The 61,447-nt window shown below is 40.0% G+C and overlaps 2 protein-coding genes across 3 annotated transcripts; both read right to left on the reverse strand.

The window, feature by feature from the left end:
* Window positions 1-9,926: 9,926 nt before the first annotated feature.
* S1PR1 (sphingosine-1-phosphate receptor 1) lies at window positions 9,927-17,130 on the reverse strand. Of its 2 annotated transcripts, none has more exons than XM_066192350.1 (2): window positions 17,009-17,130; window positions 9,927-12,752 (listed from the first exon to the last, which is right to left on the reverse strand). In XM_066192350.1, the coding sequence occupies exon 2, from the start codon at window positions 12,618-12,620 to the stop codon at window positions 11,481-11,483; it is 1,140 nt and encodes a 379-aa protein (XP_066048447.1). In that variant the 5' UTR covers window positions 12,621-12,752; window positions 17,009-17,130; the 3' UTR covers window positions 9,927-11,480. The 2 variants fall into 2 exon arrangements, with proteins under 2 accessions (XP_066048447.1, XP_066048446.1); XM_066192349.1 differs by lacking the exon at window positions 17,009-17,130 and adding an exon at window positions 13,982-14,111.
* A 1,142-nt stretch (window positions 17,131-18,272) lies between these two features.
* LOC136294878 (uncharacterized oxidoreductase ZK1290.5-like) lies at window positions 18,273-57,259 on the reverse strand. Its single transcript, XM_066193069.1, has 7 exons — window positions 57,217-57,259; window positions 50,064-50,312; window positions 43,449-43,550; window positions 31,262-31,353; window positions 26,014-26,196; window positions 25,420-25,479; window positions 18,273-18,546 (listed from the first exon to the last, which is right to left on the reverse strand). The coding sequence occupies exons 1-7, from the start codon at window positions 57,257-57,259 to the stop codon at window positions 18,445-18,447; spliced, it is 831 nt and encodes a 276-aa protein (XP_066049166.1). The 3' UTR covers window positions 18,273-18,444.
* Window positions 57,260-61,447: the final 4,188 nt, after the last annotated feature.

Genomic DNA, 61,447 nt, shown 5'->3' on the forward strand with positions numbered 1-61,447 from the left:
TTCATGGTAAATCTTTCACTGACATCAAGAGTCCAAAGTCTGGCCCAGAGCCAATGCCAATGTCTTAGGCTGTGACCATTTAGTGTCAGATGCAGATCTTGTCTAAATGGCCTGAACTTTTGTCAACTTTGGTGGAACTTCCACAATTTCCATTTGTTCCAAGAACAAATTGATCTGAGTGTAAGATCTGCATTAAATGAGTATCATCCTTGCACTACTTCTGCAGTCTCCTTTCTGCTTTATGGTGCTTTCCATTCATAGTCCCATTGCTAATTTACTGTTGCATAATAACAAAGACTAAGCAAAAGTGCCTTTTAGACACCAATCAGCAATCCTGTGACAGACCACTGAGCAAGAAATAATGGGGTGACACCTGAGCTGCTTAAAAAACCAAACCAAACCAACAAAATAAAACACTTATGAAAAGCAAGACAAAAAATTATGAACTTTCATCCCTCTCCAGAAAAGACAAGTAAACAGTCTAATTTCAACTTCCCTCGAACTTTACATATAAAACCTTGCTTTTGAAATCCACAGAGAAACCACAAACGGAACTGTAGTAATGCCTCTGCAATCAAAACAGCTTTGTGTACATCTGCATGCCTGGGGGCAGGTAAATTAGAGTATCTAGGGCTGGAAGGATGAAAGAGAAATCAAGTCCAGACAGCAGCTAGCCATGTTAGCACTGCTGAAACTTGTAAGCCACACAAAACATGGTACATTAGCTTAGGTTGCCTTGTGGTTACTCAGCTTTACAGCATTCAGGCTCAGCTGACCAGGTCAAAGCACGGAGGAGACATGTCTGCACTTGACGCACCTTCCATGTGAAAGGTAAATTCAAACACAAACCTTCAGAAACGTGTAGCTACAAATGGAAAGAAGAAGGGCAGCCTGTTCTTCTGGTCTTCTTTTGCTTTTCATCTAACTTACTCTTCAAACTTCACCTTTGCAAGCTAATAAATGCACCAGATACTGCAGCAGCGCTTTAGGGATTGCTTGCTGGGATCAAGGCAGACGAAAGTCCAAGTCTCTTTCCTAAATCACTCTCCAGATCAAGCTCGTTTAACTGAAATGCAAAGGCATACACAGCCACTAAGAACGAGGAGTCAAAGGCAAACGACAGTGTTTACACTCTCCTCTCACATATCATCAGCGACAGAAACTGCTGTACCTCAACCACAACTAGTCAAACAGGACAGACATTTCTTTGTAATGGACACAGCAGTAACACAGTCTGTGTGAGAGTGACTGCACCCCTGAGTATCATCCTGACTGCATGGGAAATCTGCTCATGAACCCCTTATGAATTATGTTCGCAACCATCTGTGTTAGACCAAAATTTTATTTAATTTGAAGGACATATTTATCCTCCACAACCTCCATCTTTGTCCAAAATTCCACGTCTCACAGCAGGGCTAATGGCAGAGCACAACCAACCTCTAGAGGCAGTCAATTTACATAGTATTTCCAGGCCAGCGTGCCATGAGCCAAAGAGGGTCACAATCAGAACCAAAGCCAGCTCAGCAGGCAGACGCCCTAGAAGAGAACTGAGCAGAAACCTAAGACGTGTTTGCTTCTCTCTTCATCTAAGGAGCTCATTTTTTTTACATCCTTTCCACACCTATAACCCAACAAAATGTAGGGATTACAGTATTGCCTGAATGTACAAGTTTTTCAAGCTTTTAAAGGCCATAAAGGCTCAGAACATGTTAAAGTCATAATTATGTTACTTCCAAAACCCTGGCTCATGTGGACTTGCATGATGTACCCAAGCAATGCTCACAGGGGACAAGCTTTTTTCAGTTTCCTGACTCCAAATAGGAGATCTCATGTATGCAATTATATCAGTGAAAATCCTACTTCTGATTTGTGGGAACTCTTCCACTTTCAGTTTCATTAAATTATTGTCATATTCTGATCACAATGAGGAAACACAGTTAAGGCATTCCAGCTGATTGATGGAAGGAGGGGGAGCTCATGCTGGGGAGTTCTGACTGGCATTATTTTGAAGTTAATGTTGTTTTTTTTCCCGACTCATTGTATTACAACAATGACATTCACTTAGAAGGGAAGGAGCAGTTTTATTACGTTGATTTCCGACAACAGAAAGAGTAGAGGCCACACAAAAGGCTGAGGCTGCAAGAGACACATATCAAAATGCCTTTAAATACATCTAAAAATCCTTTGCTATTTGTTCAACTTCACTCTGAAGACAAGTGTAGATCAGAGCCATATTAGCCTCATCTCATGCAGGGACACAGTCAAAGAGGACAGAAAGCATGACCTCTAGGAATACTTACACCTTCCCCAGTGTACCTGCGTGACTTTGTTTGTTTGAAGTTCTTTCTACCCCTACAAATAAATGCTTTGATTAAAGGAACCAGTCCCAAGCAAATTTCTTCAAGAAGGATGATCAAAACAATGGTTATTTTATCAACAAAGTATCTGCATAAATGCACACAAGATCAACAAAGACTAGTGTGAAGGTTGCTTGATAACCTGTGTGAGAAAGCTGGGTCCTCTCCCCGAGCAAGCATTAATTTGTATCATAATTCCCAAGGTGTCAGGCTGGGGTGGTACCAGCCTGTTCTGTGTCTTGTGTCTTCAGTAACCTGTTCCCAGAAGGCTCCCCACAGGTGGATCAGAGATAACAGTCAGCTAAGTTTGAAGGACCACAGTAAAGGCAAGACGGAAATAAACACTTCGTCTGTGATCTGTGCCTCAGCTTTCGCACGTGTGCTCAATGTATTTTGTAATTAAACTCCAGCTACATTACTCCAGACTTCATTACTCTGGGCTTTAATTTCAAATAGCAGCATCTACTCTGCCTGCACTTCAGCAGGGGCATTGCCTTGTAGCCACAAATACACGAGCACACAAACACACCACTACTACTGCAAATCTACACCGTTCCCACACAAACACCACAGGTCCCCCATAGTGTGAGGAGACAAATCAAGCTAGACCAAAGGTCTTCCTTCCTCTTGGACAGAGCGCCCGAGAGACCCTTCCCTGCCGCAGCCAGGCCCCCCGCGCTGGGCCCCGGCGCTACCCGCCCCCCTCGCCGCCCGCGGCTCCCCCCGGCTGCCCCGCGCCTCGGGAGGGAGCGGCGCCCGCGCCGAGCTACACCCGGGCTGGCAGGGCTGGGGGCGCTCCCGGGCACGGCCTCGGCCCTGCCGCCTCCTACAGCCGGCGGCTGAGCTGCTGCTGCTGCCGCAGCCGAGTGAAAAGAAAAATCGAGCTTTCAACAAAAATCCTTTGCAATGCACTGAGGGGCGGAAGGGGGGGAGAGAAAAAGAAAAAAAAAAGAAAAAGAAAAAGAGAAAAAAGTAAAAAGAAAGACGAGAAGACGAGACTTCTGTTTGTTTTCACAATGCCACCGAGCCCCCGTGTGCTGGCAGGAGAGGCTGCCCGTGGGGCTGGAGGTGGCCGGGGCAGGGGCTCTGCCTCGCTCCGCCTGAGGGGCGCGGGCTGCGCCCGGGCGCTCACCGCGCCGCAGAGGCTGCTCTGTGAACTTGGTGCTCCTGTGAAATACTCTGCGGTAAACAGACTTCTTTAAGTACTCAAGCACCAACGAAAACTGTCTCTGTGAAAGCCTGGCCAGCTTTACAGCTGCCGCTCTTGGCTTCTCACCTTTTGGGCTTGGGCTTAACGCCGGCTGCCTGGCCCGGCTCTGGCGGCGCCGGGCGGCGTTTCACGCTCTGTGAGGCGCTGCTGAAACCCTTCGAGGGCTGAGAGGCGCGGGGGCTGCAGCTGCAGCAGCGCGCCCGCAGCCCGGGACTGCCTTTAACTCCTGGAAGACCCTTGAAACTTCTCCCCGTCACTGCACACGCTCTTTGTTCATGCGCTTATCACCAAGATAAAAGCTATTTTCGGCGCTTTTTCTGTCTGTCCGGGTTGGTTTGTCCCGTCGGTTCGGGGTGGCTGCGGCTCCCCCGCCGTGGCTCGGGGCTCCCCGCGGCCCCAGGCAGCGCCGGGAAGCGCCGGGGAAGGGAAAGGCGGCGCAGGAAGCGCCGGGCCGGGCCGGCAGGAAAACCGTGCGGAGCGCAGGAACGGCACGCAGGAAGGGGCCCGGGGGCCAGGGCAGCGGGAGCGGTCTCGGTGACCTCGAAAAGGCTCGGAGAGGAAGGGAGGGTCGCGTTCACCTCCGAACGTGCCCCTCGAGCCGCTGCCGGCCTGTCTGAGCGCTGCGAGCCGCCGTTCCCGGCCTGGGCCGTGTGTTCGGGGCTGCGGGCCGGCGGGTGTGACTGCGGGTGCCGCGGGAAAGAGCCCGTGCTCGAGTGCAGGAGTCGTCCTTCTTAAAAGAAATAAAATAACAATAAAAACCAACCGCGCTTAATTATATTCTGAAATACTAAGGTACTTTGAATCTTCAAACATCGAAATACTTTGAAAATACTCTGGAAAACTTTACATGTTTTAACTGGTTCTGGTTTCTATAGACAGAGTCTGCTTTTTGTCTGGAGCTTTAAAACGTTTTCTTTCTGTACCACCCAGCATACTTCCATAGCGTAGCTGCTGGGCTGAGTATTGTGTTTCCCCATTCTCGCCGATGTGGTGGGAAAAGGCTTTGCTCACTGAGCCTTTTATGTTAGTTCATCCTATTAAAGCGCCTTGCTTTGTTGTCCTCTGAACCCTCTTTAATGCCTCTGCATTTTTCAGCAAGTTTAGTGAAAAGAAAAACTTCACCCTGTATCATTAAATAGTCCCGACTAGAGGCACACTCACTGATGGACTATTTCAAGTTGAAAGATGCACTGTTCCTTCATTGTCACCTTAGTTGCTCAGACAAGTTCTCTCCCTCACACCTATGTTATTTATTAGAGGAATAAAATTCAAATATTTTTGCTTGGAAAATGGACAGTCTCTGAGATGAAGGTTAATCTGAAAGATTTCCTCAAACATTTGCAATATGACCTATAAAAACAGTAAGAGAGCTGATAAAATGCAAAATGGATTGAATTTCTGAGAACAGCAGAAAAAAAGAAAGTTTTTACACTTTTTGGAATAGATTTGTTGGCTGCCTTGAAGTAATGTCTCTGTGCCAACATAAAAGATTTGTTCAAAACGTGCGTGGATGATAGAACCCTGATCAGAGAGAGAAATACACACTAGCTGCAAGCAATCTCTTATCGTGTGCCTAAACCAGCAATAGAAGTGGGAGTTGTGATGGAAATAAACATGTAAAAGCGCCTGGTGTTTGGGAAATGGCTCACATGGATTCCTTGTGCAACAGGCATCGAAGTGGTCGCCAGATTAGCAGAAATCGTTAGACCATAGTTGTGTCTTGCCTGAAAGCAAGAAAGATAACAATGCGGGCTGTGGTGAGTTGTTTTTCAGTACTTCATCAGAACATTGTTTTCCAGCTAACATCTTGATCCTTCTTCCAAACATGAGGATAGGATTGCACATGTTGGTAGATTCTTTTTTTCCTTCCACCTTAGAGTAACTGATTCAGCAGCATCCAGCTCATCTAAGCACAAGGAAATACTGCAAGTAGCTTGGTAATAATTGACCTGGCAGACTCTCCCCCTTATTCAAAATGACACAGATACAAGCTCTTTGAATAGTACCACAAAATTCAAAGTATTCACTTGTAAACATCCCTGTGTGCCTATTATACATATCTCTGTGTGGGAGGGTTCATGAGACCTTGCCCAGAGTTGCTCAGAAAAGAATTACACATCTAAGGATAGAGTTCACAAGCAAAGATTCTCAAAATCCTCAGCTTTGTGTCTGCATTACCACAGAGGATTCCTTCATTTCAAGTGGAAAATATCACAGTGTAGCTCAACTCCCTCCCCTAGCAATCCCAAATTGTCCCTGAAACCTGTTCTACCATATACTCTCAATCACAATCTTGTGCCAAATACAATTTTTACATCATGAAAATTGTTATTGCACATTCTGTGTAATCATATAAATTCTATTTCTATTGCTTAAAGTAATTGACACCCTCACCTTCACATTATTCAGCTCTGGCTGCTCAGTATGGGCAAGGATCTGTCTGAGACCGTATTCCAGCAATTTACATCACTATCCTGCTAAGTCAGGAAGTCTTGGCTTATTCCAAGTATTTCTGTGTTAAAGAGAGCAAAAGTCCCTTTAGCAGGCAGCTCAGGTCAGGACCTGTAAGTGTCAGTCAGGTGGTTCACACCAGATGTTTCCCAGGTAGTGAAACAGTTTTCATCCACGATTTCACAAAGCCTGGCAGATAATTTTAACCCAGTATTTATTTGGTGATTTCTCTCTAGCCTGCATTTTCCAAATGTCCATTTGTTTTCAAAGCCATGCTTTTGGTATTTTAATCCCACTTTTAGCTGAGTAGAGCGATTCTGAATAAACACTGCAATTGCTACAGACACATCTTAATATTTAATGGGGTTTGGGTCACACACGTTTCTGACGAGCTGTTTTTATGTACAGTCATTGTACCGTGCACCTAAAAACGGGTCTTCCCCAAGCAATCATTCAGAAAAGCTCAAAATAAATATTGGCCTTTGTATCAGGTTTCCATTATACGGCTGCTACCCCAGGCTCAGTGGAAGGTTCACAGAGGGTTGACAGAGCTTTGTGAGCTCTGCTTTATTAGGACTTTTCCAAGCCGGATCATTCCTGGGTGTGGCTGATGGGATTTCCTGCCTCTTTGTCTCGCGAAGGTAGCACGGAAACTCCAAGTGCAAGGAAACACTTCCCGCTTTGCTGCCGTGTAGGGTTTTTCAGCCGAATACGGGATCTGGCAGTACCGAGCGGGCCTGGGGAGCTCCCACACAATGCTGTATTGTTTATGCACAAGTACCTGCTGCTGCTGCTGCTGCTGCTGCTGCTTTCATACATTTCAAACTTGTGACACACAAGGATTGTGTCATCCTGGTGCTGCAGGGGATATGGTCCTTAACACTGTCATTCTCTTCAGTGGTTCACATAAGTCTACACTAATTATGTTCCAAACTTACAAAAAAACTCAAACCAAATCAAACAAACAGACAAACAAAACCCCCCAAACACACCCAAATAATCTTTTGGATATTAGCGTCATTTTATTGGCTCCTTGGCTTTCAGATTTCTCTAGGCACTTCTAATTTTAAAAGAAAACGTGTACAAGTTACTGTGCCACGTGCTGCTCTTATAGCTCATGTGTGCGGAGTGGATTTAATTACTGTTAATTACCATGGAAAATTCTCTACATAGAATAATAGTTGAAGGGATATTTCATGACCCTATGCAATTCTTGCTGACTGTGTAAAATGAAATAGGCTTCCATCAGTGTAAATCAGATGATAGCTAATAAGCAAACTCTTTCCATCTGTAAATAGAAAGATTGGATTAGAAAAGTTTGTGAAAGCAAATTATAGGAACTCAATTTAGGTGGATTTTGTTTGGGGTTTCTTTGTTTGTTTCTTAAATCTTGACACTTTAGTTCTATTGAATTATTCTCATTTTCAAAAGAAAAAAAAAACAAAACTGAACATATGGGGAATTATTGAAATACAATAGATGTTTTCCTGGCAAGCTTGAGAACCTTGGGGAATTTCCAGCATTTCAGAGCTGAGCAGGTTACATAGCTCTAGTGCGCGTGCCCATGTTTTTGAATGCTTTGTCAGTTTGACCCTTTTTAGAACATCTGATAATGCCTCAGTCCATATAAAATGCAATCAGTATTGAGATCTTCTGGGCCAGATTAGGAATTAAGAAATATTACATTTGGGCAATCCCTGTATTTTTTAGGTGACAGGGTAAGATAAGGATGGATAACAGGATTTTCACACATTTCTGTTCCCTAGTTTTGGTCCTGACAGCCTGTGGTGTACAGCAAGCCCAAGGTTAGTTCCTGCCGAGTGGTCCATGGGGCATTCCAGCTGCAGCTCCTCTCTTGCTCAATAAGCACCCTGCTATACCTGGCTCTCACACTGGAATACCTGGGCAGGGAGTTGCCAAGGAAATAACAGACAGATTTCATGATAATTTTCTATCCCTGTTCTATTTCTTGCACTGGAAGAACAGCTAGGAAAAAGAATAAACATCAAAGGACCAGGTTGCTCTGAATAATTCAGGCTATTCTATTTCAGTTAGACATTCAGTATAAGGCACCTTTTCAGTTCTCAGTTCATTTTCTCTGCCTGTTAGTCACATGGCCATCCCCAGGACAAAGCTGCATGCCCTTTGCATGCACACAGAAGGCAGGCCAGGGCTTGGAAGGGTGTTTTCTACACTGCATCTCTGGCCTGACCTGCTGGTGTATGGGAATGCATGGCCATGGCTGAGGAGCTGCAGGGTTCACCCCCAGGGAGCAGGACAAAATGGCCTTTGCATTTCTCTCACAGCAGGAACCCTTACTGTTATTAATGTTATCATTTTATTACAGTTATTATTGCCGATCCGAATCTTGTCGACTTGCATGTGGAGTGTCTATGGAGGAAGCAGATTTCAGTCACCATGACCAGGAGTGTAGGAAATGCTTCCCCATGGCCCAGTGCCACACTTTGGGGTGTGCACATCTTCTATTGCGTGAATTACGTCGGGCTTCGAGTTCCCTCCCAGAACTGGACTCCCATCACACAGTCACCTCCATAAGGGAAACTGTCATTTTCCACAAAGGCCCACAGTGTTTAGATGAGATAAGCAAGGGATACAGAAATACCAGCAAAGGGAAGGGAAGTGACTCACCTGTGGGCTATCAGCTCCCAGTACAGAAACGATGTGGTAGTCACAAGGGGTTAGTGGCACCATGCTGTGATGACACAGCTCAGCCCTTGTCACAGGATCTCAGATGTGTGGGACAAACAACCTTAATGCCTGAAAGGCTTCACGAGCAGAAGGGCCCCAGACCCTCGGATAAAAACACCCCTAAAAATTCAGATGTCCCTGTGCATTGCCTCATCCCTGTACATTGCCTTTATTTACTCACTGGTAGCACAAGGGTTTGACTTGGACTTCCATGGTTTATCCATTTTTGGGGCTCTGCACAGAAGTGACTTTATCCCTGGGACAAAGCAGTGCTTTCCCTCATGACTGTCAGCACCCAGGGTAAACCATCCCTGTTCAAACGAAGGCCTGAGCCAAGAGACATTTTATCTTGTGCACAAATACAGATTTGACACTTTTTCCAGCCCTGCTCAGGTCAGTAATTAAAAAGCTAGGAAGTGAGCACACATGAAATCATTCCTTCCATAGAGGCAGACAGATGGGGAGAAATTCCAGCCTGTTTCCACTCTTTTGTCTTCAGGGCATTTTTGGAATTTCCTTCAGGAAGTGAGGTTATGACCCAGAGCCTTCCTCGGTGAGTAGGCTCTCGTTTCCCACAGTAAACCCTGCACAGCGATGACATACAGTACGAGAAGGTGAGGTTTATCTTCACTCTCCAACTGCATCCTGTATGAGCTCCATGGAACTTAAAAGCAATTCTGAGAGGGAAAGGAAATGGAAGTCAAACCTTTGGAAGCAGTAATGCAGTATCCGCTCAACTACACTGCCACAGTCTTCGCTGGCAGACCCAATGGAGCGCCAGCACTGGCGCAGCTGAGGCCATCATTCTGTGTTTCATAAACTTCCTTGACGTTTGCAATAAGCTAAGAATTGAACTTACGAATTGTATTGGTGAAACAAGTGAATTACTTTACTTTTCTGCTCTAGGCAGTCATGGTAAAACTGGTTTTCCTTCTGTTTGTACTTCATTGGCTGTCGGAGGATTGCTCTTGCAGAGATCCTTCTAGTGGCATTTCAACCATACAGCACATGCTGACAAAGAAAGTTTATAGTTCAAAATTAATTTTGTATTTTATAGGATCCTGTGACATTACACGTTATGTCCCCACAGAATGGACTTAATCCCAGCATGTACTAAAATGAAGGAATTCTTTCACTGATTTCTGTGGAAACCACATCTGGCATGAAACCACCATAATAGTACAAAACTGCCATTAATCTGGTAGTAGAAGCATTTAAAAAATCAGTTTATTAATGTTTAGAAGTCAATAAAGCTATGTGCAAATTGAACAATAAAAGTCAGAAACATTTTAAATACTATTTTTTAAACCAGAAAAAAAAAAAACAACAAACCAACCCAACAATTTAATTGCACTGGAAATTTTACTACAAAGGCAATGCATTTTCTTTACAAAATACCAGTCCTAGGAGTTGCTGATGACTGTAGATAAGTCAACTGCTCTCAGCTATCCCAGATATACCACATTTGTTATAGTAATACTCTAGGCGCATGAAGACTCCCGTATCTTATTTACATTGTACACATTCAACCCCATTAGCACAGGTTAGAAAAATAGAGAAGTAAAAATGATGCTGTAAAACAAATACATTCAATTTAACAACAGGTACTTCTTCCATGATAAAATACAGACATCTTTGCTGAAATTATAAACATTAATAAAATGTGCCAAAATGTATTGCATTTTGTTATGGAAGTGCATTTATCTATAGTCATTTCACTTCAACTTTCTTCTTATTTTTTCTGAAACCCGACGTACTCTTTTCTGATTTTCCAACTGATCCTTACTTTTGGAAAGACTGTGAACCTGACACTGAAATACCCCTTCAGTTTTTAGCTCTTCTTACTTAGGCAAAAATCCCACTGTTGTCAATAGTAGTTTTTACTATTTTCTAGACTTTCAAGTCATCTTGAAGAGAAATGTTTAGTTCTTCCTTGCATTTTGCATGATAATGCAGTTTATTTAATGCTATAAAATAAAAAGGCAATCAAAATATGGGGCCAAATGCCGTTCTGAGCTACTTCATTAAATCTGATGCAGCCAATGGAATTGTACAGGCGAAAGTAACTGCAGAATCTAGCTCACGGTCTTCAAATGTAATACAGACTGACAGCAAAAATTCACAGCTATGATCTTGCTAAGTAGAACCCCAAGAGCTTTGGACTCTGCAAATAAAACCTTATGACTTAACTAAAAGCTCTGCAAAATTATGCCAATTATGGTTGTATGTGGTCTAAATTATATTTGTGTGATCTCTTTCCATGTTATGTGCTAAACAAACACATTTCTTACCAATGATACCAGAGCCACCACTAAATTCAATACAGAAGGATCTTTGTGTCAGTGGTTTGCTGTGAAGAGAAAAAACTTCACATTCTTCTCACAGAGGAAAAAAAAAAAAAAAGATTCATTCTCCCTTTCCCTCCTCCCCCTCTCTCTTTCTCTCACACACACCAGGCATCATTTCACCAAGGCATCAGTCTTTTCAGAGTTACTAAGGAGATTTCAGGATATGAATGCGCCTGACAATCCTGAGCTGCTTCAGCGCAAAGACAAAACATGCTCCAGGGAAAAAGATTTTCAAGCCAGAACAGTCTGTCCCATTTCTTGAACTCCAGCCTCGCAAGTGCACCGTTTGCCCCATTAGAACTAATGCTACTTGCTCACTCAGCCCAATGCTGCAGCTGTGAGCAGGAGGCGTCCCAGCTCCCTGATTTCAGAGGAAGACTCTGAAATATACCCCCATGGTTACTCCTAAGAAGATGAGGTAACATTGCCCGAAGACATGATGGTTTCAGGATGGTCACCATCCTCCTTCTGTGGGTGTGAGGAGTTGTCAGACTTACTCCGGCTGAACTCCATGCCCCCAATGATTGGCCGTTTGAATTTGGTCCCAGAATCTGCTGGGGGACATTTGCAGCAGCACAAAATCTTGATGAAAGCCCTCCGCATCTCTTTGTTTGTCAAGGTGTAGATGATAGGGTTCGTGGCTGAATTGAGCACGGCCAGTACTAAGAAATACTCTGCTTTATAGAGGATGGGGCAGGCCTTCACTTTGCACCCCACATCCAGTAAAAGCAGGATGAACAGAGGAGCCCAGCAAGCAATGAAGACACTCAGGACTATGATCACCGTCTTGAGCAAGGCTAGTGACTTTTCTGAGCTCCTAGTAGCTTTGGTAATGTTTTTCCGAAATGTCAGCCTGCGGCTCCTAGTCCTCACCATGGAGTAGATCCTGCAGTAGAGGACCACAATAGATAACAAAAGGCCAGTGAAAACAGTTGTGCAAAAGAGAATATAGTGCTTGTGGTAGAGAGGCAGCACGGTGGAGCAGTTGGACAGGAGGTTCTTGCAGTTCCAGCCCATGATCGGGAGCCCCCCAAGGATCGCAGAGATGACCCAGCATGCACTGATCAGCAAGAAGGAGCGGAAGCTGTTGCTGCCATTGTGGAGTTTCATCTTCAGCATGGTGATGTATCTCTCGATGGCAATGGCCAACAAGCTGAACACAGAAGCTGACAAGGCAACAAACATGGTGCCTTCTCTTACAAACCACTGGTTGGGGGTCAGGCTGTAGGTTTTGTGTCCAGATAGCAGGAGGTTGGCAGTATAAGCCACACCAGCCAGCAAGTCTGAAAGAGCCAAGTTCCCAATGAAATAGTACATGGGTCTGTGAAACTTCTTGGTTTTCCAGATGGTAAGCAAGACAAAAATGTTCTCTAAAATTATAAAGCAGCAAATGATGATAAAAACCACCGACGTCACTTTAATTCCAGTGTCCACACTCTCATTTAGCTTTCCCGTGTAATTATAATGCTCTTTGATGACATAGTTGACATCAGTGTTGGTGGGGTTGCTGGTGACCTTCTGCGGGGCAGTGGTGCCGGAGCTCATGGTGTCTGGCTGGGGACTGCTCCCCCAGCGGCCACCGGATGGTGACACCGACCGCAAACCCGGTGGCTGCCCCGCAGCTCCTTGGCCCGACAGCCTGCCCGGCTCTGCTGCACAGCCTCACAAACTGCAGCCCTGGGAACAAGAGGCACAAAACCCAGACTTAAAAGAAGGAAGACAAACAGTGTAGCAAATGCTAAAGGGTTTAAGTAATCTGCTGGTTTAACTGTGCATCAGAGGCATAAACGTATTCACACATGAATCAGTTTCATTCAGCTGGTAAAACACATTTAAAAGGTGGTTAGGCATATTCAATAGGTAAAGCTAATAAGACAAAAAAAGTTCTGTCACGCAGAACTGAACAAGTTGGAGTCAGCAAGGACTGCATTACTGGACTTCTTCCAACACAAAAGATCTCAATGCTCCCCAGCAGTAAGTTCTAGTCCTTTTTCTTCAGCGGAAAATACAACAGCAGAGATTTAAAAAGGGAATGGACTTGCTTGATTAGATTTAACTCCAAATGTATGAAAGTCTGCACAGAAATTACTTGACAGGAGACCCGTATTCTCCTCCATTAATAAAGTCTGAATACACTTTGGAAGGGGATAGTTACGCAATTTACAGATGCCATCTCAAACAGTGGTAAATTCACTGATGTAAATATAAACAAGAGATCATCTCAAAGCTGTAAACAGGTAAGGGGTGCCCTTAAGTGAGAACAAGTGAGAACATGCTTTACAAAACCCACAGCAGTAAAAAGTTTAGAAAAGCGAGAAAAATATGTTATTAAGGTAGAGAGCAAGCCCATTCCATGGGTCTGAAACAAAGAATGTCAAAAAAACCCTAGCATTTAAATAACTAGTATTGCAAGCTTTTGAAATGGGCATAATTAAGGTATACACGTATAGAGGAAACTCCCTTTACATATAAAGGTTTTGTAGTGGACATTTTAAAAGAATAAAATCCATAATATCTTGCAAGGAAAGAAAAACAGGCGGATTTGCTAAATTACAGCCTAAGCGGGGCAAAGCAAGAGGTGCAAGACCAGCGCATTCGGCTTCCTGCTCTATTCCCGGGCGCCAGTCCGCACCGCTCCTGTCCCGCACCGCTCCTGTCCCGCCCCGCTCGGAGCTCAGACTCGCGCCGCTCCTGCTCCGCTTCGGTCTCCAGCGCGCGTGGCTCCCGTTCCGCACCGCCTCCCCGGACCCGGCACGCAGCCGGGCAAGCCGGCGCCTAGGTAGCCTCCTCCCCAGGTAGCCTTCTTTTTTGTTTCGTGGCCCCGGGGGTCGCGCCGAGCGCGGCGATGGGATTTCAGGAGTCTCCGCGGTGCGGGGGGTGCACGGCCGCGGCTCCCCGGGTCTTACCTCGCTCAAGCGCGGCGCGGAGCCCAGACCGGCCCCGCACATCTTGCGTGCCCGCGAAGCAACTCCGGTGGGCGGGCTGGGGGGCTCAGTGGTTTTAATGTTCTGGAACTGCCGCCCCGTTTCCGACTCCGTCTCCTCCCCGCACGGACCAGGCCGGCCCAGTCGGGACACCCCCCGCCCGCCGCCCTGGCCCTGCCCCGCCCCGCCCCGCCCGCCGGGGCGTGGGCAGCCGCGGGCGCTGCCTTGCCGGCCCGGGACAGACCCCGCAGCGGGCGGCGCCGAAAGGCGTGAGGTGAAAACTCCCCCGCGGGACCCCCTCGCCCTGCCGGCCGGGGGACGCGGCTCCGGACGGGACGCCGCGGCCGGGCTCCAGCCGTCCCTGACCTGGGAGCCGCAGCCGGCGTTCCGGGGAAGGAGGTGCTGCAGGGCCCGGCAGGCTCCGAGCACGGCTCCTGCGCCTCGCGGGGTGCCGGGGCCAGCTGCCCGCACGCCCGTCTTTCTTGCCCCTCGAGTGGGCACGGAAAGGCTATGGCCAAAGGCAGCATCTCCTATGCTACCTCCGTTCTCCCTCTTAGAGGACAGCGTTTACGGAAACACCTGGAAGAAGCTCTTCCATTTTCTCACTACACCAAGGTGTGTTTTTGCCGTGGCAGGCCCGGTGTCTGCCTGCAGTGACTCACCAGCGGCTCCCCTCGGCGAGGCAGCGGCCCCATGGGGCGAGGATGGTGCCAGGCTGCGCTCTGCGGGGCAGAAGCCAGAACGGGCCCAGGGGGGAAAAACTCAGTTCCTGCCACCCCCAAACAGCACCAGGTGTTGGTGTTTCCACATGGGAAAACAACAACAACAACGCCGCTAAAAAGGAAAACAACAACCGCCCCCCCACCCGAAAAACTAAAAAAATCCCAAACTAATCTCTGCGTGTTCAGAGGATGCTGTAAAATACCTATGTTTGAAAGTATGAAGAAAAGTTTTTAAAGCATTATTTTAGAAACAAAACTGGCAGTGGCAACTACCTAACACTGTTACTGCTGTATTATATAAGAACAGACACAGAAGTGAGTTTAGGTTTTATAATTCCTTCTCCCTTCAAACTTTAAAAGAAAAGCCACCTTTGGTGTATGTGAAATGCCAGCTCTGGTGGTATTCCCCTGTTACACTTACTGCAGAAGTTTTCCTCTTCCTTGCTCTGCTCTTGTTAACTCCAAATTGAAATGTAAAAGGAGATCACAACAGGCCAAAGCTCAATATATTGAATCTTTCACTTTAAGGCATCGTGCCCATCAATTAGCAGTAGCAGTTTTATGGGGAAGCAGCTTTCCTCTGAAAGACAGTATGAGTATTTTACCCTCAGGAAGAGGGTCCCTCTTATTTATGCTAATAGTCACGCCTCAATTGCTCCACGCCTCTCGCAGAATGACTCAGATAAATTACACTGGCAAACAGACATTTACTCTTCCACCACAAAGCTAGAAACTTGAAAAGATATTTAGCCTCCTGAGAGCCTGGAGGAAAATACAGCCGTTAAGTCACAACTGTCAGAAAAGGCACACGAGATAAATCATGCTTGAGGCTGACATATGTATCCCCTGCAACTGCCTGACATACCCCAGATATTTTTAGCTTTCCCCCTTATTTATCTAATATATAGAAAATACTAAATAAAAGTGCATTCACTAGGCATTTTCCTCTAGGAAATTCTCACATAATTTTAGGTAAGAAGAGCATATTAAAGGAACATGCTTTAATTAACAGATAGAATGACTCAGGGTTTCATTAGTCAGATGTGCAGGCTTTCATGTTCAGGTTATTGGTTACCAACTGAGAGCATACCAGCTCAGAGATGTGACATCCAACAAATTAATTGTCAGAGGCTGTGTAAAATCACAGGACCATAGAATGGTTTGGGTTGGAACGGACCTTAAAGATCCCCCAGTTCCTACTGCACTGCCACGGGCAGGGGCACCTTCCACTAGGGCCAGGATGCTCAAAGCCCCATCCAACCTAGACTTGAGCACTTCTGGGGATGGGCACATCCACCCTTTCTTTGGTCAACCTGTTCCAGGGCCTCACCCCCCTCACAGCAAAGAAATTCTTACCAATATCTAAACTATGCCCACTCTCTTTCAGTTGGAAGCCATTCTCTTGTCCTGACACTACATGCTCCTGTAAAAAGTCCCCCTCCAGCTTCCCTGTAAGGCCCCCTTCATATACTTAAGTGTCACAATAAGGCAATCCCAGAGCCTTCTCTTCTCCACACTGAACAAACTCAACCCTCTCAGCCTTTCCTCATAGGAGGTGCTCCAGCCCTGTGACCATTATTTGCATCTTTCCTCTGGACCTGCTCTGACCATGTTTGGTCCACGTCTTTCCTCTGCTGAGAGCCCAGAGCTGGACACAGCACTGCAGGTGGGGTCTCACCAGAGCAGAGCAGAGAGGCAGAATCCTCTCCCTTGACCTGCTGGCCACACTGTTTATGGTGCAGCCCAGAGTACAACTGGCTTTCTGAGCTGCAAGCTCACATGGCAGGGTCATGTCCAGCCTCTCACCCACCAGCACCCCCAAGTCCTTCGTCTCTGCCTCTCTCAGCCTATAGTGATACAAGAAGTTGCCTCAACCCAGGTGCAGCACTGTGCAATTTCAGTTCCACTCCAAAAGGTGGGTATTTGTACCACAAAAAGCATCATTAAACTTAGACAACCACACACATTTACAGCCTTCTTGACATCTTGGCAGTGAGGAAACTGAAATATGGCTTCACTCTTCACAGGCAAATGGAGCCACATCAGCTAGATTTGCACTGAAGGCTGTCCAAACCCTCAGAGAAGATAGGTTAACGTGGCTGAACTGCACAGGTTCTAACCTGCTTACAAGGGCTGAAAAACAAACACAGGACTCAGGTTGATCCAGCCAACTCTACCAAAACTGTAGTTGCTGGTAAGCGTTTAGCAAGGGGGTTTTCACCAGGGTTACACTCCAGCCTCACCCAAAAAACAAGCCACCAACAGAATGAGAACTCTTTCTCAGTACCTCTCCAACTGCCTGGTCCAGTGATAAGGAAGCTTGCACCTCTACTACAGCAATCCAGTGTATATATAGCTCCTTTGAGAACTCGACTCTGGAACTGCCTATGGTCAGAATAAGGAGAAAGAACAACACAATGTTATTAATGCATTTCAGAAATAACCAGAATGCAGGTCTCAGTCAAATGCCAGCAGGAAGGCTGCACACATCAGGACACCAAACTGATACATAACAAATGCCTCACCTGTTTAAACTGGTTAAAAAAAGTTCTGCAATATGTCTACTCGCACGAAGAGGCAGATGCATTTTTCACAGGGATCCTGAGTATGTATATGCTCTTAGGTAGTTTTCAGGATGAGCAGAAACTCATGTTTTAGGGAATGTCATGAACAACAACAAAATAATACTGACAGTGTGTGACAGCCAAAGTTCTTGTGGAACTTCCAGTGAGAGCTTAGTGTGGTGGGGATTGCAGAAACCTGGCTAGTCACAGAGCAATTTCCTTGCAGGAAAATGCTTTGATCTTGTCAGAAAAGAAGCTGTAAGCTGGGGTCCACCCAATGCCTGCATATCAAAAGACTGGTGGCCTCTGACACCACCAGACAGAACTCTCCCAGTGCAGCTGGACAACTCACAATTGCATCAGAGGAGTGTCTGAACACTATCCATCTTGAAAAGATAGTGACAATCCCTGCAAGAGAGATTAGCAAAGGATTTTTCTCCAACACGTCATTCTTCTGCATTTTCAAAAGTCTTTGTCCATATCAGCAAAAACTACTTTTATCATTCTGATGCAACTTAGGTCACAAAGGGAGCCATTCCTTCTCTGAAGTGCTGGGTCATGATAGGAGATCTGTGAAACAGTACCAGAGTACAGGTTTGGTCACCAAGAAAATATCAAGAATGGCCTGCAGAATCCCCCATAATTCTCATGATTAGCAGAAATATAAAAGTTGGATTCATTACTCTGCTGCAATCCCTGAGCAAACATTCCATATTTTGAATAATTTGTCAAGATTTACATGTGTTGTAGCATGCTCTTACGTGCCTACAAGTAATTGATACTTTTCAAAATCTGTAAGGGAAAAATACACCAAACTAATTTGTTCAGATGGGTTCAAATGACACCTTAAATGAAGTGCATGCAGGCAGAAGAAAATTATAATATTGTGGGATAACTCAACCCATACTGGAAGACTGTACTAGAAAGTTCCAAGAGAGCAGAGAAGATGCTGGAAGCATTTCTGTATCTGTAAGAAAGCTACAAAGATTAAATTAAACTATTTTATTAGTTTTTTGACATAAGAGTAAATACAAACCATTTACATTGAGTCTTGAGTATACCAAGTACCTAAGAGAACAATTCAGATTTATTGTTCAGTTGAAATTAATTAATGTTTCAGTTACATCACTTTTCCAGTTTAGAACAATCTGGTTTTAAATTATTCTTTCCACAGGGAATAGGTTAGATGAATTAATTTTCTGTTGATATTCACAGTGTTCAAAAATTCCATGTCTTCTTTCCTCAGATTAGAATCAAAAACCTGGTTTGGAGAATAAAAAAAAAAAAAAAAGTCACGAGAACATTGCAAAGACTAAAGCACACATAGTTTTTCAGTATTAGTATTCTATAACTTAGATGGTCTGGTTTTAAGTTCTTGATATTGATAAATAATATTAATTAGAGGGCCTCTTTTGTATTAAAAAGCAATTTTTAAAAGTTTACTATATTCATTTTTGTGAGAATCTGGACTTGATTTTTAGCTCACTAAGCTGGATATATTATTAGGAAAAGCCCAAGTCTGAAGAGAAAGAATTTAAGTAGTTGAGAATGTGACACGCAATGGTTTGGATGGATGTCGTTGTACGGATGGATATCATTGTACCCAAAATTGTAACACACTTTAATATATGGAGCAATCATTAACAGGGTAATAAAACTGCTAATATACTCTTGAACTTCCTACTAGTAATTCAGCTACAGAACGTTCGTCCAAGGGCACTGGCTGCCCCAACCACTATCAGGATCAGACACATTGCTCTTTGGGCACAGGAGAGAGATCTGCTACAATCCCTCTGTGCAGTCTCCTTTGAGCAGCACATCCCACAACCCTGGCCACACCTCCGGTGCCTTACAGAGGGATACACCTCACAACACTGGGAAGCACAGTGCAGATACTCAGCATTTTCTGTAAAGTGTGTAGGTATCCTACTGGAGGCTGCAAAAAGTTTAAAAAACTAGGTACAGAAAAGGTCTCCCAACACAGCAACACAAAAAATTATCAGGAGGTTGGCTTATCTGTTATTTTTACACAATGCACAATAGGGAGAGGTGAGCTTCAAAGCTTTGGGAAGGGTATGGCAATGTGGAAGGAGTTAACTGCCTTGGATTCAATCAGTAGCAGCAAGAGCTGCACCACCTTTACCCCCATTTTCAAAAGCATGGGTTAACCACAGAGGTGTGAATATTATGCAGGCGTCTTGGCCTAGTAGATTTGTGAACTTACCAGTATTACAGTTTATTTTCTACACATGCGACTCAGAAAATAATGCCTTGGAAGTCATGTTGGGGGGACAGGTGTGATAGAAACCCTTCTGCAGCCTGATAAAAAAAAAATTCTGAATACTCACTTTAAAAACCCATTTCCATTATTTTCCAACGAAACATTTTTAGGTGCCTTTATCTCCAGTAATGTAAGAGATGAAAACCAGAAAGAAACAAGAAAATTAGGAAAGGGAGCTACTCAGAGTCAGGCAGGAAGCTACTTGGCTGCACAGAAAATGGCCTCACCCTTTCCATTGACTTCTAGTTTACATTTTTCTTTTCCTTATTTGTTTCAAGAGTTTCCTTCCATTAGGAGTCACATAGCTCCTGGAATGGCAGCTGACTGCATTTAGGTAGATAGCACTGATAAATGGCATCTTGTTTCAAGTAATGGTTCATCTCAACTGAAAAGGAGTGTCCCAATCAGTCCCACCATAAATGACATAATGACAGGGAAGAAAAAGTCCCTTCAGTTTTCTGGTGTATTCCCTGATCCTACTGGCAAGTTGATGGGTTACACAGATGAAATGGATGCACAGGTGTATCTTTAAAAGGGTCACTGTAGAAAGGTGAACAAATTTTCTCTTTAGGGGAAGTTTGTTTTACAGAAATAAGAACAAGAGGAAGAATTTCAACCCTGGGGAAGAATATGCATATAATTCCAAGAATTCACTTGAGGGTTAAATTCTGAGTTTAAAACAAAGCAAAACCTTAAAAAAATAAGCACCTCTAGGCTAACTGACCAAAGAAGAAATAAAAAAAACAGAAATACTTTCTGGCTTTGTATGTCCAGCACTTCTATACCCTTCTGGTCTTCTGCGTACTGGGTCTCTTACCATAAATCACTCCTCCCTCCTACTCCTAAATATCATTAGTGTTCACTTGCCAATTTCTTATTAGTTGTCTTATTTCTCTGATCAATGTTGGGAGTACTTTAGAATGGTTCATTTAGATGAGGTGATGTGGGACTTATTCTTCAGCAGCCTTTGCTTAAGAAGAAAATTATTACTGCCAGAGTAATGCCGAGAGGAGCATAAAATATGAATCCACCGATTCTGTGTTTCCTTCTGCAACCTCACCAAAAGTAAAAGAGGAATTGCTCAATGATTCTAAATTAACAAACATGTTATAAAACTACTGAATACCACAGTCAAAGGAAGAGGCTCCAGTGATCTATCCCAAGGCCACAGGAGATAACAGGGCTTCAGTCTCTTGGGCAATTATAGTTCTAGCAGAAAACAACGGCTATTAATGAGGCACAATGTGCAAAACTCACACCTGGGAGAAAGATAGCTTGGGTCAGCTGAGTCCCAGCACTTAAAATCCTGCATCATCTCAAATTACACCTCACTTAGTAGATAGCTAAAATTAAACTCTTCTGTAGTTCTAAAGGCACTAATTGGCAGCAATGGAAATGCTAGGAAAGATTACAAAATAATAATTAAAAAAAAACCCCAACATAGAAAGAAGTCCTGAACCAACAACAATTGGCCCTGAATGTAATTAGAAAAGTATCAGATTAAAACTGTAACTTGGCACAGCTGCTCCTTAAGAAGAATGCCTTTTTAGTAATACTATTCCTCTCATTACTCACTGAAATGCTTAGACACCATGATCTGGACTGAGAAAACGGTGGCTTGCCTTCCTCGCAAACGCAGGTGCAGACACCAAAAACATTGTAAAATCTCTTTGACAGAAGGAACACTGAAATACATTAATGAATTCAAAGCCATTCTCACAGTAGCCTGAGGTCACCTATGTGGGGCATTAGCAAGAAAATCTGGTTTAATTCCAATTAGCTCAGAACAGGGAGGTGATCAGTCAGAATCAAGTGCAAAACCCCAGAAGTGTTCTAACGAGCATGGAGCTTTAGCCACGTAGCTAGTCCTAACTGACCCTGTTCTGGTAATACTGGAGCTAGAATTTGCTAACCTCCATAAAGATTTGGTTCCTTTGACACATCATTTATGTCGGAAGCCGTATGTTGATATGATGTCTGTTTCTTTAGAGAGAACTAGAGGTGAAACTCCAACTTGTGTTTTGTAAATTCTTAGAAAGTTATCACTGCCAAAAGCAGTATTTAGGGAATATCAGGCACATGACTCACTTCTAGTCCTGTTCTTAGACACCTGGAGTGGCATTCCCAGGTACTGGAGGTGCCCAGACTGCAGGCCATGCTTGAAACTAGAAAATAACCTTGCTCTGGAGATTGTGGATATTTCTCAGAACACCACACTGTGCAGGTATTAGTGAACAGCATTTCATACAGTATCTTGTTTTTCATAGAAATTATTCTAGAGGCAAATCTAGACAAGTTTTTGTGGACAAGTTTACCAGAAAAAAACTAGACAATAATTCTGAGTAGCTGTTATCCAAAAGGCAAATTCGTCTGGGTTTTAGCCAAGCTGTATAGAAGCTCCACACTTTGAGGACAAACAATGCAGGCTAGAATATGTGACTGCTGTAAGCCACTTCTTGATAAAAAGCTAAGAAGCTTTGTTTCACAATATGACTAAAGCAGAACAGCACTGGGAAAACTGCCTCAGGAAGTGCACACACAATATAAATCATAATCAGATTTTCCATACCTTTCTAGACACAGGAACTCCTAAAATATCAAACCAATGCAACTACAAGCTGAATGCTAAGCCAATAGATTCTGCAGGCATATTTCTCAAAACAGTTCTGTGTGCTACATATATCCATATTCATCTCTCTATAGAGATACCTATATTGTAAGAAAATCTGAGGAACAGTGTAGTCTCTTAATGGGATTTCCTGAACAACCCCAAAATGAAAGTTAAAGTAATTCTCACAGAAAGCTGCAAAAAGCTCATCCCAATTTCCAGTAAGTAATAACAAAGATGTCTTTTTGGCTCTTGGAGCTTGCTGCTCACCTCCCGGCCCTGCAAATAATTTATTTTTACCTGGACTTGTCTGGAAAGATTTCTACTTTGGTTTATCTACAGGCTAGTAACTAATATGCATAGAACTCTCTGAGTCAATGCCATAGTAATGCTGTGATTTGCATAAAATGCTGTAGTGATATAGTGATATGCATAAAACTTCTTTGGTGATGCTCAGATATTGTGTATTACAATGAGATTATATTTTTGATGGAGATTTACAGTATATTGTACAACATAAATACTGTTATAATTATGGCATTAACATTTTTTTTTCATGCAGCTTTTGCTTCTTCCTGTATTGTATGTCTCTAACGAAGTACTTGAAAAATTATTTCATACCCAACACGTATATTGCACACTAGCAGGTAGCACTTTTGCCCTACATTTTTCAAGGAGTATCTCCTCATTTGAATTAAACAGCCTGATGCAGGGTCTGAGGTATAAACAGGAATCTTTGTATGGACTTCTGTGAACTGAGGAGCAGCATTTGAGATGGAAATAAAAAATCTCTTTGAGGGTTGTACAATAGTGCTACCCTCAAAAATATCTTTTGTCTGTTGCCAATGTTAAGGATATCAAATCAGTGATCATTATTAACAGACATCACTATCTTGATTAGATTCTTACTATAACCTTCTCTGAATTGAAATTACATGGTGTGACTCACTAACCCCCAAGAAAGCAAAAAACCCTCAAACCTTGATTCACACAATAAAACTTGGATCCCAGGAAACATGTCTCCCATCATGCATTCCATTTAGAATTTCAACATCATCTTCTGCTATTGTAAAATCAAACACCTGTGGGAATGCATATACAGTTAACATCATGAACACAGAGAGAATCAACAACCTGATATATATTCTAGTCTTTAACTGACAAAGATTCATTTAAATTTTATATATTTTTATATATTTTTCCTTCTGAATATTCTTATATTTTGTCACACAAAAATACTCCGTCATGCTGACAGGCTCCATTGGGTCTTTTGCTCCCTTAGTGACTCATTTTTATTTGCAGACTGTTAAGATGGTTTTGTAGCACTCTGGCCTCAGGCAAGGATCCAAGACAAGGGTAGTATCAAAGAGATTCTGACAGCACTCTATTGTCACTGCCAGAGGCAGGTGTAGGAATACCCTGGAAGAATGAGTTCAGTATTTCACTTACATCCCAATGTTCAGTTTAGAGTGTTACAGTTCTATTTCTCAGTACTTTAGACAAAGAGAATTTTCAGAAGGTATCAGGACATTCACAAAGCTAACAAGCCAAAGACTGTGTCTGTCTTTTCTATGACCCTACTTTGACAAAACTCTCACAAATCAGCTAAATACAGAAACAGTACTACAGTCCCTCAGTACTAACTCAAACTTGAAAGCAATCACCTGTCTTCAAACACAGGTTCTTGCAGCCACTACCTTCTCCTGTGGCCACATCTGCAATGTGAATGATGGTGTCAGTGCTTTCTTAGTGGGTGTCCTATTGAGACATTATCATCAGGAAGCTGCTTCTGTTCTCCTTGTCAGAGCTCCTCTGTGTTCAGTAAAAAGATTCTGTGGAGTCTGAACAGTAGCCAAATGAGCTCCTCCCATCTTGCATTATCCAGCAACCACTCTTCTGGAATGATCCCTGTAGTCAAATCTCAGTGCTCTCTCAAGCCTTTTAAGCTTAAACCAGGGACCAGACAGAGAACTAAAAACCCTGTGTATTTTATACTGAGGCTTTAATGAGGACCAACTTGACCAGAAGTGGTAGAGACTCAGGCCAACACAGAAACATGATGGAAAGAAAAAGAAGGGAGATGTGATAAACAACACTCAGTGACTGTGCCAGTTCCTTCCTCTCTCAATCTTAAGTGTTTTAAGTTTGGATGTAACACATTCCCTCAGTTGTGCAAAATGAATTGGTGGTGCCATAGAGTAAACCCTGTAAAAAGTGGAAGTAATCTGGATTTAAAATATTATTGGGGAAAATAAAAGTATAAGGAAGGATTTTTGAACTGCTTTTTCTTCTCTGATCTGGTTCCCAATACAGTACCACAAGCAGCTGTGCTTGTACCACAGAAGGCAGTGTGTATGTCAGAATAAACAGTCAAGGCAGGAGCTGTATAAACTGGCACCAGCAGAAATACTCATTACATGTATATTGATTCACACCTCCACACATGCACACACTGAAGGATAAAAATAGCAGACAGAAGTTTCATGTCCTCTTGCAAAGTTTCTTCCAGATTTGCCATAGCAGTTCATACCCCTATGATATTTTTGGAAATAAGCTGTGGTTTTGCCTACCCTAAAGAAAGAACACTTTCAGATTAGAGAAATGGAGAGAAAAAGCAAGTAATGAATTAAAACTATTTGATATGAAAAGGAAATTTAAAAAAGGTACAGGGGAGGAATCATGCTGCTAATTCTCATTCATTCCCACTTTTCTTTGTCCAGCCCCTTCATGCTGGAAGCTTTTCTGCACATTGAGTAGAATGAGAAGGTAGGGGAAGAGTCAGCTCTTGCAGGACTGTGATTTCCTTGGAAGGTCTTTATGTTGGAGTTATCCCCAAGTGAGTTTTAAAGTTTTCATAAACTGTTATGCATAGCATCCAAACTCCTTCTATTTGCCCCATGTGCCTATCACAAAAAGAATGTAACCATAATCACATCCGGATGTTCCACAACCAGAAAAATAATAAATAGAACTATTATTTACAAAAATCAACTACAAAAGGTCTTCTATAGGTTTTTATTTATACGCAGTGATTAGTTCTTCAGATTTTTTCTGATATTTGTGAGTTACAGTTTTTTCCCACATTGTGGTCATTTCATGGTACCATCATTTGCCGATTTTGACTGAGTTACCCCAGTATAAATCTGGGAAGGAAAATGGGAAGGCAAACCAAAAAATTAAAACTTAGTTTATCTTAACCTCTTACTTGGATCTTAGTCAGACTTGAGTGCATGATCAAATCTTACCTTGCAGTTTTCCTCTATCCGTTCTGCCTTCGTTGACTTTGGAATAGTGACAATCCCATTCTGAAAAGAATTATGTCTCTCATCAGTAAAATCTGCAGATTTTAAGAAAATTATCTCTCTTCTAACCATTACAAGAAATTCCTTGCACCTTCTGAGGTTTTAATTTCATTTTCTGGGGGACACTGACGTTTCTCTGTGCCATTTGCAACTGGAGTTATATACACTGTGTTTATTTCCGACATGTTATATGGTGTATATCAACTCAATACATTATTTCACTGCTTAGTGCTTTGTATTGAATGACATAAATGGAATGATGAGGGATACTGCTTATAACATTTACTTTGGAAACATCTCTTATTGGTGGCTTTTGTTCTCTACGACCAGATTACTTAAAATGATTAATATGTGAAATACTGACATGATTTGTTTACTACATTCTAAACTTCCAGTACAGCCATCAGTTCGCACAGTCTCAACAGAGTGAAAGCAGAAACACCTTCTGCATAAATTCTGGTTTGATGCACAAATCCCAAACTATTTGCATGTTTTTCCTGAGAAAGGAAACACATTTTTATTAGTTCCCTCCATTACCTGTATGCTCCAGCGTATGCAAATCTGTGCTGGAGTTCTGCCATATTTCTTTGCCAGCTCAATGACTGTAGGATGAGTGAGCGCTTCACCTTTGGCTAAAGGACAGTAGCCTTCAAAAACAATATCTCTGCTCCTACAATAATCAACCAGCTCCTGAGGTCTTTGGAAAGGGTGGTATTCAACCTTAGATAAATAGAAATATACCTTTAGTAAAAGCCCCGAGCGACAGGTAGATTGCTTTGCTATTTCGTAGAAAACATCAATAAAAATGAAAATAATTTTTCTCTTGGTTTAAGGATAGAACATGGGTGAAGTCATTGCTTCTGGGAAGTAGATGTAAGGTATTAGTTTTAGAAGATACATGAAGGGTATTAATCATGTATTTTACCAGTAACTGGCACAAAAGTATTTTATGCTTCCCTCAGAAAAAGGTGCAGTTGCCTGCCTGACCTGCAGCTGGACTTTCACTATTGCTCTCTTTTTAAGAAATATATACAAATGCACAGTGGAAGTCAGTATCAGGTCATTTTTATTGGTGCTTTGAGACTACTTTCTCTTCCCCAAATTTATGTCCTTTCCCGTTTCTTTACTAATGTTTCTTTCTAATGATCTTTGAATTGCCCAAGTGAGGGGAGGGGGCTGAGCAGGGGCTGGATTTGCAAGTGACCAACCAGAACCATTTGCTTAGAGTGAGGACCTGACCTTGGAAGCAAAGCCTGTTGGCAAGGATTGCACATGGCAAATCCTGTATTCTTTGTGTGGCGTCACCATCAGCTTGTGCAGGGAAGCAATCATGCTGTGAAATGACCTGTGACGAAGACCCTTTCTAGGAAGGAAGATCACAAATTGTCAAGAACCAGTTAAAAGAGGAAAAGTAAAAAGCTAAAAAGACACAGATGTTGGGAGCAAAAGGAAAAAGAAGTTATTGGACAGTAATGATCTCAGAGGAGAAACATATTCTGGTATGTAGCTAAAGCCAGAAAAGAAACTCTATGTTCCTTAGTAAGTTATTTAAATAAGTATTTCACAGCATATTCATTGTAAGAAGCATACATTACTCTGCATTTAGATGAAAGTGGGTAGTGTTTTCTTACACAAAATCATGTGATGTATTTTTGTGACTGGTCATCAGCACTGTTCCAGGGATTGAACTCTTAACGCATTTTGAAGAAAAATACTCTTCTGAGCAATTACCTCAATACATGGAATCTGGAAAATTTCTCCTGCCTCAAAGAGGACAAATGAACATTTCCTGTTTCTCATCTTTAGTACATGTTGTCTTTTCAGACAACAATAGTCAGGAACAATAGGCTGGCAGTCATTCAACATGAGCTAAGAAAAAACTGTGCCCCTGGAAGGCTGGGCTGAGTCAGCCTAAAGCTGCTATGATCTAAATTACTAGGTGGACTAGGGAACAAGGTTCAAGCAGCAGACATCCATGTCTTCAACCTTTGATGTTTCTTGACCTTTGAGTACCCTTTGTATTTCATGTTTATACGTGTAAGAGCATTGCTTAGGTCATACAGTTATTTACTTGTTTGCACCTGAGCTGGATATGAAATATCCTCATTGTATCTACCCAAAACTACGAGAGGAGAAACGAAAGAGCAAGGAGGGTGTATTACTGGATTATTACAAGAGTGGTAACAAATTTCAGCAAATGTTCTTTACAGTAAGTATAGCAAATAACCTAGCTCAGAAAATATTAAATAAAGAGTGATGTATTTAGGATCAAATGCTGAAACATCTGCAGTGCCTCTGTGGCATCATGTGACTTATTCAGCATTTATTACTAATTAAACTGCAAGTAGAATTTACTTGCTGGTCTAGTAAGATTCCAGGCAGCACAGTTCCAGGTTACACCAGAAATGTTTAAATCAAGAGCAGTATGCTGAGATATCACCTGCTTGCTTCACAAGTAGAATACATAGCAACAACCACTTCCAAACTGAGAAGATCATACTTTGTGCCTTTCACTGAATCTAGAGACTCCCAAATTTTGTGAATAGAACTTTGACACATGCAGTTTGGTGTTGGTAGAAGCAAGTATTTTTCTTCTGTAATAGATTACTAAAATAATCAAATGCATCAAATAAAATAAGCACTTTTGAATTTTTTTTTAATGAAAATATTCTGGGAGGTTCTATCAGCATCTGAATGCAAGGCACTAGGATACTGAGCTACAAGAGGCATGAGGTGAGTGGTCAACATTTGCTTCCCCTCAAAATAACAATTCTAGCTTCCTGTCTTGCCCCACCCTTGCTATTTTCATCACCAGACTTCTCTCAGGCGAGGGCTGTCTGTCACATGATGGCAGAGGCAGATCTTGATCTTTTCTGGCACTCTATCCTGATTGGTGTGTAAAAACTGGCATCTGTTTAACAGAACAGTTTGCAGTTCACATTACAGGACTTCACAGCTGCTACATGCTCATCCACAGGGGTCCTCCAACGAAAGCACTGGTCTTTTACAACAGTCATAGCAAATGGGGAAAAGTTGAGCCTAATAACAACCCTGACACACGGCCCTAGAAAGTCATACCTCAGATGATGGTGCACAGAGGCCTTAATCTTTCCACCCTGCTGTGGTCCTTTTCATGTGATAAAGTTTCTGCACATCTGGAATTCAGTCATTTTCTCAATGGGAATGCTGTCTTACAATTTTTTCTCTTTGTGAAACTGAAATACAAGCCTATGAATATTTTCTATATAGAGGAAGAGTTTAGGTGAGTTTAAGTATAAAGGGGTGGTTTTCTAATGTCTCATATGCATTTCTACCTTGTACAAATTTACACAATAGAGCTCAATATTAATGGCAATATCAACAACGTAACCAAGTCTCTCTGAGGTCAGCACACAGTAATTCGCACTCCTCCAGGACTGGAAAAATATTGATGAACATTCCTACATGGAATTCATAGAAGAACAGTTTATATTTGGGTTCAGTGCATCATTTTAGTAAATGAAACATCTATATTTATTAAATACTAATAAAATATTTTTTTCCCCATAATGAGTGACAGGGCTATGGGCCTTCAGAGAGACTTCAAAGATTTCTTTGAGCATAAATCCAAACTTCCTACTGCCAAGTCAATTACAAAACTCTGGCACACAAACTTGGAGCTTCTAGTTTGTAAGTTTCATTCGACATGATGCTAGAATAAAGTACCAACATTTTACAGTCTTTACCAGTACTTTTAATAGTATATTTAGAAGGTGCTTGCTTATTAATAAATAACAATACCATGTTCTTGGAAAGACAGGCCTTTCCTACTGCTTTAAAAGACATGATGATACTGGTTTTTTTCCCAGAAACTGAGAAGAAAGGCAGTACTTAAAACTTGATTTGTTAAACAGAAGTATTGCTTAGTTCTTCTGCCTTCCTACTTTCTCCTCTTCACAGAAAAGAAAGCAACTTTCAATTTTAACATCACAAGGGGACTGTGATGTAATTGTAAAAACACCCTGAATTCTAAAAGGGAAATGTTTTTCCTTCACTTGTTTCTTCAATATTTAGACTTTGTATACAAAGGACTATTTGCAAATGTTTTATATTTAGTAAGTCCATTGAAACAGTACACTATGCATAAACGTAGTGAAAAAGACTGTATTATAAATTGTGGACAGTGAAGTAAGAACCCAGTACAGCATTTCCACTCCCAATTTAAATTTAGAAATTCATTATTTATTTGATGGCACTTAAGTGATTTTACCATCAGACTCCGTAACTCTCCAACACTAGGCAAGAAACAGAATACATACTTTTTTGAGGATAAGCTGAAGTATGGTTTATAAAATTCCTTTTACTCTAAAAAAGTGTAAATTAATGCTATAACAAAACTGTTTAAGGTGGAGCACTTGGCAGTGGTATGGGTAATTCATCATTGGTTTTTGCTTTCAATTGAGAATGATCCTGTGTAGCACCTCAAAGAAATGACTAGCAAGGGCCCTCTCCTACCCCTCAGCATCACCACCACCTCAACTTTTTGTCTCCTCTTTTTTAGCCTCAGAAAAAGAGTTCTGTCAAATAGCACCAAGAAACAGCTTGTCTCCATGAACACCACTGAAAAAGTAAAACTGGTAACACTTTGATACTGTGGGTAAGAGGAAATTTCAAAACAAAATCCCTTTTTCCTTGCAGTGATTTAGTAGAACACTGAAAAGCTACTATTATTTAACAGGCAGCAACAATTCATGCCAAACTCTAGTAAGTCTTTGTAGATGTGTATTTCTTGAACCTTGGTAAATTCACCAATTATTAAACAGTCATCAACATGCCCACTTTAACATATTTTTCAATGGTTTATACTGAATAACTGAATTTAAACATTTTATACAATTTTATGCTAATTTAACATGAATTATCCTTTAGTAACCTTTAGTATAGTAGATGGCTAAAATCAGAGTTATTTGGCTCTGACAGCCACGCTCTGAGCAACACTTTTATAGCTGTTAATGACATTAAAACATAAACAGCTGCCAGAAATCCTGGCCACCTGTACCAAGGGGAAAAGCATGTGCCTGCACTCCATCCATTCCAGTTCCCACATCCCTGTCAGCATACACACACTTTCTCTGGCAGGAGGTGGAAGGAATGGGAGCATGAACTTCCAGCACAGCTGTAGGCAGAAACCTGCAACAAGGGAACATTTGTCGAGTGTCCTGGCAGCCTGCCGGTACGTAGGTGGCCATCCTAGATCTGCCTAGGGCAGCAAAAAAATTCTGCCAGGGCTGTCACAGCACCTGCGTAAATGAGGAGTTCACTGAATTTACATGAGATAGGAAATGAGGTGGGAGCAAGGGAAGAGCACCCTTACATGGATGTGCAATTAACTGAGGCTCTCAGTGCTGCTTACAGGAAGTACAAAAGTATTTGAACACAGGCTTTCCAGAATCTGGTTCACTCTGAAGATGCTAAATGTTCTGTGATTCTTGAATTTTATTTCTAAACTCGTTATCACCAAAAAAACCTGTCACAGGGACCCCATTTGTTTGTGTCTTGTACCCAGACTCAACAAGAAGACTGGGAGAAACTGGGTGGGAGAGATACGAGGAAGGCCTTCCCTACCCTTCGGGTCATCTTCCTGAATGGTTTTCACTACGCAAATAGAAATGAGAAAAGAAATTGTATGACTAAGGAAATAGTTTGGGTGTAACCTTCATGCATAGGAGTGGGGAGGAGGTTGCTAACCAAAAAAAACCAAAGTAAAACCCAAACCCAGATACTTTAAATACATGTATCCACTCACCTGATTAACATGTGGAGTAATCACACAGTCCTCCTTTAGTTGCTCAAGATGGCTGATAAGAAAATTGCTTACGCCAATTGACTTACACAAACCTAAACAAAACAGAACAAGAAGTTATGGGACAATCCTAACTACTTGGGTGGATGATTTGAAAAATATCACTTTCAAGAGACAAAATTATTTTTCACATCATTTCTGTAGAGCAAAGTACCGCAAACACACATAGAAAAACAGCACTGAAATGTAGTTTGACAGTGTTATCTGAAAGCGTGGCTCTGTCTCAGTCGCATTAGGAAATCATTTTATAATCTAAACACATTGGAAACTCCCCAGTGTATAAAAACTCTAGGCTAAATTCTGGGAAAGGCTAATGTAGTATAAGCAAAGAACAATTGCACTCCACCAGAATGAAAAGAAGGAAATGGTGTTCCAAGCAGCTTGCCAAAACTAAAGGAAAGTGGAACATTTGCTGAAGACTAATAAGGTGTGAGCAATACAACCCAAGGACATGCAGCCCAAATAAACCATGTCACACTCCCTGTTTTCTATTGGATCATTACAAGATGTTACGTAAAACTCAGTGTAAAATCTTCAGTTTAATGAGCAGTATCTAGCAAGAACCATGAAGCTTAAAATCGTAGCTACATTTCTCAGCTCCTGACAAGAAAATGAAATCAAATGGGACCTAGGTGATATGAAGGCTATTTTCTTAATAAATCTCAAGAGGGCATGCATGTGTACAAATGAAGAACTGACAGGCCAGAAATCAGATGTCTTCCTTCAAACCTCAGACATGATAAAGGCCAACTCCCAGTCTTGGCCTGCCACCATCCCTCAGCCCTGACTCGTCTGGGAGAGTTTGGTCCTTCTGCTTTGCTAAGCACAGCTGCCAAGGAAGGCAGCTGGGGCTACGCTAGGACGGGTCTCCCTAGGCTCTCTGTGCACTCTGTGGACTAGGGCTCAGACTGAATTCTTCAATACTTTGTCTGGATTGACTTGAGTTTGTAACGCTACAAACGCTACAGATGGAAAGTCTGCCTTTTGATTGATCACTGTTGTTAACCCAGTATTTATTTGAGCAGACCATTTCTAAAAAATGCATAGATATGTGTATCTATAGACAAAAAAAGAAATTACACTTTTCTAGTCCTCTATAAAATTCTAAGTGAAGTTACAGCTTACTGCTAATTTGTATAAACAGATTGTTAAAGTCCTAAAAAAAAAAAAAAAATAAAATAAGCTTTCACATATTTTAGCAGCATAAGCTAAAGCATAAGCTGCAGCAAAAAAACCTGCACACATACTATTGCTTTCTAATGTGGATTCTTTTGTGGAATTCCAAAAGAAGAAAAAAATATATTAACAACTAAAATGCCAGACATCTTTCCCCTACAGAAATTATCATTGTTCAAGATGTATAACATAATTTGGTTAAAACCTGCACTATAGTGATTTACATAATTTGTATGTAATCTGCCAGAAGGAGGAAAAACTGAGCTTTTGACAAACAACCCTGGAGTGTCAACACTAATAAATCATTATGCCACAGCACTCAGAAAAACAGTTTTAACACAATGGTGAACCAAAATATTATACACTATTGTTGAAAGCTAAGGAGTTACAAAAAACATGCCATTATTGCCCTAGAAGAATAAAGCTTTCGTTTTAGGTTGAAATAAAACAAAATTCAGTGACAGACATCAAATAGTAAATTTCCACAAAAAGCTTCCATTACCCCTCCCCCCCCTACAGTATACTCTAAGATGTTTTGCTTCCAGCATATTTCTCACAGGAGACTTTGAAGTCTGTTCCATCGTGTTAGATTTCCCATCAAGACATTTCAGGTCAGTTATGTTTTGCATTAAAAGTCATCTGAGTCATTCCTACTAAAATCAGTATTATAGCATTCATGTGTTTAGAGTGATGTCCCACAGAGAAAGCTTCATTCAAAACTGCCAAGAAAGTAAACATTTTCCCAGAAAACAGAGAAATAATTAGAATTTCAATTTTTTTATAGAACCTGTATTTTCTTGAGGGAAATTTTTTTAAGGAACTTTTTTTAAAAGGGAATACACTTAAAATATTTCACTTTCATTAAATACACATACTTTGTTTGGGTGAAGTTAGAACCCTTCATTTCAACTCCATTGCTTTGGTGTTAGTTGCAATTTAATATACGACAGTTAAAGTGTTTCAACTTTTGCATTAAATTACAATATAAAACAGAAAAAATAATAAAACAATTGCATAGTCCAACTGTATTAAAAAGCTTATTTCAATCCATGGTGGAAACATGAATTCAAAACACTGGAAAATAGAGCTTAAATTCGAACAATCAGTCAATGGATTCTACTCTAGAGAATTGCCTCCATTTGCCTGCTGGAAGATTAACACAGTTGCTGTGCATTGTCCAAATCTCAGAAAGACTGCCTTTAAGAAGAAGATTATACAGAAGTATTTCCACATTTACATCTTCTGGATTAACTCCTAAGAATGAAGATTTAAAAAAAGATGGATAAGAAACAGAAGGTCTGCTTAGCTCCTAGGCTTTATTGGACAGATTGACATTTGTCACTATGTCTATCAAACAAGATCCATGAAATTTTATCAACAGAAGAAGTAAAAAACCTGTATATTGAGAAACTTGTGTAAAATGGTCCTGACTCACTGCCTCGAAACAACCTGGGAGATGCAGAGGACACATTTCCTTTTATTTCCTCTCTCATGGAGCACCAACAGAGGTAAGTTCCCCAGGGCTCCTGCCACAGGTCTCAAAACCACCAAAATGCTCTTGAAAATGGGGGCAGGCTTTTTTTCCCCCCAATTTAATACCTGTTTAGAACGCTTGAAAATCTCATTTCAGACAATTCAGGCACAATACATGTTGTTACAGCTGTTGATTGCAGGTGGTTTTAAAGTCCATACTTTGTTTTAACTTAACCATTTTAACTAGGCCTGAAGTTCAGGTTTCCTGAGATAAATTTTGCAATATATTAACTAAATACCCTTAAAATATCCATTTTTACTGCCTTATTTACAAACTCACAGAGCTCTGACTCAGGGAGAGAAAGCATCCTCCTCATCTGCTTGAGGAAATGATTGGTCTGGCCCCCATGAAGCAGATTTTGAGAAAGTGCCAGGTGCAATAAACAAAGAGTTTGCAATTCCCCATTAGCTCCCAAAGCCTCCTGTTACATCTTCTGAAGCTTTGTTCTATTCCTTGCGACTCTGACTTCACAGGCTGAAAGAAAAACGTAGGAACACTGGTTCTTTTATGCGTGCTAAAAACTGACTGACCACAATGCTGGAACAGAAAATTTCATCCAGCTTTGAAAGCCTATCATGAAACTCTGCAAGATACACCAGAAAACATATGGGCAAAACAACAGTTGATTATAATGGGGAAAAAAGTAAGGATCTTTCCAATTCGGCACAAAAAAATCTTGGCCCCCACCACAATGGTAGTTTCACCACACTGTATTTCTCCCAGCGACTGTGAAGCACGACTTCATGCTAATGGACTGGTTTGCAATATAGTTGTGTATTAAGCTTAAAGTTGTTTGCATTGCAACTTAGAGAATGATTGGGTATTTTTATCTTTACTCTGTATAATACCAAATTATACAAAGTTTGATAGGCACTGTTAGTCTTGCAACAGAAAAGCATAAATATACTGTCTTGGCACCACAACACTGTTTTAGTACAATAGTGAGCCTTATCTTTCTCCAGCACCACTAACGACTTTTATCAAACTTCTAAATACTCTCTGGAATACTAAATATACAAAGTTCAGATGAAAAAGATTTTGTAAATTACAAAACTGGATACTGGGTTTGTGGAGCCCATTTTCCTCCCCCTCCCTGCTGCTCTACATGAGTCAGAGCAAGGGAGAATTCCCACGTCGAGTGAACAGTGCCCATTCTGTTGTATCTTCTATTCAGGCCACAGAATAAAAACACCAATGGATCTACTTTTCACAAGAGGTCAACTGCAGTCAGTGTATTTTTATTAACAAAGGTTGCACAGGTTGGAAAGGCCCACATTCTCTCTGATACGCACGCTGGGTGTAAATTCGCTACTCACAGAAACCGTACAAGATTTGATTTCAGCATAACTTGCTAAATCAAAGCCGTAGGCTGAGAGTGCCCCACATGCAGACTGGAAGCCAAAGCCTTGATAAAAAAAGCAGGCTACTCTTAGACAGAATCAATGAGGGATTAACTTCTAAATCTGTGAAATAACACATGTCCCCACAGCACTGGCTAAAACACACAGACAGCAGAAGGCTAAGTGCCCCTCTCTGAGACACACAGGAAGACTGTGGCAAAACCGCAAATACACAAATCATATTTCTTCCTCCAAAGGATTTCTCTTCAGCCTTTTCACTGCCACAGCACAGGTGCTCGTCTGCAGTTCTGAGACCATTACTCCTGCTACACATCTCCTGTGAACCATGATAAACCATGAGGTCAACAGGAGAGCAGGCATGAGTGAAGCCCAATTGTTAACTTCCTGACTGAAAACTCATTACAAGCAGTTGTTTCCACAACTGTTACATGGCTAACTAAACAGCCTAATGCAGCACAGTACTGGCTTAATGCACGCTGTCTCTGACCCTGGCTGCTCATTCTAACTACTTCAATGCAATGTTGTTTTAGTTATGCTGACATGTTTTTTATCCTTACAGTTGACATTACAAACCAGACCAGATAAAAATACGCAATCCACTACATGGGACAAAATCAATCCCACTATACCTTATTTCAATAATGCCACCACACGCTGTGATGTGAAAATGTGATCAAAATTATCAGCAATTCAGCTACGTGCCTAGAGGCTAACAGAATACATGCCCCTAAAAGTAGCACTTTGCAGGTATTACAGACAGCACATAGGTAAGATTCTAAATTGTCTGTTCCCCCTAGAACTATGATGGCACAGTTTCCTGAACTGGAATACTTTCTGGACCTTCGTATCAGAGAAGATAGAGATTCCCAAGTGATATGAGTAACAGCAACCTAACTGATGTTAATAAATCAATACTGATTTAAAACAGTTAAGAATCTAAGGCTTTACCTCAACATATGCAAAACAAATAAATTATGCCTTTTCCACAAATCATGTACATTATTTATTGAGCAAAAAGGTTATTTTGGACAAGGAGTTTCCTTTGAAAGATATTTCAACACTGCCTTTTTCCCAAGAGTTCTTGTACTCGCACCAGGATCTCTTGGCACATGTGTATGGGCACACAACTCTGAACATTTGCTTGAAATCTCTTTGCTTAGGTTGCTTATTTACAATTTTGACAAAAAGGATTCACTTGCTAGCAGTGAATAAATGCATAAACCATACACTACAATAAGTCATGAAACAAAGTCTCCTGAAGGTTTATTTTTACACTTAGACTCACCCATTAAGTCCTTGACATTAAGAAAGAAAAATGAGCAAAAATAAATGAGCACAGACGTTAATACAAGTTTAGATTCATTCTCACTTTTACATCTGCACCAAAAGAACTTTTTTGATGGTAATTTCTCATTTTTAAATAAGATACTAAAACTATGAAGGTTGCTTTATGATCTTTAACATAAATAAGTGCAGCATTTTTTTTCCATTTCTTTATTGCTGTCTTATCTGATGAAGAGGGTGTGGTACAAAACCAAACTCCTCAGCAATCTGCAACCACCTCCCCGTGAAAACAGATCTCTGAGCTGTGCCTCTCATAATAACAACCCACAAGACATCCTCATCTAAGCAGACAGAATATTATCAACGTGAAAAAGAACCATTTCTAGGCACATAAGTTATGATGCTTTTTCTTGTTAAAACTTCAGTGCAACTTATGAAAACACATTCACATATGACTTCTACCACCATAAATACACTTGAGGCAAATGTTTTGTGGAGCTGTGACACAACAGTTTGAATTGCCAGGTGTTCATCATACACACTTAAAGCAGAATATGTCACCTAGCAAATGATGTGCTAGAAATTTGTGCCACTTGCACAAAAACTGTATGTGGTTCACTGAACCTTTTGCCCTCCTACTTTTAAGAACATATAGAAAATGGAGGAAGAAAATATGATGACTGAACTGGTCTATGCCTAACAATGAAGATGCTAAGAATATTAAGGTTGATTAGATATCTTCTCTCACTTGAAATTAAAAAAAACCCCAACTTTTTTCCAAGAACAAAGTTCCATGGCTTTAATTAGTGGGCTTAACAATTTCTGTTACTTTATGAGACTCTCTTCAAATCGCACACATAATCATAACAAAAACATATGTCAAGACACATCAAGGAATTTCCAAGGCAAGTAAGGATATTTCATGTCAGCATAAGCTGCTCTGCTAAACATTAAAAAGATAAGCAAACAGTTTTAATAAAATGGCAGTGAGCTCTAGTGGGATCTGAAACCACAACAACCACCACAGTACTACTCTTGCCAACTTCAGGCAAAAGCCCTGGCTGGAAGCCCTCATTCTTCCCAGAATTTTTAGATAGAGGGACGAGTAATCATGTGCATGTGTGTATGCAAAGCTTGCTGAGATGATGGGCTAAGCCACAATGCCAAAATCAAGGTCATCAAAGACATTGCTTATGGAAAGGGTCACTTTGCTAGGAACAGCCCAATTACCAGTGAGCACATACAGTGACTATCCCTCATGTCAGAGCAGTTTGCCACCCTGCTTTCATCTGCCAGCCAACAAATGCCTATAGAGGAATGTTACAGCTCTCAAGGGAATATATGACTCAATTTATGTATCTTGGAATGGATTCTGTAAGACAGCCTGGCCTCTATTCTGAGGTACTGGAGAAGATAATTCCACAAAAGGACAATTTTGAGACCACAAAAATTTAAACCATAGCCCTGATATTACAAGTATTCCAGTTGACTTCAGCTGTTACAACAGAAATAACTAGTTATTATGCACAAATGTCTCACTGACCAAGTTTTAGAATTTTTTCCTCCCTTCTCCCTCAGCTCTGTTTATCCCATAACTCTTTAAAGGAAAACAGAAATGTAGGCTATTGAACAAAGACACATGTCTAGAATTCTCTCCTTCTCAGCACTGCAGCACAGATAGAGTCTTCTTCACTCTGACTGTGAGCTGAGTCATCCTGTGAAACAGTACCAATCAGACTGGGGCAGATTAACGAGTCAGATAAGATAACAATAACAAAAAAAAAAAAAAAAAAAAAAAAAAAAAAAAAAAAAGAGAGAGAGAGAGAGAGAAGAATTTAACAGCATTTAAATAAACTTATTATTAAAACTGTGTTTTCCTGAGCTAGTAGAAGTCAGTTTAGCAACAAGATCTTTTGTGCTACAAATAGAGAGCTATGAGCTTGGGCTATCAGAAATCACACAGGATTTTTTAATGACAGTTTTTAGCGCAAGTAAACACTATCCTAAATTCCAGTCCAAATCCTGTATTTTATACTTTCAGGGTACCTACTAAAATTCTAAAACCAGTAAAGAAAATAATTCTCCTCTGCCATTCACTTCTTGTTAACTCTCAACATTAAGAAGTTGCAATAGCTGATCAGTAGAAGCTCCTCAGAAGGTTGTGCATAAAAAAAATCTTCCGATCACTGGGGCTGAATACCAAGACCAGGTGCAGAATTCTGATCCCCAAGCTACTGAGCTACTGTAAGAGTTGGCACAATTCCCTCTGGAAGTAAGGTCAGGCCTAAATGCATGCAGATCCCAGGGTCTGAAGACATATGGAAGACACCAGCCTGGAAGACAAAACAGAAATCTCTGCCCTGAATTCTTTCTCAATCAGCACATGAAGGTCTCACAAATAAAGCAGTGTTGTAATTCATCACTATGACAAATAAGCATTCTAATACTTTCTGTATGATCTGGGGAAATGTACATAAAATTTGTCTGTTTGATTCATGGTATGGAATGATACAACTGCTATAGTTTTGGATACCACCATAAATACTTATCTGCCTTTGCTGACCAGAACTCTATCACATTTTTCCCTGGAAAAATATTAGTGGAAACCAGCAAATTTAATGACTTGGTTCTGTCTACACAATAGGAATACTACAAAAACAAACTAGAAGTATAATCTTGTCTTTGTAGCAAAGAAAAGATAGAAGGTATAAATATACAAATTTCAGGTTAAAGGGGGAAAGATGCTGGCAGAACATTTAATGGACTCTAAGAAACTACTGAAAGATGTAGCCAGGAGAAAAGCTGAGTATGTTTATCCAAAGACTCCCTAGCTCAAGAGCAAACCAGAAAGACACAGAACCATGTTCCAGATGCAATTCAGGGGGATTAAAACACCTAAGAAGGTAAAACTTCCAGGGTGTGTTATTTTAACACAGATAATTAATGTAGTATGTCACACTGTTACAGTAAAAGACAACACTGGCTTTAGAATCCCTAGCAGTGTTTTTGGGCATGCTCTCCTATCTGCCAAGGTAACCTTGAGGAGTCTGGGAAATGGTTTTTAAGCTGAAGTGTGATCTTGAGATAGCTGCTCAGTTGCCTTAGGCAGTTGAACAGTGGATTCAAGCACAGGGGAGAATGCTAAAACATGAAACCTTCTTTCAAGTGTTCCTGAGACTCCAGCCTTGGGGCAGTAACCACATTCCAGTCAGTTTCCAAAGCACTTTGGATCCAAGCAGTGCAGCCCAAAACTTCAGTATGGTGAGCAATCAACTGGAGAGGGTAACCAGATCCCCAACAAACACTACTCAGATTCTCATTTTAAATCGTTCATAATTCCAGTTCACATCATATCAGGACAAAAGAGTCTTTTACAAAATGCTAACCTCAAATCCCTTTTGATGTAATACAAGAACAGTGGTAAGCCAGAGAGGGGATTTTTCAGTGATAGCAAAGGATCTCTCTCATCACTTGAAACTTGAAACTACTACTTTCTATTTATGATAATATTCTGATGTTACAGCTCAACTCCAAACCTGCATTAGGAGTACATATATGAAGCATTACCAAGCAGCTATGGATTAAGAAACAGTAAACTTAAGGATGCTCACATTTCTCAATAAAAGAACATCTCCCAATTCCACACCAAGTTCATTGACACCTGCTGCCTTCAAATAGCAATAAGCCTGCAACAATAAATCCTCTACAGCCAAAGGTACTTGGGAGTTTATGAAAATCAGATTCAGAATAGTATGAGTTTTGTTTAATTCTTTATGTAAGTTTTCTGCTTCCTAAAATATTTATTTTAAAATTCTGACAATATTCAGATTTTTTAAAATTTGTTGCACAAAGTTTCTATTATCTGGGGACATGATCTTATGAATTAGTGCATGCTGACCTGGACTGGGCAGAGACCCAGAAGTTCTGTCTCTCCTCAGGTAGGTGGGTGGGAAGACACTTGAGGCCAGAGCCCTGCAAGCTGTGTTACAGCAGCCCTGTGTCCCAGCAGCTCTGTGTGGTTCACCTGTTCTCAGATGAACCTGAATCAATCTTTGTAGACATAACTTTAAAAAATTTCTCTCAGAGCTATGAATATAGGAGTTGGTATTTTGCTTGCGTCAACTTTTGAACAATGTGACCAGTCTAAAAGTTAATATAATCTTTAAAAAAAAAAAAAAAAACCAAATCCAATAAAGACTTTTACAGTCTTGAGTCCTAACAGCTTATTTACTCTCCTTCTAGTGTAATTGCTAATAATAATAGATAATTAATAATTTACACTACTTTAAAATAATGTTTCCTGCCCCAGGTAGGTGGAATTTCACAGAATAAATACTAACCTGGATTTAAATTGAAGAATGAGATTTACAAACACCTGCATTCAAACTATCTGTGAATACAGGGAAGTGAATAAAGAAATTCTTGGTAGCTTCAGCCAGATCAAAGACTTAGGTCAATACTGACATCTTTTAACCATCTTGCACAACTCTTGCAGACAGTTCCACAACACCAATTTGCTTTCTACAGAGGACAGTAGTTATTGCTTCTGCACTTTCAGATGCTCCTCAAGGTGAACACAGCCAGCTACTAAACCCACCACCAAGTTGAACAATTTTAATATTACCTTTGTGAATTGACTGCAGAAGCAAATTATTTGTTTAAAATGTCAATCTTTGAATGTGAAGCATTTAGTTTATAAATTTTTTCCAGTCTAAATATTTCCAAAAAAAAAAAGTAACAGAATTCAAAAAAACAAACCAGTGACTACCTGAACTAATGTCAAGTTCAGAGAAGACAAAGAACTCCCTTGTTCATAGACCTTGTAATTTCTTCCCCTAATAAATTAGGATTTTATTATTTTCCTCAAGTAGGGATTTTGACCAAATCCTACATTCAATTCAAACCAAGGCTACCATGTTGCTCACGAAACACATAGCAAGTCACAAAGATATGCAGCAAGTGTTGAATCTTCAGTGGAAAATCTAGTGGTTAACCATGCAAACAAATTATTTAACGTTTTGCTCAGGAATCATTGCATTTCCAACTCCAGAGTGGTTAACATCTGTGTGTCATTTCACGAATACATAGTTATGGTCAGGACATCCAGAGTCTGTATCCCCTAAAGCCAAAGTGTGGAAGTTAAGGAAGGCTCTAAGGCACTTGACTCAACCAGATCATTAAATTTTCCTTCCCCTGGAAATGATCTGAGGTAATTTCGACAACCAGAGCTGGAAAATTTATCCTCAGCTAAATAAGTCATGAGTCTACAGAATGCTTAAATTCAGAAAAAGACTGAGAGTAGCAACATGGAAATTGAAAAAACATTGAAGAAATGCAACCACAGGAAAAATAAATCTAGCACGAGATGTCTTTAGAGAGGTATCATGCATAGGGACAAAGGCGAAAAGCAATATTCCACTCTGTCTGTGAGGACAGCGATAGTATTTCCAGTGACTTATTAAAAGACCACTGAATTGCTCACAGTCTTTTCCATTACAAAGATACAGAGAAAGAAAGATCCTATAAGACAGAAAAGACCACAAAGACACACAAAAGCAGAATAAATCCCATAGGATAGGAATAATTACAAAATGTGGAAGATACAAGCTGTTTGCAGCAATTTAGGATGGCATCTCTAGGCACAAATGGCATGCAGGAACTTAAATGCTCCTCAGAAAAAACCTTCACAGCAGAAATGCATCGTGGAATAATCCATCTTTGGATGTAAGTGTTATTCATGCTTTGACATAGTAGGGCAGTGAAGCACTTCTTTAAAATATGAATGTTGTAATGTCTTACATGGCAGAAAACACTTTTAGCAACTTCCCTTATACTCAATAAAAGATGTATCAAAGATAATTTACTTCTGTGTTTGCAGAAGCACAGCAAAAGTAAACAAAGGATTGAAGTGTAAGATGGCAGGGACACACAGCCTGTGACTGCCTTTGTACAACTCCCCTGCTACAATCACTATTTCAGTAGCTCTGTATCAATGGATAGACTACTTTGTGCAAGAAGTCTTCTCCCCACTTGTGGAACTTCTCTGAAGCTGTAAACAAGGTGATCCACGAGGCCCAAGAATGGCATCACAGGATCTTCTCTCACATAATTTCTAATGATTCTGCATACTTCAGGAGCAAAATCCTCCTCTTAAATCTAAAGTCCACTCTTCCTATAGCTCTGAACATAAACTGAAGTTTGATGTACATCGGAAACCAAAGTGAGTTATCTGAACTTGAGAGAGTAGCTCCATTCTTTGAAAATTCTTCCCAAAAGTTAGAACCAAAGAATCTGCAGTTGAGTATCTGCTCCTCATCTAGCCATTTTATTTTGTTAGCTTTTAAGACACAAATGCAGTTATAAAATACCACAACATATGATAAATCAGAAAATGGCATCATACAATTATTTAAAAAAATCTAAAGGAGACAAAACTTGGCATGATTTTTACTTAGCGAGGAGGCTACCATAATGATGTTCTGTAGTGTTCAATGGTATTCTGTGGTGGCACAGGGATTTCAGTGAATCAGGAGATTTCCTCAGGAAAGTGTGCATACCATGATTAATCTCATGGACAAAATCTGACAACATATTCTTTACAAGCAGGACCAAATTGCTAATGCTGCACTTTTCAAAGAGATTTTCGAAACTTAATTCCACTGAAATATGAGCATCCAGTTCAAGTTAAATTTTTGAACATGTCTCACTATGAGTTTCCCAATCCCAAAGCACACAATAACTCCTTCTTCTAAGACAGGCTTTGTTATTATATCACCTTTCTCATAGAGCTCTTCCATTGCACTCCAGGTTTCAGCTCGGACCTCTCGATTGCTTTTACCTGGAACTTGTGGATCAGGCCAGTGAATCAAATAAAGATCTAAAAAAGAAACAGAACCCGACTGCTTATTAAAGCGCACAAAAAATAAATATATCAAACCACATGAGAGAGCATTTTCCCTCCACAGTGGCCCCTAACACATTATCATCATAACAGTTCCAGTTACTACCCAGTGATCATTACTGGATGTATCCAGTTAGCTGTAATAAATGAATTCTCTAACATCACATTAACAGCCAAGGGTAGCAGAACTTGCACATGTTCCACATGTTAAGGTCACTGTAGTCAGAATTTCATGGTCACATATGCACTTAATAAACTTTCCACACATAACAAGCCCCATTTAAATCAAAAGGTTTTTGGTCACTGGAATTATGAGTGGACTACTCCTTATTAAGTGCTGCAAGTCTTCCATTCCACAGAATATAAATACATTTGACAGTTCTGCAGATGTTTTATACAGCCTCAGCAGTTGGTCTGTCTTCTCCCTTTCTAAAGAATACTTCCACTGATGAATTTCTGTTGGAAACAAGAGCACATTCTTTATGCAGATTTTTTTGTCTCAGTTTCAAGTCAGCCTTTGTGATTGTTTTTAAAGAATTTTTTTAAAAATAATATTTTAAGGGAACAAAATTACACTTTATAACATTTTTTGGAATGTTAGCACAATTTCAAACACAATTAAGATTTACTGCTGATGAAATTATCATAGAATCATAGAACCTTTTCCTAACATCCAACCTAAACCTTCCCTGACACTGCCCCATGCTGTCCCTTGGGTCACTGGTCACCAGGAGAAGGGACCAGTGCTGCCCCTCCACTGCTCCTCGTGAGGAGGCTCTTTGTGTGCTGTCTTCCTGCAAGAGAAGATTATCCTTCCATTGAAAAAGGAAGCACTTCCAACATAAATTGAGAAAGGTACATGTACTGGACCCAGGAGTTCCCAATCAGATTTAAATTTTTTAAATGGCAGATCTTTAACTCCTTTACAGGTTTGTAGACACTGCGAGACGTTCTGAAGGAGAAATATAGAGATACTTGGAAAACAATTACATTTCTATTCAAATTCTAACTGCAGATTAAACAGGTAACTGCAGGTACCCCAGTCAAACAGGTTTTGGCCTTTGCTGCATATATTAGTCTGATGAAAAACAGGAAAAGAAAATAAATAGATGACTGAGATGTGTACTTTTTTGTGTGTGTGCGTGTTTTGTAATATTCATTTTCTGGCAGTTCAAATAGAGTTAAGAAATAAAGAAACCCGACTTGTTTGCAATGAGAAGAGTGTTTTATTCTTTGAATACATCCCACCATTCCTTTACAGCACTTTGTGAAAATACAGATTCTCTGCTTTGGGAATCATGAAAAAATGAGGAAGGGGGGCAAAAAAAAAGGAAAAAAAATTCTTTTATTTCCAAATTAAGGACTACACTAATGCTTACTGTATCCATGGGCTGGTATATTAGCTTTCCCCCTCTAAAAATACAAATTCAACCTTGATTTAAGATGAAAATGTAGCATGAAATTTATTGTAATACACCAGCTCCAATTTTGGTACATCATTGCAACAAGCACATGCTTTACTTACCTTAAGAATCTAATTAGAACAGTATAGAATTCTGTACAGTAAAATACATTAGAGATGTAGCAAGGAAAACATTATTTTGGATGTGTCACAAAATCCACAAGTCAAATTTGCACTTCCTGATATCAATAACCCATTTAAACACAATTTTAAACTCAGACTTTTAAATACAGTAGCTCAGACAAGCCAATACTCAGTCATATACAATCATCTGCAGTATCTGGTTTTGCACCACATTTAAGGAGAAAGTTGCTCTTTCCCCTTTTATCCATAAAATCCACTTCCAATTCCACATGCAGTCTTATTGATCACCAATCTATCAATTATTACTTCTTTACTAATTTCTCTGAGAAATGAAGTTGTATTTATTCTAAGTAAATACCAATACATGGTATTGGAATAAACACCAATTCTGTGACATTTAACTGAAAACTAGTATTGGGATATTGATTAAAGCATTTGGTGAAGTTATGTTCAAACCTCAGGACTACTCACATTCTGCTGCCAATAAAATTTCCACTGATTTCTATTAGACATAAACCAAAAGGATTAGCATTATGAATTGCTAATATCAAGTGTTCATTTTGATCCAAAATTATATATGCTACTGGGGCTACTTACTGCATAGAGACTGCCATGTTTGTATTCAAGCTTTTTTGCTTGCATAAAGTGCCATATATAAGTAGGTATAAGTTACTGGGATCTGATACCTACCTCCCAGAAAAATGGAAGAATTGTATATTTTTAATTACTGCTTGCTATGTTCTCTAAACCAGACTAATAAGAACTGCTGAACTAAGCAAAAAAAGTCATTTAGCAAAAATAATCGAACTTCAGCAGAATTTCACCACCAGTTACTTCTCCAAAAGCCTGACTATTCAGTTAGACACCACAATTTGCAAATGTGCACAGAAATAGTTACATCATGGATTTCCACAGACACAGACGCATTGTACTCAGCTCAGGAAACTGAAACATTCTCCAAAGGAAGACTTTTAAGAGATTTGGTAACTGAAAGATTTCTGGCCTTGGACATCCAAAAAAATCCAACACATCCCCTTTCTCTGTATTAGTGTCTGAGGCCTCTGATGCCAACAAGATTAGCTGTTGGTCCTTTAGTGTAGAAAGGTTTTGTTACCAGGTACACCATGCCCATATCATCCCATCATGTTTATTTCAATTTAGGCTTTTTCCTTGAAATAAAGATTACTTCACATTTCAAAATATTGGCAATTAGGGCTAGAAAGCATCTACTGGAGCACCAAGTAGTCTTCCTGACTGCAAGAAGTGTTCATGAAAGATGTGGGGCAAAGGTGCCTTATGTCATAGACAAAGAGCAGAATAGTCCTGCCACTCCTGGGTAAAGCCCCCCAGCACAGCCAAGACCTTAGTTCTACAGCAGCTCTTAGAAAACTTTCCATCATACCTGCAGGCCAATAAAAACAACAAGCACCTCATAAACCAAGGCCCATGATTCCATCTTTATTTGTACACAAATTCACACCCTACACCCACACACACATTTTCTTTTGCTTGAAATATTTTCCCTCTTGGGGTACTATGAGAAGATAAACACTTTTAAATTCCTCTTAGAGGCAAGAAATTATCTTTAAATCATTGATTGAAATAGCTTTAAGTTCTAGTAATCAAGAAATATATAACTTTGACACTGGAGGTTTTTAAGAACAGAGTATATATTTTTGTTGAGAACAAGGTTGCGCCTTGTAGCATGGGAAAGATTAATCAGTATCTTGAGATGCCTTCCAACAATGTATTTTTTAAAAATAATCTTAAATCAAAAAAATCCACCTTGATACACAGTATCAATATGCACTTGAGAAAGAAGGAAAAAAGCTCCAAACATTCACAATCCGCTTTTGTATTTAACAGCTTTTTAAAACATCCTTTGCGGCCAGTGGGGTTGTAATGGTGCAGCAGTGAGCTTGAAGGTCATTAAATGTCAATGCACAGTGGTGCAGGAAAACTAAAACTAACACTTGAGTTGCTTTCACACGGGCATTTAAAATAGAATGGCTTATTGCCTCTTAGTGGTTGCAGCACCTACAATCAACACACTTCCTCTTAACTGAAAAGTGCAGGGCATTTTACACATTCAAAAGCCAACATGATGTTGCTGTGGAAATAAAAGTTGGTAATTCTATGCAAACCCCTAATACAATATTTTTTTTAAAGTCAAATTTGATTGAAACAAGCCTAGTCGTATGAAAAACAAACCTGGCCTTCTATCAAGCCTAAAAGCAAACGTATATTTTGCAATGTTTCCCAGCTGTCTTAATGCTGGGAATCGTATTTCCTTGCTTTTCTCAACAGTCACTGTACTTAATATTGATATGAGGTATTTTTCTTTCTCACTCAGTCCTTTTTCTTTTGTTTTGTGTTTCCTCCTATTGAACAAGGATCAATGTGAAACAATCTGCAAAGTGTTTCGAAGCAATACAGAATCTGAATTACGATAATACACTCATTTCACGTAGGTGATCTATTACAATGAAGATGCTGATAGTGCATTTGTCCAGCTCCAGTTGGGGATTTGTGATAGGGCAGATTTGCCTGAATGGGACAAACTCAGAACAGTCAAAAGGAAAATAAAATTGTTTATGAATTCGGTAACCCACAAATCAGCATTCAAGAAGTTACTTTAGAGGTTGGGTCTAAAACCCAAGGAATGTATTCTGCTCCTGCCAAACCTGCAAAATCTGCTGCCATTCCATATTGGTTTACTGTGCCTGCTGGTTGAGGATCACATTTAGAAAATGCAAAGAGCAGAGTATCTGTTACAACCACTGCCCACAAATGATACAGATTTCCATCATGTCATGGATATATAATCTACCAGCTCAAATAAAAATCCTGCAACACTGCTCTCCTAGTACCATTTGTCTGAAAAGAGTTCAGTGAAAAGACTTCATAACAAGTATTTTACATGGAGCACTTTTTCTCTTAAAAAGCTATGACGCTTTCAACAGCTCACATTCCATATACTGAAAATGCACAGATTTATTAATTCCTGTTAGATTATTTCTCAGATTTCTTATTCAGTCTTTATGAATGGACTGGGTAACTCATAAGGACCCTGAAGAAAATTAACATGAACAAAGACCTTAGCTGCACATTTAGCTGCCAGGGCTCCTGTAGCTTTTTCTTTTTGCACTCTTCTGAATTACTAACTTTCCCTCCAACATAAAGATCTAACATCACAGATATATTATTTAGGATCTTTCCGTTTTCTTTATGAACTATGTGTCTTTACAGAAGATGTGAACCCCCACATACTCATTTAATATACCACAGAATGAAATCAGGGAATTCTGATTTATTCTGAGCACCATTGATTTAGGTCACTATGGCAGACTAAGTGGTTCAGGGACAGCTTTATAAATTTTTGCGACATCTCCGCATCAGTGGAAGAAAGGTGAAGAAGGAGGGAAGATAGCTAAGGGTATTAAAAAACCAAAACAAAAATATAAAAAAATGAGGAAAAATCTAGTATGGAGACTAATTGTGCAGGCAGTTGTAACATTACTAAATTGATCACAGTAACATATGCACAAGAAGTCTCAGCTCGGAACACATCTGACAAACAAGTTCTGTTTATGCCATTCCAAGGATTCACTCACATGGTGACAGCATTAGCGCATTTCTTGCTTTCAGACACTCTTTCTTCTTTCAGGCATTTCTGCTTAGCAGAAGCTCAGTGTTTGTACTCCAATCTACTACCTGAGATAATAAGAACAACTTACAGTACTAGAAGGAATCACTGCAAATGACTTCTTGGAAGTGAGTCAAGTTTTCCTCCCATCAACATTCAGCACCAGTGCCAGAGCAAGCAGAAGAAAAAAGAAAGCAAACACAAAATACAACAAGCAGAAAACAGACAGGAGGAATAATGTTATTTCTCAGTTTAAAGGAGAAAGTTAGGGCTTGAAACTTTGTTTATGAAAGTCTCATTGCAGTGATCTGCATTTGCACGGAACAACTAAAGAGGAATTTTCAATCATTTTGCATTATTCTGTACCTGTGGAGGAAGTTAAAGGATACATTTCCAGAAGGAAAGGAGCCAAAGACGTGCATACAAGTATCTCTAACAGAGACAAGATTTTCCCTGCTCACCTCGTAAAGTACTCAAGCTAAAAAAGGCAGTGAATACAGCATACAGCTACCATTAATATTATACATTATTAATTCAGCAAAATTCACTTCCTCACTGAAGTTAGTTTCTTGCTAAAAGAAGCATATATCATGTTTATTTTCAGGTACCTCCTCTTCTATGACCTGTTGCAAAGAATTAATTGGCGTCACTGCTGCAACTCTGCCTGTCTAATAGGGGAATAACAATATCACATCTTTGCCAACAAGGAGTTTATGATCAGCGAAAATTTACAAATGCAGTGTTAGTTAAGCTTCAATTTTAGTTTTCTAAATTCTTGTACATACTTCTAACATTTTTTCCAAAGAATATTCCATCAAACAGACCAAACCAACGGCAGTATTCAGAATTTTAAAAAGTTAAAAGACCCATAAAGTAAGTTTTAGAAAGCACTCCCACTCCTTGAGAAAAAGAAAACAGACCACAGAAGAAACCAGGCCTCTTTGTCACCCTGCTGCCAATATATTATTGTAAGGTTTATGAATCCTCTTTTCATAGGTTTTGGGTGTTTTCAGCAAAATACAGAAAACTGATGTAGTTGTCCCTCAAATAATTTAACAAACAAACAAAAAAAAACCCTCACAAAACATTTGCAACAAGAAAAAACTCTGTAGTCTCAATTGTACGCATGTGAACTTCCTAGAGAACAAACAGAACAAGAAACCTGCAAAAGTGTAAATGAAGGCAGAATTTGGTTTCTGTGACCCATCTGTACTTCGTAATTTATTGCCAGCATTCATTTGTCTTTGCAAGTACTCCCATGGAAAGCACAATGAATGAGCTATATGTAGATTCATACCAAGATAGTCAACGCCAAGTCTTTCACATGACTCCAAGCAGGCCTTTTTTGTGTTTTCATAGCCATAATCAGTGTGCCAGAGCTTGGTGGTTATCCAGAGGTGCTCTCGCCTCACGCCGCTGTCTGCGATGGCCCTTTGCAGGAGGGACTCACAGCCGTATCGTTTTGCTGTGTCAATATGACGGACGCCACATCTCTGCAGGGCATGGAGCACCGCGCCATGGGAATAGCCACCCCGGTGGGAAGTACCTAAACACACAAAAGCAGAAGTGAACTGTCAGCAGTGAATTATGAGGGGCAGATTTTATCATTGTTTTCAATTTTTTCCTTTTTTTTTCTTTTTTGATGTATTGTCATAAAACCTTCTTATTTAATTCTCATTTCCTAATAGTAAAGAAACGGGAACTGACTGATGTTTAGGCTTGGAAAATACATGAAGTCGGATAAGTTGGTGCTGATCAGAAGCAACTCCATCAAAATCAAATATCAAACAGCATTTAACTGTAAAGAAGTGATTCAAGGAGCTAGGCTGAAAATCATCAAAGAGAAAACACATACTTTTTGGAAAATTAGTATATGTCTCTTAATTTTCATACAGAAGCATAACATTTACAGTTGAAAATATTTTTTAAAACCTCAAAACCTGAAGAACTTTTAAAACCATTTACTTTGCAAAAAGTCTATCCTGAAACCTTTACTCCTGACCAACTGCTGAACTCCTGGTAGCTTGAAATCATTATTGCATTGCACAATCCCAGGCTGGGCCACACTGCAGGTGCCATTCACATAATGTCAAATTCAGCAGTAACCAAAACAATGGAATCCTACAAAAGAGTGACAGAATGGGCATGCAGGGAGTCGCACTACCAAAATACTGTTACTGTCTTTGTGTGGGGATTCACTGGACTGTATTTTGCATGTCAAGGGGACGGAAGGAGGAGGAGACTCGGCAGGAAGAGCAACCAGCAGGAGGACTTCAGATAAAGAACTGGTTGAGAGCAAGGAGGATGATGTTTCTACTTACCCTTTCCTGTTAGTTGTTTTTCCTGCCATGAGCCCCTCACCCATTCACCCTCACTCCACACTCTTCCCACAAACAGCATTTTCTACAGTTTGTTGGAGGAAATGCTCGGTCAGTTCCAGTCAGCTCCCAAAGTCACCTCCTTCCAAGCTGATGATTAGCACTTAAAGGCCCTCGTGCCATAAAAACAGGCTGCACGAAACGGCTCCGTCACCGACTTGGGACACGGCCCTGCAGAGCCCTGAGCAGGCCACAGCAACAGGGCTTCAGCCACTGCTGAATCTAAATAAATGAATGAAGGACTCCAGCTTAAACGGAAATCTGTACCTGCTCTTACCCTTCTCTTTCCCTCCAAACATGGTGCTCATTTCTACCCCAAACACTACCTGCACATTAGGAAACGAGCCCTGCAGAGGCCACCCAGCCTGGCAGGAAAGGCCACAACTGAACACACCACAGGTGCTCTTCCTCAGAGCCCCCGACCGGGGAACAACGCCCAGAGGTGGTTGCAGGACTTTCTCACATGTTTATAACAGCACACATCAGTGAGGAGAACTGAGAAAAGTCCGACTTGCATGGAAGGCAAACCAGGTTTTCCTAAATGCTTTTCATTTTTGCTCATTTCTGATCTTAGAAGGAAAGCCAGTGAGTCTTGTTCAAAGCTCCAAGTCATTTAAACTAAGATACAATATGGTCAGATCTCCCACCCATACACATCAGGATCATGACATCCTGCTGATCACAAAAGGACAATTTCCACTTTACCACCAAGGCCAACAAAATGTGGAGTAGTGAATTCTTGACTTATCTTCATGGATTTTAAAGTGATGAAACTATAACACTACATTCCTACAATTTTGACATGTATTTCATAAGTAATTTACTTGCCAAACATAAACGGAGTTTTAATGTTCTAAAAGGCAAAACTTTAAATATATTTTCTTCATAGCCACTAATTATGACTACTAATTGGCCTAATTTCTGGGCCGACTAGAAATAAATGTCTCTACAACTTGTTTTATATCAAAATAACTTCAGCTAAGTCAACTTGGTTTTCAAAACAGCTATTTCAAAATTGTAATGAATGTTTAAAAATGCTTAAAAATTTTAGATTACTGCAATGTTACTACACTACAATTGGGCAAAGAATATATATGCAATTTTACATTATTCAAATCCTAAAGGAATGTTATTACAGAATTATATAACTAGCACAGAAAAATTACTATACTTCTTCACAACAAACCCTTCAGTTTTAATATGCTGGTACTGGTGCAAAATAAATGAGGTTGTAACTATTGTGTCTGTTTCTGGCTGAATGGACATTTCTAAGCACAGAATGAATGGAGTTCATTTAGAGGTCTTGCAAATGGACTCGGACTCTTTTCATGCATAATGGATTTCAGTAAGAACATTTAGGGCAAACAACTTTTTTTTTTTTTAACCCTTTAAGTTAAAGGGAGAGAGTGGTTAAGAAGGAAAAATCAGAATAATTTTGTCATTGTCCCCCATTCAATGATGGCATGCACACTTGTTACACAAGAAATAAAGACCGCAAGATCAATCTGGAGGATATTATCTCAATTTCTATGCCTAAAAATGAACTACAACAGCTCTTGTGCACTACACATTAAGTAAAAAGAAATCAACAATTACTTAATATTATCACTTTGCAAGCCAACTTCATCATGAACAATAGGTTATTAAGTTAATTATGCTACCAATGTAACACTTCTAGACTTTAGAAACCACAGAAACTTTTCTTGTATTTACACATGTGATTAAAGAATTTATTAGTCATAGATGCAAGAAGATGACAAAAGTGAAGTGACTGAACTTTCTTTTTCTATTAGAAATTCAAACAATGCTATTTGAACACATTAACATTCTTACAAAGTTTAGGATTCCTCTTTGCTCATAGAGATGTAATTCACACAGTACATACATATTTAAAGACAGAATCTAATCATGCATTTCAAACTAGTATGAACCTGCACCTTTTCCATCCCCTTCCTGTTTCTAAAAATATTTAATACATTTTCCCCAAGAATTTGCTGATATGAAATAGGAAATCTTTTCAAGAAACCATGCCAAATATAGGCAAGTTTGGAAAAGCTTCCTATTTTTTAGCTAATATTTTAATTTGTTTCCTAGGGAAATAGCACTGATACCTCGCTGACTGAGCTAAGCCAAATTTGACAGATTGCAAGACGTGTAAGACAATTCCATTCCTGTGGATTTTGGGAAAAACTGGTGGTTGTAAGGGACAAGGATACTGCAGTGAAAATATGGATAGGTCAGAGGACACAAATCCATGGAAAGTAAGCTTAATTGGTTACACTGTTATTTTGTCACAGTTACTCATCACTTTCCTGGTACCCCGAAGAACACTGCCATCAGAACTGGAGTGAGAAAATGCTCTGACAACCCATAAAATGATACAAAGATTATTAGAAAGGCAGACTCCTGTTCACAGGGCAGTTGCTACAGGGGAGAAAACGCGGACATGCCAATCAGCAACACCACCCCCAACCCCTCAAAACCAGAAAATCAGCAACATCTCCACCCCTGACCCCACCAAATATGTAAAACAAGTAACAAACCACCCACTATCCCCCCTCCCAGATTTATGCACAATCTCAGCTCTCAGCCTCATTAAACTTTCTGTTCTCCCTCACAAAGCTGTAGAACTACAGAGAGAGATCCAAAGCACCAACAGTTTTTCAAAGCAGAACCAGGATCTGCTTTCTCTCTCCCTTTGTGGCCAAGTGTCATGTTCTCTGTGAAATGTGAAATGATTATTCATTTGAATATGTAAAAATGTCCAATGACATGAATAACTTTGGCTACTTGTATTCAGTGGAGTAACATTAGGGAAGTTCCTGCTGGTGAAAGCCCAGCCAGAATATTTAGAGATCACATCAGAGATCAATGATCTTCTGACATCAGTACTAAATCTAAAGAGTTGACAAAGAAAACACCTGTAAAATATCATTCCTTGCTGTTTTTTTTTTTTTTAATCTCAAAGTGATCACTCAAAAACTCTCAAAAGCAAAACCTCAAACATTCTTATCTCAACTTTCACACACTCATTGTGTATATATGGTACTGCATACCATACCAGGTTTGAAATACCTGATTCTATTAGTTTTATTTCTACTATTTCAATATTACATCAACAAAACATACCTAATCAATATATTGAATGTTTTGGTGTTCATGTAATTTGATTTCCTAATTACTTGATGAGCAAATCTGATGATAAAACATAAAATGCCCATATATAATGCAAAAGAACATATAACACATTTCAAGGTTAATTGTTAACACATTCACAAAACCACATGCCTCTTCTGCGGAAAGGCTCAAGGACAGACAATCCTTACTTGCTGTCCTTGCTGTCTGTCTTATGTCCTTCTTCTGATTTTGTATTCATATGATTCTCTGACAAGCTGACTCAGACTGTTAAATGGCCAAAAAAAGAGAGCACAGTTTCAGAATTATTCATGACCCTGAATAATTCCTCAGAGAGGAAAACCCACTAAATTTCAGGCAAGGGATGGAGCAAAACAAGTTCCCCCTTTAGCAGCAGCAGTTAAATAATTTGAGTTAATAAATGCTTTCATTCAAATTAAAAATCACAGTTGTGTCCTAGCCAACCAACAAAGGATCAGAAAGACCTTCTCCATGCACATTTCTCCTGAAGCCCTTCTTTCTGTTGTATTCCCCCACACCATCCCCGCCGCTGCTCTCAGACAAGCTGATAATGTCACACTAACCTTCTATTACCACAGCACTAGAACCCAAGTGTTCTCACTGCCACAGTAAACTATTTGGCATAGTTCTATCCTGTAAATCCTACGCAGCATCTGGTGACAAAGTATTCAAGGATCCTCCCTCTTTCTAGAGTGTAGGGCTTCCCTGTGCAGCAGGTGAAACCAAAGTCAACTTTGCTATGAAGTTACTACACTCCACAATTTTCATGAGGCAACTAGAGACTATTTCAAGGTAACAGATCCAAATTTAGTAACAATTACTTTTACTAAATAACTTGGATATTTTATTCAGAGTACAAGGCTGGCACCCAATGTGTATATAAAACAGGTCAGCTGCTCCTGAGGGAATGGAGCCTATGGAGACAATAGGCTTCTGGAAATACTGGTAGAACACCATCAACAATAATTGAAAGACACTAAGCAGACTCCCATTATCTAATCAATGGTTTCTAATTGGTCAGAATGAAAGCAGCACACAGGTTTATTGAAAACCCAGGCATTTATGTTAAGTTTCTCTTGCCTCTGTAAAAGTTATTTGGATTATGAATGGTTTAAGTTTTCCAGTATGTAAGTTTTACTTTGGTAATGTTTCTCTTTCTTATTCTGTTTGCTTGTTTGTCTGCTAAATACGATCCATTGCTTAGTGCAAAGGTGTCACTCTGGGACTGTTTTTCCCCTGTGCGACCCAGAAACGCACTAACAGAATTCAGTAACAGGAGCAAAAAAAGTAAGCAAGCATGATTTTAAACTCTGCAGTTCTACTCAGGCAAGTCTCTACAGGCACCAAGATACAAAATGCAGGAATACAGCCTTGCCTCAAGGCAAGAGGGTAGGAGAGAGCCATTACATGTTTATTATGTATCCAGAGAAAGGGAAGCCAGAATTGCTGGTTTTCTCTCTTCCTGAGAGGAAGGAAGAAATGGCAACAAGCCATTGTTGACAGAAGCACTCTATTCCCTCCATCCCAAAGAGGCTGTGACTGCAAAGGATATTCAGATCACCTGCTGTAAAATGACCACACATTTCTGTTCACTGACCCACCATTTATCTCCTCAGAACCTCAGACAGTGAGTACGTGCAAGAGTAACCTCTCAGGATGTGTCTCAGGGCAATCCCAGAAAGTCTGCAAGTGCACCTGATATCAGTGGGATGCTATCGCTCTGATACGGCACCAATTCACTAATGGATTTCTGGCAACACAAATAACTATCACCCCAAAAATGCAAATTTCTTTTTCAGCAGTAGTAAAGAGACTTCCACTGGAAAAGTGCCAGCTATTTAAATTATTCATCTGTAGTAGTTAAATATTTTAATCATGCAGAATCTATCAATGAAATCTAGAAAGAGACCTGTACATTTGGAAGGCAATTATGAATGTGTAATTCATGTAGAAATTTCATAAGCAGAGCAGCAGCACACATTTATTTAAATGCCTTTACAGACAGACTGCCAAATCTTGAAGCCTTTCTTTCACTCCACACTTTCCCACCACCGTGAGAACTATTTCTCATTAACAACCAAATTGGTTTCAGATGCTCTGCTATAAGATGTTACCTTAGAAACCGTTTGGTAAAAGACTGTGGCTTCCTTCCATAGAAATCTCAAGCAGTGAAAAGGCAGATTTTCTGGCATAAATCAAATCCAATTTCTAGGGTTCACTAAACCTTTTCTCCTCAGAATAATGTTTTGTGACTAGATCTTAGCAGTTAATAGTGCGCAAAGAATTGCTGGTGTGAACCAGTTTTAAATTATTTTCATTCTATTCCCTTCTTAACTCAATTGAAAATACTTCCAATACTGACCATACCTTGATAGAACCTTTAACTTCATAACTGTTAAGGATATTTACTATGTGCAGCAAATAAAAAGACTGAACAAAAATATTATTTTCCTTCCTTTTAAAACATGTCCTTAGACTACTCTATCTGATAAGGATGACATTAATTAATTAACAGTAGACATTTAGAGATACTTTACAAATGACACAAATACTACAAATGAGACAAACCCGTGATAAATTTTTTTCTCCTCTATAAAACTTCCTCAAAAAAAGAATGATCAAAAGAAAATAAAATATTAAGCCCATATTTTTACTTAATTAGAACACTATCAAATCATTCCTGCTGTGAAAGGCTGACTTAAAAATAAAATATATATTTAATTTATGATTACACATAGCCAACATACAATTATGTAGAGGGACAGCCAATTTAAGATGTGTAGTTGAACATGACACCAATAATTCAAAGCCACCTAAAATACTGTAAAGACAATATTATAGGAAAAATAATAAAAAGAACTGTGATTTGTAGTGACTCATAGCTTTACACAATGAAAATGTATGTACAGTAATTACCATTGTGATATCCTAATTCAAGCTGATGGGTAATTTCTGACATCATAGCAGTGCCCTTTACTTGCAGAGTGCAGTGGTGAATGATGACAGATCCTCCCCGAGTCACTGCGAGGGCTGAGCCCCGCGTGTCCCACTGCTAACTGATTGTGTCCATGAGCTCCAAGGACAGCAACAACCCAGCTCCCCTGACTGCTAAACACACTGAACAATTAAGAACGCTTCTGATTAAATGTTTATTTTTCCCCACATCATGTTAAGAATTTAAAATGCATCTTCTAAAAGTCTCTGAGACAAATAACAACTCCTCTAGCCCCTCCTCTCACAGTGCACATCCAGCCTTAGAACTTCACGCATTAGAATGCAAAGCACCTCCATTCAGGCACTAAGAATGACAAACAGACCTTCAAGTTATGAAACTGCTGCAAAGCCACAAAGAGGGCTCCCCCCTTCTCTCCCTCCTTCCCCTTTAACAAGGATTTTGTATCACTCTCTGTGCTTTACTTTGCATAAACATTAGAAGTGAAGAGAGATCGGGAATTAGTACCTCTCTTCTCCCCATTTGGTGGCATGAGGAACTACAGCAATTCAGGTTACAGCGGCATGTGACATCACCATTCAATGCTGCCAAAACTATGCTAGCAAGCTCTGGCAAAGAGAAAGAGGTACGATGACTAAAATCTGCTGCATGAAGGCTGAAAGATAAAAGCTTAGCTTTCTCTTCTCCCTCTCCCTAAAGTCTGGTATAATTTTTTTCACTAAAGAAACATGCTGAAACACAATTATATATACTGGAGCTTGCTTCTTTGTTAATTTCAAGCTGCTTACAAATCATTTGTTCTTCTCTTGGGCAATTAGGCTTGTAGCATTTAAAAGTCTTAACGGCAAAGGAAAAGTTAAAAGCATACACATGAAGTGTCTCTGCTTATACTGGTAGAAGAAGTTTTAATTATTAAACAGTGGCAGAAACCTAAACTGATTGATTACTTAGACTTTGTGAAGGATCTAAAATACATCTGTATCACATCAGCAATGCAGTGGCTACCAGAAGGAATCCAGTGTGAGAAGGGAAGCTATTTTTCTGCTATTAAATCTCAGTTCATGTGCCATAATACAAGGTAAACATATAAAAAGCTGACCTCATAGATCTGTAGGTGTACAAGAGAGCAGAGACAAAGCAACACCTTCCCACAGAAAAAGAGAATATTTTTGTACTGTGTAGACGCTGATGTAAGCAGAAGTTTGCCCAGCATTTTGCCCCAGATGCATTTATTAGTATCCCTTAAAACACCACTTTTAGAGCATTCAGTCTTTGTTTAAGGAGTAAAACAGCACCAGGCTGGAAGGAGGTGAAGCTGGAAGAAAGCAAGGAAGGCAGGAGCTCACCAGGCTTAGTCAGGCTGGGAGAGGACACTGCTTTGTTCCACTGCCTACAAACACCCATCTGCCTGGGACATGGCCACATTCCCTACAGGAGAGAAGTTAAATATCTGGAGGCCCTCAAAGATCAAGTACAACTTCTCAAGGTCAGATCTACTGAAAAACTGGATGAATTGAGACAGAAAGATTTATAAAGGTGGCATTTTGTTCATCACAAGAGGCTATTAAGGCAACTTGGTAACCATGGGTGAGAAGCAGAGTCTCAAGAGAATAAAAAAAATGGTTGAGACATAAAACAAAAGGAAGAAATAAACAGCCAATTCTTATTACGGGATAAGATTAATAGCAGGGAGTGCCATAGGTCTTGGTACCAGGACCACTGTTCCATAAATTTCCTTAAGAACCAAAGCCATGAAGAAACAGGAGTCATCAATTGAAAAAAAAGGCTGTAACAGTAGAAAATGGAAAAAAAAAAAAAAAAAGAAAAAAGTGAAGGCTTGACCCTACTGCCATTGAATTGAAAAGAAAAATCTCATTTTATTCCAGTCCAGCAGCACTGGGTCTTTTTTTGACCACAGCTAAGTTTAAGAATGAGAATAAGCAACTCTAGGATTAATAATTAAGAAGTAGGTAACTGAATTAGTAATACATAATGGAATGTTAAAATACTTCCATTCAGCATTAAGATTTAAATTTATGTAGCATTTTGATGAAAAAAAAAAAACAAAACAACCCGATGCAATGAAAGCAGAGCAATCTGTTCCTGTGTGTTTTGCCAGGAGGTTTATTTGTTGTGAAAAGAACTGGGAACAATGCAACTCCTGAGTGCCTGCAATGCAAATGATGCAATGTCTTCATGCAATCAGCAAAATAAAGATGAGTCAAAACTCACGTTTATGATTTATTTACTTAGACAAGGGTGCAGCAGAGTATCAGGAACGTTATCTGTGAAATAACCTGAAATGAGGACAGAGATATTTTACTGGTTTCCCTTGAGTCTGGAGGAACTCTGTGTGTTTGTTACCTTCCTCCAGGCTTTGGCTGTTTGGCCAGAAGCTGTTCGGAGCAGCACCTGTCTGCTCTCCCAGCTACGGTACCTACAATAATGATGTTGGGCATTCTTGTATGACCTTCTGTAAAGAACATTATTACTAATGATAAAATACTCCATGTGTTTGACCTGAACAAGGCAAAATGAGTATAACGACTTTTTTGTTGATGCCCCTTCCCAAACAAGCATGCAAATAATTTTATTCTTTAATAGGAGGGTATCATTAGAGACCTTTTTATCTCATCAAGTTGTTATTAATTCTAGCTGCCCCAAAGGTTACACAGACAGCAACTTTACACAAAAAGATTCTATATGTATTTCGTATCACCAGCACATCTTTTTAAGAAATCACAGGCCACTTGACCAAGCCACCCGAACTTAATTATTACCATCCCTAAAAAAAACCCCAAACAAAACAACAAACACAAATTAACAAAGAAAAAAAACCACACACACACAAAACCCCATCCTAATGGGAACAGAACTACCATATAAAGGGGATGAAGAGAGTTTGAATAGTAAGTACCAAAACAATCCTGAAGAGATGTCAACCATTCAGCATAGGACCTTGACAAAGGTCCTAACATTTCAGTTACAGGAAGAAAAGCCCTTGTGCTAGTGAACTACAATGCTCTAGAGTGGCATTTTCACTCCTCAGACTTAACAAAAAAGGAAGTGACAACCGTCTATGTGAGAGCTTCCCACTTACCAGAAGTAAGCATGAACAGTTCAAATGATGCATTTTTCTTCCAAAACCTGTCAATGATGATATTGTGTATGCCATTTTGAGAAACAATAAATCTTTGAGGATGCTGCTTTAAGTAAGCACCAAGCATTCTGCAGTTAAGCAACTGTAAGAATATCATTTTCTTCTCCAGTACAAAGTCTCACCAACAGATTCTCAGACACATGTAGCTCCTATGGCAAAGTGTAACTACATATGTAACTTCTAAACGGTGTCACATTTTATTTCAGTTATTTGCCATGCACTTCTAAAACACTAATCATATTGGCAAGATAGTGAATGTATCCTTTTTGTAATGCAATCTACAGCCACTGTGAGGTAATGGACTCTCTGGGGCATAGATTCACACTTGAGACAAGTATTAGGGCCAAAATGCCAATTCACTTTAGACTTAAGCCTAGTACAGCAGAAAGCAGCCTTTGTAATGAAAATCGACCATAAACACGCCTGACCCTCTGCACATGATGGAATAATGTTGGCTAACACAACAGTCAGCATCAAACTATATGAAACATAAGGTTACCAGCAGGTTTCATAATCGTACAATAAACAATAAACAGATTATTTTTATCTGTTAAAACTTCAGCTACACAACATATTTCCAACATAAAAGTGAGCTGCCTTATAATAATTGCTCGGTGTCTCAGGAAAGTCAGCTTGTTTCACCATTGCCAGTGGACTGGTCTTTTTGCCAGACACAAGACACCATGAATATGTATCTAAGTAGATACAAAATTTTGGATGTACACAATTTGGCATGTTATTCTAAATAACCCTTCAGACTGAACACAAAGTTTGCATATTCCGTGGCCTTCTGCGGTGTAAAAATTTGTCTTTCTCACTAGAGATTTTAATGGAAATGGATTCTTCCCACTAAGAACAGTTTCTGCAAGAGCACAGAGCCCCAGAAAGAGAATAGTAACCTAAGGAAAGACTTAACCTCCTTCCCCCCATCTTCCCTTTTCCATCAAACCTTGACCAACTTACTGAACTTCTACACAAATGACAAATAACCTGTGGCATGGAAACTCATTAAAAAAAAAGGAAACCAAACCAAA

This window comes from Chamaea fasciata, unplaced genomic scaffold (genome assembly GCF_029207755.1).
Source record: "Chamaea fasciata isolate MVZ Bird 193981 ecotype frontalis unplaced genomic scaffold, bChaFas1.0.hap1 SCAF_10, whole genome shotgun sequence".
NCBI classification, from domain to species: Eukaryota; Metazoa; Chordata; class Aves; order Passeriformes; family Sylviidae; genus Chamaea; species Chamaea fasciata.

What these genes read in the sequence shown, in the direction of transcription:
- S1PR1 (XM_066192350.1), bottom strand. Translation starts at nt 12,620, where the DNA reads ATGAGCTCCGGCACCACTGCCCCGCAGAAGGTCACCAGCAACCCCACC.
- LOC136294878 (XM_066193069.1), bottom strand. Translation starts at nt 57,259, where the DNA reads ATGTCAGAAATTACCCATCAGCTTGAATTAGGATATCACAATG. An exon ending in TTACTCCACATGTTAATCAG is followed by an intron (nt 26,197 to 31,261) that starts GTGAGTGGATAC and finishes TATTTATCTAAG; the next exon opens with GTTGAATACCACCCTTTCCA. An exon ending in GCATACGCTGGAGCATACAG is followed by an intron (nt 25,480 to 26,013) that starts GTAATGGAGGGA and finishes AATTCTTTTCAG; the next exon opens with AATGGGATTGTCACTATTCC.